A 60,948-nucleotide genomic window follows, 5' to 3' on the forward strand; every position below is an offset into this window, starting at 1 on the left:
ATATTTAAGATCTTTCTTAACAAGATCTTAAAAGAATTAAAAGGATCTTCCATTCAATTTCTTCTTTTGCTACTGTTGCATATTCAAATGTCTTCAGTTTCACTTATAACTTTCAGCAACAAGCCCCCCAAACAGAAATTTCATTCTGGGTTCTCTTAACTTGCTCATATCTGTGCTTAAAGTGGGTAGCTTTGATTCTGGTTTGCAACAGATACTCTCGTGACTTTGGGCAAAAATGCCCCTATCTGAGCATCGGTTCCTACTGACTTTATCATCCAGTCTAGTGCTGACAGATGTTAGGCAGAGATTTTATTTTTGCATTTTATTTTGAAGTGTATCATCAAAATAAGCGTCACTATGGTAGATGAAAAATATAATGGATAACTATTTTTTTAATGATCCCCATAGCAAGTAAATGAAGCCATTTTTGCAAGGTTCTTATGACAGAACACAGGAAGCCAACAATTCCTGCAGCAGTAATAGACTGAAGCCTATCAGTCATTAACAGCTAACTGTCTTTCTCATAGCTGACAGAACTCTGAAGAAAGATACAAGTGCTGGAAAAAACTACCTGAATAAGAAATGATGTTGTCAGAAAGTGGCAGAAAATCTAAAAGTGAGTGGAAATAAGACTTTGTTCTATTGGCATCAGCTTCAAATGTAGCATAATTTGTCTTGACCTGCACCACAGGAAAATCTGACACATCATTCTCATGCAGGGTTTACATACCCTGTCAGTGTGTTGATATTCACATCAGTCTTTGGAGTTTTCAGTATTTTGTCTGCAGGACTCACAACATCACTGCAGGTAAGACATTATTCCTACCTGTGTTTCTGAAGCAGTTTATCCCATTCTGAATTGAATACTTTTTCTTCTTTTCGTTATTTTTCTATTTAACCTCTACTTTCCCATTCTGTTTGCAGGAATACTCTAGGTGTGATGGGAAGAGGGACAGACGGGGAAGAAAGCTATAGGTTGCCTTAAATTTCATAGCTGTGGGCAGTAGTAATCTCTGATATAATTAAAACACCATTAGAAATATATAGTGACATTTTTCTGGAAGGGGGGAGGAGAATAAAATAATTCTTATTGAGTAATCTTACTCAATAAGAAAAAGCAATGAAATCTAACTGAACAGTGTACTTTTTATCTACATAGGCTACAGTCTGATAAGTTTTTCTTTTCTAATTTGCTATGAAATAATCCATGAAGCAGCCTTTGAAGAAAAAAAGTTATTTAGGTTGGTACAAGGGGACCTAATTATGAGTTGCAAGACAACCTAGTTATGAGTCATAGGACATTATTTAGAAAGGGAAAATGCCACTATTGCAAGATCCTTTGACCTACAAAAGGGGAAGTCACAATGGCAGCCAGATTGTTTTGTTCAAAAGACTTTGCAGGAAAAAGTACTGTCTGGCCAAAGCTGCAAAACCTAAGAAATTTGTGTTTGTAGATTCAATTGCCCATCTTAGCCTGTACTGATAAATATGGGTGGTATAATAAATAAGTATCTCTGCTATATTTCAGTGATATCTCTCTGGTTCACAAGATTTCTTAGTATTCCAGCATGCTTGCTACCTCTTTTAGAAAGCCTTTGCATACTGAACTAAGGGCTGGATTTTTTCATGTTTCCTTCTGGCTATGTATTTAAAACTTGTATATATACATTGCTCATTGTTTACTATGGATTATGGTATTGTGTTAAATTAACTACTGATTACTGATAAGTGCTAGTAAGTATCATACAACCTAATCTTGTGATTTATCATACTAATAAACAATAAATTGCTGTTAAAACTAGAGCTGTGTAGAAATCAATCCACAATATAAAGCCATTCTGGCTAAAGGAAGTAAGCACAGTGATACTTAAATTTTGAGTGTGAAGTCACCTGGTACTGAACTTGGCGAGGGACATTTAAAACAACAAGAATGGATTCTATACGTACATTGGCCAGAAGAGGCAGGCCAAGACGAGCATACCTCTTTTGGTAAATGAGAAAGGAGAACTGGCTACAACAGATATGGAGAAGGCTGAGGTACTAAATGAGTTCTTTGCCTCGGTCTTCACTGGCAGCCAGAATTGTTGTATTTCTCACGTTCCTGAAGCTCGCATCCTTGAGGCTCCACGTGGGAAGTGGGGGAGTAAATCCCCCCCACTGTAAGGGCAGAGCAAGTCCGAGACCGCCTCATGAGACTGAATGTATACAAGTCTATGGGGCTGGATGACATGCATCCCAGGGTCCTAAAGGAGCTGGCTGATGTGGTTGCTGGGCCACTCTCCATCATATTTGAAAAGTCATGGCTGTCGGGTGAAGTCCCCGGGGACGGGAAAAAAGGAAATGTCACTCCCATTTACAAGAAAGGGAGGAAGGAAGACTCAGGGAACTATAGGCCGGTAAGCCTCACCTCTGTGCCTAGGAAGATCATGGAACAGATCCTCCTAGAAGACATGTTAAGGCACATGAGGGATGAGCAGGTGATCCAAGACAGCCAGCATGGCTTCACCAGGGGAAGGTCATGCCTGACCAATCTGGTGGCCTTCTGTGATGGAGTGATGGCATCAATGGACAAAGGGAAGGTGACCAGTGTCATCTACCTGGGCTTGTGTGAGGCCTTTGACATGGTTCCAAACCACATCCTTATCTCTAAATTGGAGAAATACAGATTTGAGGGGTGGACTACTCAGTGGATAAATAATTGGTTGGAGAGCCATAGACAGAGGGTTGTGTTGAATGGCACTGTGTCCAGGTGGAGGCCAGTGACGAGTGGTGTCCCCCAGGGGTCTGTCTTGGGACCAGTGATCTTCAGTATCTTCATCAATGACATTGATGATGGGCTTGAGTGCACCCTCAGCAAGTTTGAGTGGTGTCGTTGACAAGTTAGAAGGAAGAGATGCCATCCAGAGGGACCTTGACAAACTCAAAAAGCGGGCCCGTGTTAACCTAATGAGGTTCAATATAGCAAAGTGCAAGGTTTTGCAGTTGTGTTGGAGTAATCCCAGATATGTATACAGACTGGGAGAAGAACCCCTTGAGAGTAGGCCTGTGGAGAAGGACCTGGGGGTCCTGGTGGATGAAAAACTGAACATGAGCCAGCAGTGTGCTCTTGCAGCTTGGAAGGCCAATGGTATCCTGGGCTCCATCAGAAGAGGGGTGGCCAGCAGGGACAGGGAGGTGATTGTCCCTCTCTACTCTGCCCTCATGAGGCCCCATCTGGAGTACTATGTCCAGGCCAGATTTACTGACTTCCAGGCACAAAACTCTGTGATTTTCTATAGCCCATGTGATGCTGAGGTCAAAATTGTTGTAATGCTGCCTGTAAGAAGTACTTAGGCAAATCTTCAGTTGTGTAAATAATATATTTCAATTACTTCCACATCACTTTCATCTCTTTTTCAAGTACTTCATTTTAGATCAAGTACAGGCATTCTGAAGTAGTCCCTATGAATCTTCCCCCTATGAATGCAGAAGGTCAACTCTAACCCCATTGATTTTATCTGTGCTAGACAGAGCTTCTTCTCCCAGGCTTTCTCCTTCCCCTAGATGCTGTCTGAGTGTGGTAACTACTTCCCCAGCCAGGCTCAGAAGATTAATTTCAGTCAGTGATGGTTTTTTTCAGAATCTCTGTTAGAAGTTGTGTCCTCCATTTGAGAAGTTATCAGCTGCACCTATCTGTTTTGCGCCTCTCCTGGAGACCAGGTATCACATGGCAGAAGCAGGAAAAAATGTTGGTACCTCTGCTGTCCCCTTTCATAGTCCAACTTGTTTAACTGAACAGGAGCCATTTTTTTCTCCATCTCCTTTTCACCATTTAGCTGTTCAGGAAAACTGCTGCACATTTTAATTTTATGCTTTCATAGAATCATTTGACTTGATTGGATGGGACCTTTAAGATCATCTAGTTCCAAACCCCCTGCTATAGGCAGGGACACCTCCTACTGGACCAAACTGCTCAAAGCCCCATCCAGCCTGGCTTTGAATGCTTTGAAGGCATTCAGAACTAAAGCAAAGAAAATTAGGCCCTCAGCAACAGATAAAAAAGAACTTTGTCTGAGTTATAATACAACAAGAAATTGCAGACTAATCAAATCCAGAGAATACACAAAGAATTCATAAATATCAATATAATGAAATTTATGTTATATGGATATTGATCAAGGAAGAAGATGAATGTTAGGAAAAAGATGTTCACAAAGAGGGCAGTTGGGCCCTGGCACTGGCTCCCCAGGGTAATGGTCACTGCTGGAGATCAAGGAGAGTTTGGACATCACTCTCAGACATAGGGTCTGAATTTTGGGTGGTCCTGTGTGCAGTCAGAAGCTGGACTCGATGATCCTTGTGGGTCCCTTCTAACTCAGGATATTCCATGATTCTATGATTCTAATATTCAAAACTGAAGTTTCACCTTGAAGATCCTAACAGGAAAACAGACTGATAGAGAAAAAAATCTAGTATTGCTTGAAAGCAAGAAACTACATTTAAAAAAGGGTCTTGAGTAGGGCTGTGCATTGACACTAGCATAAACAGTAACCCAATGAAAGAGGAGTACCTTCAAGTAAAGAACCTCTTTTATGATTTCTATTACTTGTATGTTTCATACTTTTAGATAAATCAAGTTTGTATTAGAGAAAATTCTTCTGCTTCTTTATATCACTATTTTTACCTTGTAAATTGTTGTCAGAATCAATACACCTAAAAGTAATACAGAGGTAAGTATTCTATATAAAGAACTCTGAATATTTACTGTTTTCAATCATCATGCTTTCTGACTTCAATTTCTTGGAAAGCCCCAGCCTCCTTCTCACTTCTGAATCTTCTCAACTCTGATGCTTTCAAGTTGTTGTATTTCCTATTAGCAGGACCAAAGCCAAGCCAGATGTACTTGAAGTTTTTCATTAGTACTAATGTCATGTAAGCTGTTGTGTATCTTACTATCCCGATTTATTTTGCTGCTAACTTACATGGCTTAATATACAAAGTGCTCTTCAAGGAGCTCACAGTAAATGATAGGACTGCTAGGGAGTGAATGAATAGCTGAAGTAAGAATTTCTTTCCATATCCCAGCTAGACCTTGAAGAGGCCATCCTGTTTCCAGTCTCTCAGAAGTTTGCATCATCTCAGAGAGATTCTTTGATGATATAATTATCATGGGGCACTATGGCTAATGAAGAAAATTTATCTGGTTTACTGGAAAACAAATACAATATCTATCTTTTAGGAGGAAGTTCTAACATAGGAATTGATTGTTTTCATCACATTTTCTTCCCCTGTTCTTTTGAGGAGGGGGAGTGAGGGAGCAGCATGGTGGAGCTTAGATGTTTGTCAGTGTGAAACCACCACATAGGGACAAAAGGATTCAGTTAGAGGATCTTTTAGTCACCATTAGCATTACCTAATCAGAGATCAGAGAATCATCTAGGTTGGAAAAGACCTTCAAGATCATTAAGTCCAGTCATCAACCTGACCTACAAAGTCCCACCACTGAACAATGTCTCTTAGTGTCACATCACATCCACACATCTCTTAAACACCTCCAGGGATGAGGACCCCACCACTTCACTGTGCAGCCTGTTTCAAGGCTTGACCACCTGCTCCATGAAGAAATTCCTCCTAATGGCTTATCTAATTGTCTCCTGGCACAACATGAGACCGTTTCATGACACGCTAGCACCTGACAGCAGAAAAAAGAGACTGGCACACTTCTATTTGCAACCGCCTAACGTGATGTCTATGTCAATTGTCTCCAAAACAGGATGCACGCATCTTAGGGGTTGTGAAAGACAATTTCTTGGGTTAGAGGAAGAAAACATTTCTGTACTACCAGTAACATAAAAAATATATTTTAAAATAGTGTTTATTTAATCTTTTTCTCATCCTTTTTATGTTCTTTATTTTGGTGTGTGTTTGTTTGATGATGGAAATAATACGTTAATACAGTAGTACATATACACATTTATTTATAAGTGTACATATATTGGGGGTTTGCTCTCAGTTTCTTTTTCTGATAATTGTACACGATCAAAAATGTTTAGAGACCACTGTTGTATGTTACGTTGGAGCCATCTTGCCCTGGATGTCCATCTGGACAACTGCAGAGCATGAGTCCCAATAGAACATTCTAATCTGGGAGTCTCAGGTAAGTAGTGCTATTGAAACAGGATACCTATATTTTCCACTACGTAAAATGAAACTCATGGGAGAATGGCAGAGGCATGTCAGGTTGATAATTTAGAAACAAGCACATTGCTTCCCTTATATCTTCTACTTGTATTACACTTAATATTTTAATAAATTCTTTATACATTTCCAAATTTTAAATAGAAAGTGAATATATGTTAGAATATCAGTATTGCAAAGCCATATGTATGTTCCGGAAAAAAAATCTCTGATGACTGCAGTATTTGTGATGAAAGGTGAGTGAAACAGCCATACAGTGCTCCATGAGTAATTAATGTAGTTTCCAAAAAAGGATTTTAAATTGGGGAAAAAAGTATGTATCCTTTTAGCAAATATTCTAAAATAGCTTTGCCAGTTATTAAAAGATAAGAAAAAGGGAAGTAGACATTACAGTATAACATAAGTATTTTTTGTCAGCCCACAGCAGAATTGCATTCAACTAGGAGAGACTGAAGAAATTTAATGCACGTTAAAATAATCAGGTAAGAAAATAATTTATTTGTTAAGAATGTATAAAGTAACTGGGAGCAGAAGCAACCCTCTTCAGAGTTCATTTGAGTGACAGAAGCATATGATTTCTGGCTGTATTTGTTTAGTCTTTGTAGTCTGAAGAGATTGAGTTTGTCTAGGCTTAAAAAGAAAAGTGCAAAGAGGGCTTATTCAGTGATGAGAAAGAAGGAAGGTGGTCATTCTCTGTGTCCAGCATGGGTAAGACAAGGAGTCCTAGGCTCCAGACTGAAGATTCACATCAGGAAGATATTTTCTTTTTTTCTAACTTTAAGGTGGCACTTGAAAAAATTACCTAAGGAAATTACACTTCCCATCATTCTTTCTAATATATATATATATATATATAATATAAGATATTCAGTTAAAATTTTATGTCTGAAATTAAGCTGATTTTTCCATTGGGGAAGGATGTGAACAAATGAGATCCCATCCAATCCTATTTGCTTTGTGAAATCGTGATTTTTATTTCTTATATTGCGTTTTAAGTTATATAAATCTAAATCCAGCTTTTAGTCTACTTTTGCTTTGTCTGTCAGTGAGACAAATTCTTCTCAAAATCCAGAATATTGAAACTCCTATGATGCATATTTGATATATAGATTCCCCAAAGACCTATGGAAGGAAAGTTGTGTGCTTCTTTTTTTTTCTGTACTAATTGTATAATAAGCTAAAACTATGTTGAACTAAGTACTGTATCAAGACATTTTATTGAAAGTGTCTCTATGGAATTCCCATCTGACCATGCTTAAATAAAGGTTTGAAAAACTTCACTGCTTAAGGAAATACCACAGCTTTGAAAACAAGCTTTCAGTATTTTTATTTAGTCAACTATATATTTAGCTCTTGCTCAGTTATTTATTTCCACTCTTTGTATTTTATAATGCCAAATACTTCCATACATATATCCATAACAGGGAAAGGGTAACATTTGCAGGATTGCTTAAGTAATTTCAAATCCCAAGTCAGACTTGTTCTTCTGAAGTCACTTAGGCAGAAACAAACATTTTCTTTAGCCCCCCTCCCAAAGGCAAGGTAGTGTATAATTCAGACAAGTTACAATAGTAGAAATGAGTAGGATGGAGACCGGGTAATGAATAAAACCAGAAGGCAGATTGTCGCTTAGTGTATTTTACTTCTGCTTCATGGTTTTGCTGCTGGAGGGGGACTATTCCTCTTCATCTGCATGCACATGTGTTCAGTGAGCTGCTGAGAGGGGAAGTGAAACCACAGCGGTGAGGGCTGAGGGATGCTGGTGGGACAGTGGGGTGGAGCAAGGTCACCTGTGCTGGTGCCAATGCTCCACGGACAGCTTTGAAGCATGGGGAGAAAATGGACTCCCCTGCAGAAGGTTTTGCCTGTCCTTAACAGACATCTGTGACTTTAGACACTGTGAGGAGGCTTCTATACATTTATGGAAAGCTGGTGAAGACGTTATTGAACAAATACTCTGCCTTTTGGGGTTTCCTGCATTTGAAGTGTGTGAACACTCAAGTTGGCAATATAGAGAACTTTTCACATATTTCAGGTAAAGCCCATCTGTTATAATCAGGCAAAAAATTCTTCTGCTCTTTCTCCCCAGAGGAAGGCTTTTAGAGAAGTGCTTGAGGGTGTTTCTTTCATTTTGTTTTGTTTTTCTGTAGAAGAGTTAGTATGAAACAGTCTGGTTTCTGTCTTCCCTTCACTGTTTTCCTCACAAGGCAATTACTTGACAGCTTAGAGTAAACTATAGGGAGCCACTGGAAAAGTGCAGTGTTTTCTACCGCTTTCTTTCGATAGGACTATTTCAAGGAGGATGGCATGTTATGTAACAGAATTCACAACTTCTGTAGAAAGTCCCATTAGAGAATTAAAGCGGGGCCTGAAGTCTCAAAGCTTTTCTTCTCCGCTTGTTGGGTGTGATGCCTCAGCCGCAAAGATCAACATCAATCTGATACTTGTGCCTCTCTACTGAAAAGATAACACCTAGTGGAAAATGTCCAAAATACTGACTTTCTGTTCAGTTGTTCTCCTTTGATTATACGCTTGCATATTCACACATGCATGGATAGTAGCTATAATCTGATTTTTTATCTCTTTCATGATTTAGTCTTTCTTTAGGCTATTATTGGAGCCTATAAAACCAAGTATGAACACAAATTAAATGAGTAGCTGGGCAGTGAGCAGGACAGCATTCATTTTGCTTTCACTCTCCCATAAAGATATGCCAGGGCTCAGCACTGTATGCCTGCCTTACTGGGAGGGAGCTGCGAACTGAGGGTGGCCATGACTCCTGTGGGGCCATGCCATTCCCAACCAGGGCCCATCCTTCAGCACCCGGTGAGGGAGCAGGACTGAATGGATCCCATCTATGGCTCTCAGGGCCCTAGAGCACAGGGCCAGCAATATGAAAAGCTTTAGGGTCTGGCAGGACCCAGAGTGTCGATGGCCTGAAGAACCCATGCTGAGGACTGGATGCTTCAGATATTTGGCACAATGGGTCCGTGCAGCAGGCAATGGGTATGATCAGCCAGTACAGTCCCTAAGGGTTTGCTGCAACAAATAAACATTAAACTGTTAGGAACATCAACTTCTAGGAGCAGAGACAGCATCCAAGCCCTGCCTCATCTGAGGAGACATCCTAATTTCTTGGAATCTTTGGCGTGTATGAGATTTATATATGTGTGTGTGTGTGTGTGTGTGTGTGTATAATTTTGTTCTGACTTAGACTGAAACCGAAACACAAAAGTGCCTGAACTTCCCAGAAATCTCAGAATTTTTTCTAATCAGCTCTGGAAGAAGACTGTCTGTCACTCTTTCATTTCTTAGAAAAAAAGAATTGACTTCAGACTTTTTAGGAAGCGCGTTGTTTTCTTGTGATTGTGGCTGATAAAGAAAAACTTCAATAGTAGCGAAGAGAGGAATCTATGGCTGAAATGATGTAGAATAGGTCAAAATAGTAAATGTTTAGAATATCATCCTCGTTTCCACTTACTTCGTAGCTCCAAGAAGATAATTATTTTTGTAGCACGGTATGGACGTACAGAGGGAACATGAGCAAACTATTTTTAATTGTGTTTCTCTGAAAGCAGTGATTACACCATAACAGAAATGTAGTTGATAACAGTTGGAGTATTTGTATTTCAGTATGAAGTATCAATGAGCTACTTGCTACTTTAGTGCAATAAAAATACTGCAAAGGATAGTACTGACATGAGCATGCAAATGAGCTTCATGTCATTTGTTTTAGACACTAGAATGTCTTTTCAGGCAATCATATACCTGATGTTAAATACAGTTAAAAGATGTAATGTGAACAACGTACAGCTTTTTCACTTTTCATATGCATCATAGGAACTGTATGAGAAACTGCTGTTGGTGTCTTTCTAATTTTTTTTTTTTTGATTACTCACTACTCAATCATTTGCAGGTAAGTGTAGGGATGTGATTTGGACTACATTTTCTATGCAGAGTCTTAATTGTGTTGAGAAACTGGTTTGTATACTCCATCTGATTCCATTTAAATGGCTTTTTTGTTTGTTCCACAAAGTGAGATGAGTTTAGCTTCAGCTGGAGAAAACAAAGTAAAAAATTGTTTTATTTCTGGTGAGATCCCGTTGGGAGAAAACATAACTTTGCTGGCAGTATAGGTGAAGTTTAATTTCTGGATTGAGAATGTGACCCAGCCTTGCCACAAAATGAAAGCCAGTAGGCTTGGTTTCTGTTCTTCTATATCTCTGTGCAGTGGAAACTGCTCTTCTATCTACACAGCTCACTATGATAGGAAGTTCTGACTTAAATAAGTTGGTTGAGCAATGAACTTTTCAAACTGTTATGTGTACTTACTTGAATTAGATTGGAATGGGTTCTGTGCCAGTGAAGCTCTTCAGAAATGAGATGGCTTGAAATTTTAATCTGGTGATGTTACACTGATTTGGCAGTAAATCAAGGTCCTGGCTGTAATTTATAGGCAAGCTACATGAGCTATCTGTAGAGGTAAAGGAACCCACTGTTGAAGCACAAAATGTTGAAAAGGAAAGCACATCCCTGCAATGAATAATTTGAAATTCAGCGCTTCCTTTTTTCCTGCCTACTTATGCATGTGATACAAAGACTATTTTCCAAAATCTGTTTGTGAAACAGCTGAGAAACTGTTCATGGTCCTTACTAGTGAGGAGCACCTAGCAAAAGGAAATAGAAACTCTACTTTTTGCCTTGCATTGTATTTATCAAGTAAAAGTTCAGCATAAAATCAGCATAAAGCCAAGCCACTGAAGTGAAAAGATTTGTGACACTTGGTCTGAATTAGAGCAAAAAATATCCCCTTCTTCAGAGGTGTTTCAGGTTTTTTGTTACTGCCACAAGGAGAGTAATATTGGAATGAGTTCCAGTTCCTTGAAAATGAACAGCTGAGGCTTTCAACAGGTGCCATTTCCTCAGCTTCAGGAATCCAAAACTGACTCAGCACCGTGTCTCTTGCTGTGATCTCACTCAACCCGAGGCAGCTCTCCTTTTGTCCACAGGACTCAGGCATCTCTGTCAAAGGATCTGTCTCGTCTATCATAAAGCCAAGTTGTGTGCCCTGAGCTCCAAGACTGAGAGCCCATCCCAGGAGTTTTGAGAGAGTTTCAGATGTTTTGCTTCCAACATACAGAGACCTCTTATCCTCCAAAAATTCAGTCCACCTATCTCTCTCAGGTTCTTCTTATCAGAGGAAAATTTTTGATAATTCCTTGGAAATTTCTTGTTGGGTTTTCATGATTTGGATCTTTAATAACTTTAATCCTACTTTGAAATTGCTATTTTTATATTATCCCATTGCCTTGCATGAAGACCAATTCCTTGTAGTGTTTGTAAACTTGGAAATTTTTCACTGAACAGTAATAAACTTTGAAAATTATAATGTGGATCACTGATTGATTGGGCTTTAATATTTCACATTTAAGTTTTAAATTCTTTTGAATTGTAATTCAATGCTATCTGGGCAAGGCTATCAAGACTCAACAATTATTTCCTAGCTCTCTCATTCTCATCAAGAAAAAAACACCATATAGCCCCCAAACCTCAAAAGTGGGATATACAAAGACACCTTTCTTGCTTTTTCCCTATACTGCACTATGTATCTCCTGCCTCTAAAAGTGACAGATGTTCTGTCTGCTTGTCGCTTCTCAGCCCTGTGGCTGACCTCTATCCAAAAGGTGATGAGTCAGACACACTAGATATCTTGGCAGGAATGAGTAAATGGAAAAGGAACAAATGTTTAGTACAGATGAGTAAACTGACCTCCTTAGAGAGTTCTTAGGTTGGAGATGGAAGGGGCTGAGGAATGAAGATAACCTTCTTTTCGATTTCTAGTAGCCTAAAAACATTGCTAACATATGTCAGGGGAAAAGGAATACTAGTAAAAGTAAGAGTCAAGTGAGGCCAAGTGGAAGAAAGAATATTACGGAATGTCAGAGCCCACCTCCCGCTCTAAAACAGTGGATACATGCAATTCTGTCTCAGGCTGTGTGTTGTCAGTTTTGGCATTTGCTGACCAAAACCTGAAACCTTTTCCATTATTATAACATTGGTCTTCTGGCTCATAGCTGCTAAGTACAATCTTTCCAAGAGTAAAACATCAACTTAAACTTTTACCTCAGGACTAATTAGTTGGGCAAATATCTGTGTCTTTGAGGTTCTCACTTCATACGCATGCGGAGCTCAGTTATGGTGATGAAAGGCCAAGTGTGTCCAGTAAGAGGCAGCAGGAAGGTCAACATGGGAAGTAATTGTTGTTAGATTGTGTTACAGACCACCCAATCAGGACAAAGAAGCAGACCAAGTGTTCTACAAGCAGCTAGAAGTGTCACAATTGCTAGTGAGACTTCAACTTCACAGTTGTCTGCTGGGAATACAATGCAGCAGAGAAGAAACAGACCAGGAGCCAGTTTTAACATTTTTATCAATAATCTGGACTAGGGGATTGAGTGCACCATCAATAAATTTGCAAATATCAAGTTGGGTGGGAATCTTGATCTGCTTGAGGGCAGGAAGGCTCTGCAAAGGAATCTGGATAAGCTAGTCATAGAGATCACATCCAATCACATATCATCAACAAGGCTATATGCCAGGTGCTACACTTGGGTCATAGCAACCTCAGGCAATAATAACAGTCTTGGGGAAAAGTGACAGAATGGTTGCACAGCAGAAAGAACCTGGGGATGCTGGTGGAGAGCCAGCTGAACATGAACCATACGTGTGCACAGGTGGCAAAGAAGACCAATGGCTCCCGGCCTGCATCAGAAATAGCATGGCCAGCAGGACGACAAAAGTGACTGCCCTTCTATGCACAATGCTGCTGAAGCCACACCTTGAGTACCGTGTTCAGTCTGGGCCCATCACTACAAGAATGACATTAAGTTGCTGGAACACTTTCAGAAAAAGGCAACAAAGCTGGCAAAGGATCTGGAAAATGAGACATGAGGAGCAGCTGAGGGAATGTGGGCAGTTTAGTCTGAAGAAAAGGCTGAGGGGAGACCTCATTGCTCTCTACAACTGCCTGAAAGGAGGTCGCAATGAGGTCTGGTCTCTTGTCTCAGGTGACACATTATAGGATTGAGGCAATGGCTTCAAGGTGCACCAGGGAAGGTTTAGATTGGATATCAGGAAGAATTTATTTACAGAAAGGGTGGAAAAAGCTCCCTGGAGAAGCGGTAGAGTTGCGATCTTTGGAGGTATTTAACATGGATGTGGCACTTAGAGCATAGTTTAGTAGTGGTTGGTGGTTGGACTTGATGATCTTAATGGTCTTTTCCAGCCTAAATGATTCTATGATTCTATGATTTTCTATGACTCAATATATGCCCTTTGATATGGAGGGGAGAAAATGACAATGGAGAGAGACAGTGGCAAAACGGTATGAATTATATTAATATTTTCCTTCGTATTCTTTCCTTCATGTTTACCTTACATTGCTTCTTGAAAATTAGTGCTCCAAAGAGTTGGGTGGCAAAACAATTGCAAGAATTGTCTCCTAGGGCTGATTTCTACTATGGGGAAAAAAAGCTCAGAGAAGTGCAAAGTACTTGCTGGAGGTATCACTGTCCCATCATAAACCAGTGACAATAGCTGCTGTCTTTTCATGGTATCACTATGCATCAGCTATGCATCGCTACAATTTCCAAAGCCTACACACATGATAGCAACCATAGATCCATCCTGCTGCTTCTCTTCCCTTTGTGGGACAGCAATTGTATGGTTTTGGCAGGAGAAGGAGGATGTTTTTTATGCCAGCTTTAGCTTTTGGGAAGGAACATCTCAGATCCTCTGAAAAGTGGATGATCTGGGGAAATTTGCAGGAAAGGAGAATCCCGCTTGCATGTGGGAGTAAGGTTTTGGGGGGTTAGGCTCATGAAAGTGATGCCTTTATATGTCAGAGGAAGGTGTTGTAAATCAAGGCTTCTAGATGTGTGACTGAGAAAATCAGCTTACCACAGAATTAAATTCAAATGCATTCAGTGAGCTCAGTAAGCTGCAATTACTGATGCACTAGTGTTAATTTTTATCCTGTTTGCTTGAATTCTTTCTCATTTATATGTTTTGGTATTCCCTAATGGCTCCGCACTGGAGTAGGCAAACTAACCGTGTCATAGAACTGCTGATTTAGAGAACACATTTCATTTGTCCCTATTGTTACAAAACACAATACACGAAGCTGAAACCTACAGGAAGAATCTCTTATCATTTCCAGCCACAGACTCATTAAAGACTCAGCATCTCATATTTGCAGCTATATTTCCATGATCAGAAAGTACAAACAAGTCACTGCACATGAGGTTGCTCTTCATGTATGTATGTGAGAGTCAAAAAAGGAAGGTGAATAACATTCCCCATATCTGAGGTGAAGCAGGAACAATCTGCAGGATAGGAAGTCTGGTACAAATCACATCAAGCTGTGGGAACCAGGGAAGTACAAAATATTTTGATATTCTGGAGCTTATGTGTGCTCAAACACTTGAAAATCCACCTGCCACCTTGCTGCCACCGTAATTTCAAAAATCAAAGTCCTTAAATTTCCCACCAAGGCCTTAAGATTAAATATACTTCAACATCAGCATGGGAGAGAAATAGAGAAAAGTTTGCTTCAGGTCCTAGTGGAGGCCTTTTCTTTCCACAAAACCATAGGACTGGACTAAATACGAAACAAAGAACTCCTGCAAATCAATGTGTGGGGTTTTTTTAATCTGTTTGTTTGCTTGCTTACTTGCTTGCTTGTTTAATTTGCCTTTTCTCATTTGGCTGCTAGCTGATTCTTAGGAGTTTCTTCAGTTCTATACTGATCCTTAAGGACCAAGGAAAATGCTGCTGCAGATGTTTTTGAATGGAATTTTTACTCACTGTCAGCCAGATAGGCTTGGTGTATCTCTGCCACTGGAAAGGCAAGTCATGTAGGAGAAGCAGCAGCTCAGAGAGATCCAGCAGGCTGTCCCACTCAACTGGAATGGCTACGTGTGTTCTCAGTGTCTCTATCAGTGCTGCACAAATATACTGAGATATCCCACAGAAGGTCTTCAGATTGATATGCTCACACCTGGCTGTATATTACTGTCCTGCTCCATTGACCTCAGTGGAAGGGGAGGAGACTCAAGCTACGTAGGTTGCTCTGAAAGTAATGCCTCCTAGTTATTTTCATGGAAAGTGCAACTGATACAAAGAACACAATAACACTATTTGATAGAACAAATTACCATCTGTTGTATGGCAACAAAACTTAACAGAATGTTGGTGGGAATGTTCAACTTCTACTGCCGTATTACCGGTATCCACCTCTGACATCATGGGACAACATAATAAAATAGAAGACATTACTTTCATTAGCATTTGGCTGCTATCTTGAGGCCTGTAATATTTGTATCTAACAGCACACAGACTGTTGGAGTTTCAGTGACCATCAACTGCTTGAGAACATCTGTGTTTTTCACTTCAGGAGCTTCACATTTCTGCAGAAGTCAGCAGGATACACTGTTAGCTCCACCCTCCCAAGCCCTCCCATCGCACCCATCATGTTTCACACCTCTCTGGTTTGGCAATAGCAGAGGTGCAGCAGGTGTGAAACCAGACCTCCGAGGTGGTCCTTCAGGCAGAGGATGGGGGAGAAAAAAGGGAAATTCCACATTACTCACAGGGAGGAAGTCCAGGGAGGAAGGGCAGGACATTCACCGCTTCTTCTTGGGGAAGGTGCATTTCCGCCCCTCTCCTCTCACCCTTCCACTCTGCTTGCCGTAGTGAGCAGCAAGTAGTCAGCTCCATCTTCAGGCTGGCCACATAAGGTGGCAAGGCAGAGCTACCCTCCAGAAACAAGAGCCAGGCATTAGGCTGGGTGGCCTAAAAACAGAGATGCAATCTAAATACGTAAAACACCCTGTAAACAGAATCCTGTTCACAAGAACAGGACTTGATGCAGGGGCGACAAGAGAAGATGTGCTTGGGGTGAGAGAGAGGAATAATAATTGAGTGGGGGTAAAAATATACATTAATTGAAACATTTAGTCATTGCAACAGCTATGCTGAAAAACTAAGAGACCTCCTTTTGCAGATGCATTATGTACAAATACCTAAATTGCTATTACAACTGGGAGACATACTAAACACTGCAGAAAATAACTTACACAGCACAAGCCTCCTTTTTCACATTGTCTGCTGAGTCCAGGAAATAGCTGCCTCCTTGGCCCCACTCTCTGTCACTCTGTGGCTTCTGTCTTCGTGGAAACTGGCAGTGCTCCATTTTAGGCTGCCGGCAGCAGCCTTGAACACCGTGCTGGAGCTCACTACTGTCTTTGACAGTCCTATGAGATGCTTAGCACAACGCTGCTGAGGCACATCTTTAAATGTTGGCTTCCACTTACAAGGATGAACCTCATTTTTTGGTTGCAGGCATGCCCAGCAGCACCTGGATTTGCCCTGCCTATCATAGAATCATAGAATTAGCAAGGTTGGAAAAGACCTACAAGATCATCCAGTCCAACCATCCACCTACCACCAATATAACCCCACTAAACCATGTCTCTCAACTCAATGTCTAAATGTTTCTTGAATACCTCCAGGGACGATGACTCAACTACCTCCTCGGGCAGCCCATTCCAGCACCTGACCACTCTTTCAGAAAAGGAGTACTTCCTAATGTCCAGCCTAAATCTCCTCTGGCATAACTTGAGGCCATTTCCCCTCGTCCTGTCACTAGTTACAAGAGAGAAGAGGCCGACCCCCAGCTCACCACAACCTCATTTCAGGTCGTTGTAGAGAGCGCTAAGGTCTCCCTTGAGCCTCCTCTTCTCCAGACTGAACAATCCCAGCTCCCTAAGCCGCTCCTCATAAGGCCTGTGCTCCAGAGCCCTCATCAGCTTTGCTGCCCTCCTCTGAACACACTCCAGGGCCTCGATGTCTTTCTTGTAGTGAGAGGCCCAAAACTGGACACAGTACTCGAGGTGCGACCTCACCAGGGCGGAGTACAGAGGGACAATCACTTCTCTGCTCCTGCTGGCAACATTATTTCTGATACAAGCCAGGATGCCATTGGCCTTCTTGGCCACCTGGGCACACTGCTGGTGCATGCTCAGCCGACCATCGACCAATACCCCTAGGACCGTTTCCTCCACACAATCTTCCAGCCATTCTGCCCCAAGCCTGTAGCACTGCCAGGGGATGCTGTGGCCAAAGTGCAGGACCTGGCACTTGGTCTTGTTGAACTTCATCCCACTGGCCTCAGCCCAGAGAACCAGCCTGTCCAGATCTCTCTGTAGGGCCTTGCTACCCCCAGGCAGATTGACACTTCCTGCCAGCTTGGTGTTGTCTGCAAACTTACTGAGGGTGCTGTTTTTCTTGGGAAAATCTGCTTGCCTTAGAGACAGAGTTGTGGGGTGACAGAGCTGTAGGGTGACAACACTGCAGAGTGACAACATTGTAAAGTGACACTGCTGCAGGTCACAGGTCTTCTTGCGCTTCTTCCTCCCTGTTAGTGGCATCTCAATTATCAAACACTTGTTACTGAAAACGTCTTTCTACCCCAATTCGTTTGGTGAAGCCAAGCAGTGCAATAGTGCTTTCAAATCAGTTTTCTGTAAGATTTTTGAGAAGTTCTTTATACTCAATATAGTGTCAACAGTAATCCAATTGGCCTACCTTGCCAAACTGAAGCACTTGTTTGTAGTTACACAAGCTTTTGTAGGCATCAAAGGGTCTCTGCTGTGGCTTTGATCCTGTTTTCATTATTGTGTTACAAAGTTTCAACAAAAGGCACAAATGAAGACCTGCAGATACACTCCTGAGATATGCAATGGAAATGAAGATATGCCAGGAACTTCCTGAGAGGAGAATTTCAGAATTGAAAATGCATTTAATCTGTAATAGACATATATTGCAGTTTTTTATGGGATGTGAAAATACTGCTGTGTTAGAGCTCAGACTGAAAAAAAAAAACCCACAAAAAAGCACATGCTGCTCTCAGCCATAACACAATTGCAACTTCTTTGGGAGACAGTTTTTGGCACTAGATACAGTTCAGTGTGAAAAGCAAGAAAGGGGCTGATCAGACAGGGAATCAGAATGTTATGGCATAGGAATGGGCCCAAGTTAAAAACGTAAGTTGTACATTACTGTAGGGGCCCTGCACTCTGCTGGACCTCATCTTTTGAACGTAAAGAAATTCTTCTAAAGCTTCTTTCCTGTTTGCACCATTAAAGGAAATGGCAGAAGACAATACAATAAACAGTCAGACATACGGCAAAGGAATATCTGGACTGAGATCAATGTTCATTGTTGCCTGGGTCAAGGGTAAAGTGCTGATGAATCGACAGAGTCTGCAGTTAAATGAGCGGCAAGAAGACTCATAGATTAGCTTAAATCTATCTACGTAAGCACGGTTTCCTCTTTGCATTTAGTTTTTGCACTGTTGGTACATGCAGTGTTGACACATTATAAGTACATTTTCTGATAGTGTCACAGCTTTTGTTGTCCATTTATGGGCACGGCCCATCACGTAACATGGCTCCTAATGTCTGAAACACACAGCAAAGCTCAGCACAGCTGAAAACCAGCCTGGCAGGTTTCTGATGCTCCTCTCCTTCTAGTGCTGGCACAGGAACCCCACTAGCTGTCCCTGGCTTGGCCCTTGTCTGTCCCGGCTGCTGAGGCAAGCTGGCTGGGACAGCAGCTGTGCTCATTAGGACCTGAGACTTGCCACGGTTGGAGCATGTGAGCCAGCAGGCTTTCACTTGAGGCTGCTGCTCCTCTGGAGAGCTGCAGCTGAGAGGACACCTGGCCTGGCAAGTGGCCGGCACAGTTCTCCTCCCCCAGCTGCCTGTCACTCTTGTAATGGCTTCCTGGCAGCCCTGCTTCCTTCCTCACTTCTTTCCCCACCCCACAGAGCTTGCTGCAGTCCCAAGCCTCTTGAGCAGGGATCCGGCAGTGGTTCTGGCCTGTGGAGGAGCGGCTCCACAGCTTGCACGGCATGGGCTGCCCTCCAGAACCAGGTGCTGCTCCATGATCTCTGTCCCCTCCTCTCCCAGCCGTGACCTGCTGTGGGATGTCAGCCCACTCTGACAGTCCTCCTGCCATTTGGGCTGCTTGAGGAGAACCGATGCACGATCTGAGCTCTTCCCAAACCCCCTCCAAGAACCTTCCGAGCACCGAGTAGGAGAGTTTTTCAAGCTCAACCCTGCAAGCTAAAGCAATGTGAACTTAATGAACAAAGTTGTAGCCGCATGGGAAGCGCAGTCCAAATGGAATAGCCTTAAGCAGCTGTGACAATATTACTCCTGCCTTGGCAAAACTGGCAACAGCATTTGACTCTCACTTTTTTATAAAGTGGTCTGCAGGAATGATTACAAGTACTGACTGATGCTTGTGTTGTAGAACTAGGATCCAGATTTCTGTCTATTGGAAATAGACACCACCTAGCCTTGCTTGCACTCACTCTGAATCTTTCTGTATCTTTCTGAAAGGATTTCTTAGCAAATGTGAGGCTGAAAAAAGCAAAAGCTGTTCTGGGTGTAACTGCCATACAGTTAAAATTTAATAGGGTGTAAGAGCATTTGTTCTATTTTCTCACCTTTTCTTTTTCTTGAAAAGAAAAAAATAACAGTCTTCTGTTGAGACAGTGATAACACCTTTAAGCAACGGTGCATGATAAATTAAGAAACTGGGTGGAGTGCTTCCTTCCTTCCTTAATTTATCATCCGTTTGCAATCAGTGAGAAGTGAGAAACAAGTAGGACATCTTACTTAACGTCTGAAAAACAAACTTTTTGCACTAAAAAACAGAGGGTCTCCTACCTCCGAGGTTTAGCTCTGGGCCAGATCCCGAGTCCTCTGAAACGCCTGTGTGACTGTCCCCCTGCCTCAGCATGTGGGATTGCTGGTGCTGGTCAGATGATAACTCTTTCACCTTTTGATTTTCCCTCTTGCTCAGAAGGAGGCTTCTTTCTTGCATACCAATCACACCCAATGCTGAGATTATAAGGCAGCATGTTTTTGGGAGTGTTTTGGTGGCAGTTAAGACTTGAAAGCATCTGCTCACGTAGACAGAGCGGAATCAATTTTCTCAGCAACAATGTGGTGCAAAAAGGAGACAGAAAGAAAGAAAAAAAAAAATGAAAGGTATCCTACTACTCTGTATAAGCCAGCCACAGCCTCGTGTTTCAGAACGCTCTGCTCTGGAGATGCTGGGTGTTCCAAATTATCTACTCAGCATATTCCAATTTGTCACATCCTACATCTCAGCAACAAAGACCAGAAAAAAAGACCTCCAAACGTGTAAAACACAACTGAAACTTGTCAGTTGTTACAAACAAAACAAACAATCAAACAAACAAACTCAATGCATTAAAGCCCTATTAGTTTTAACCGCAATAAAATACGTTGCTTCCTTAAGATGTGGGAACCTTCTCAGGAGATGGCCATTTCCTATCTGTTTTGTCCAAGAGTTTGTGGCTACAAGGAATTAAGAAGATGGGCAGCCTAAGGAAAGCCCTTCCCACTTGTTCTTCCTTCATATACCTAGCACCTTAATCAACAGGCAGGCTGGCAGGAAGCATTGCTTTCCTTCCAGTCTGCCAGCCACTCAGTCAGCTGTCTGGGTTTGTTGAGGTGAGGTAGGAAACAAGACTTGTTTGTGGTTAGGGCAGCCAAGCTCCCTTGATGACCACCAGCAAAAGCTTTTCTAGAAATCATATTTGCCTAATAGCATAGTTTTTAACTACAGCCTTGCTCCTGCTGAACTCAGTTGGTTTGTCCTTAGGGATCTCCAGCAGTGCTTCCAGAAATTGAGACCCAGGAATATACCCAACTGGGAAAACCTTAGCTGAAGTGATCTTAGTGGCTTTGCTTGGAAACTGTGGAGTAGAAAACCAAGACAAAACCCAGTTCTGGGGCAACACTCAATAATCTCAGCTGTAAGAATGTAGAAGGACCACCAGACCACTGCCTTCTACAGTACCACAGAAACCTGTCTCTCAAGCTGACCCACTCTTTGGGAGGGATTCAGAGAAATGGATAGGTGGCTGCTTAATCAGAGAGCATCCTATCTACCTAAACTTCGGGGCCTGTTTTGAACAGGTACCTGCAAAATGGCAACAGGTGAGAACATTTTCTTCCAACCCAATACAGCTGAGCTACTGATGATTCTGCTTGCCCCTGTATGGGAGAGAGCTGCCTCTACAGAATAAAGTAACCCTATGTATTGAGGTCTGGATCTTACCTCCTCCCAGCCCTTTTCCTACAGAAATAATCTGTGAGGTCTAGTCCTTAGGCTGGAATTTAAATACATCTTTAATAAAGAAAAATGAAAAAAAATTATGTGATTGTATATGGCTGATGGGAAAATGCTTCCAATCATTAAATAAAAAGGAAGGAATTCTCATCCCTGCTTTTCCTGTTCCCCCCCACACACTTCTTTTCTATTTAGTGTGCTCAATGGCTCCTTTACGCTCCCAGGGAAAAGTAAGGGAGAGACATACAGGAATCATACCCTGAAATAGCAAGGATAGGAAGAGGAAGTTGCTTTTAGTGTTGTTTACAGTCGGGATTATCAAACTGAAATCTGCTTAGTGGGGGTTAGTCAGGCCCACAATTAGTCAGCAGTTTTCTAAATGATTTCAAAGGACTTATTAGTTTTCTTGAAGATGAGTAAACTAAAGCTAAGGCTGTAATTTGTGCTGCTCAGGTGGTTTTCTTCACAGTCAGGTCATGTACTGTTACGCTTCATAGCTGTCTGTAATGGAGGCATTCCTGAGCAACTCTGCTGGTCATACTGATGCAAGGAAAGCCTTTCACCAAGATCAGTTTCTTCATGAATTAATCTTACATTCTCACAGTGGGGATTGCTGTATCTCCAGCACTGCAATGTGATTTGGTTGTACCAGGTGCTCTTCTAAACAAGTTGTAGGGTTGTCCATGGCAAGGAGACAGAGCAGAAAAACGTGGGCCAAAAACGTAATCTCTGTGAAGTCAGGGGGAGCCTTGTGCAAGATTTTGTGTGCTGTCTCTGCTGTAGCTGGTTGTGCTGTTGTGAGATTTCTGTGTATCAGGCCATGGATTCAGCATGCCTTAGATGCATGCTGTGAGGCCATCAGCAGACCAAGGAGAAGCTTAAATCTTAAGAATGCCAAACCCATCCCTTTGTGGAAAGGGCTGTCAGAGGGCTTAAAATCCTTTTGTATGCTAAAGAGTCATAGATAAACATTTCAAGAATTATCAGCAAATCTAGCATTTTGTTTTGAGCCAATGAAAACTTTATTTTCAGCTCAAATGCATCTTTCTGTTCACAAATTTTTTTCAAAGCAAAAATTTTTTTATCGGTGCAAGACACATGTGGATGCTCTAAGATGGCAGCCACAGAACTGGAACCAGAGGTCTGATGCATCAATTTAGGCTGCAAGGAACTGGAGCACCTCTTGCTACTCAGTCCAAACATTGTTTCCCTCCCAGGAGCAGTCACCAGGCTGCAGATTCATTCTAAGTGGAAAACAGTTTAAAGTTTTACACAATAAAGAGCAGGAAAGACAAATTATGCAGCTGAACTTGTGCTTTCATGCATGTCACAGTGCTTCTGGTGAGCCTTGGTCCTTAGGTCTGGTTTTCTGTCATTCCCAATTTGCAAGCTATGCCTCCTGCCTATTCCTACCAAACAGCTTTTTCCTCTTTTCCCTGTTCTTCTGCTTTGTCCTCTCTCTTGCATATCATAGACTATTAATTCCTCTTTGCCATCTGTTATCACTCTCCCTCTCTCTCTTGCAGTCTTTTTCACATCTCTTGCTTGCAATAGCCTCACTCACTTCTCCCCACTCTCCTTCCACAAAGCACAGGAAATCTTGCTCAAGCAAAAAATGTATACCAGGAGTCTCATCTAGAGAATGCCTCCAGCTTTGCATTGAAGCCAAGGGACATACACTAATGTGCCTGGAGTAAAGGTTATGGGTCTTCTCTAAGTTCAGTTCCGGGATGTAGCCAGAACACTCACCTCAATGTAAGAAGCAAAAAATATCACTAGATGTGGTGGAACAGATGTAGTTGGAGAGATCCTGGCCCTAGACTACATTGCAGTACAGTGGCTGAAAAGCTCCATGAAGAAATGCAACACTCTTTTCAAGAGAAGACTTATATTGTGTACTATTACTCTTGCTACAAATTGGGCAGTACTCATTTCCTATGACAGAAATTTCTTCTGCTGAAACAAAAATATGTCAGTTTGAAAGCACTGAAATGAGTCATTTTATCTTTGAGGGTTTTTCATCCTTCATTTTCCCTTGGGCAGAATTACATGAACCTGCAGCTTGGAGAATGAATTACAAGAAGTTGAAACGTTTTGACCCTGTGAAAGTCTTGCAGTTGGACATGGCAACAATTCATATGGCCTCTCCCAAGGCAAAAGCGTAAGACAGGTTCTGTCTCCCGCCATTCCATTCCATTGTGTGCCTAGTACATCTCAATGCTGAATTCAGCTTTAGAAATAATTGGTCAAGACCATCCACTTATTTCCAAGAGAGTTAAAGTGAGTTTCTTCTTTCTGGAGAGCTCCATATTCAGTGGCACAATAGCACTAAAATGGTGGCCACTCATAGCTGAGGTGGAGTTTCATCAGATGTGTAAGGGCATCATAGTACAGTCAGCTCAATACCTTGGGCAAAACAAAGCCACTTGGAAGATAAGGGCTGAAATAATGTATTCTGCCTTTCTCATTGCAGGTCATCACAGCTCAGTCATGAGCTCTGGAGATGGGTGGATGCTAGGGAGTGTGGAGACACCGGGATGGCTGTGAGGAGATGCCTCCTTTCTCTTGACTGGGGTCACCTGCCACCCCTCCATCCTCTTGAAGAACTTACCTTGCAACAGAACATTTCACGCTATGGCAATCTTGCCTAACTAGCACTGAAAAAATGTCTGAGTTCTAGCAGCTTGCCCAGACCTCCTGGTGGTGGATGACAAAGAAGTAGAAGTTTACCAAAAATATTGTTCTCCTTCCTTTCCTTCCTCTCTTCTGTGATACAGAAAGGACATCACCAGATCCTCTTTCATCCTCTCTGTTCTGTTTGCTGTTCTCACACAGTTCTGGGACTTCTTCTGTCAGCCTCCCTCACTCCTACCCCCTTCTGTCACTTCCCCATCACTCCCAGCTCCTCCTTCCTGTACAGATTTACCTTCCCATTGTCTCACTCCCAGTGCACAGGACATCCTCCTCCAGGTAGCTCATCCTCCACCATCTGTTCACACTCCCATATTGCTGCACTTACAGACCTTCCCCCACACATGCACGTACCACCTGAAGAGCCTCTCTTCGCCTCCTAATACATGTAGAATCATAGAATCATAGAATTCTAGAATCTTTTGAGTTGGAAGGGACCTTTAAAGGTCATCTAATCCAACTCCCCTACAATGAACGTTTCACTGACTCACCACCCTTATTGTAAAAAACAACTTCCTTATATCCAGTCTAAATCTCCCCTCTTTTTGTTTGAAACCATTTCCCCTTGTCCTATCATAACAGACCCTGCTAAAGAGTCTGTCCCCTTCTTTCTTTTAGCCCCCCTTTAGATACTGAAAGGCCACTCTCAGGTCTCCCTGGAGCCTTCTCTTCTCCAGGCTGAACAGCCCCAGCTCTCTCAGCCTGTCCTCATAGGGGACAGCTGCTAGGCTGCGTAGGGATGGGGTCAGGAAGGCCAAGGTCCCAAGGGAACTGGACTAGGTCCCTCTGGATAGCATCCCATCCTTCAGGCGTATTGACCACACCACGCAGCTTGGTGTCATTCACAAACTTGCTGAGGGTGCACTCAATCCCACTATCAGTGTCATTGATGAAGATATGAAACAGTTTTTGTTTCAAAAACAAAACCCCTTCTCCTTGTCCACTGTTACCAGATTGCCTGTATTATCTACTTGAGGTGGGGTACACCTTCCTGGATTTTCCTTTTCTGGTTTATATACTTGTAGAAGCCTTTCATGTTATTCTTTGTTCCCCTTGCCAAGTCCAGTTTCAGCCCACCAGCATCCCTATACTCCTTTCAGGTTACTTGTCCCTGCTTCCACTGCCTGTGCATTTTTTTCTTGTTCTTCAGCTTGACCAGCGGGTTGCAGTGCAGCCATGCTGGTCTCTTGCCCTCCTTTCCTGACTTCCTACACCTGGGAATGGAGAGCTCTTTTGCCCTAAGGAAAGTTCACTTAAACATCTGCCAGCTCTGCTCCTCTCCCTTATCCTTGAGGGCAGTTTCCCAAGGGGTTTTGTTGACTAACTCCCTGAGCAGCTTGTAGCTGTAGAATAGTCACACTCCAGCCATGGGAATCATCCCACTAGGTTTTAGTGATAGCAACTATACCACAGGTTTCTAGAGACAGGCCTTCAGGAAGAGTGCGGTGTCAGTTTGCCTCTCTCATATTAGTTGATATCACTGCTAGCATCTTGCTACGTGCTCCAGTTGTCATGTCTTCCTCTCTTCATGTTGAATGCCAGACTGGGTCTGTCAGGGGGACACAAAATACTTACCACACATTTGCTGCTCTGAGAATAAATAAACACATTTAACCTTAGTGCACCTCCCCAAGATTTCTTTTTACTCTATTTTTGTGTGAGATTTTGCTACACCTTGAGGCCAGGGAGCCCTCAGTGCCTTGAGCAAATCAAATCCCCTTTCACATATTCTTCCTCTGGGCACCAGAGCCAGAGGCACATTCAGGTCACCTTCAAGGCTGGTGCAGATTCACGCTAGAGGAAGCTCACTGCAATGTCAATATAATTAGAAGCTTTCTAACATCATTTAAAAAAATAATAATCATTAACAGAGTAGTCTTAAATGTCTTCCAGGAACAAAAATCACACCCCTGTCTCCCAGGAGAATATAGTCGAAGTGTAGATTCATACCAACAGTGGAAGGAACACAAATATTCATAAACTGAGATGGCTCCAGGGCAGGCTTGCAAGATGAACTCTTGACATTACTTAGCTCAGTAAGGCGACTATGGGCTTGCAGAGGGCTGCAAATTCACCCACAGAAAACTGATCTATAAAAATCTACAGCATCACTCATAATCATTTTGAAAGACATGATCAGTTTTCAGAGTAATGATTACAGAGCAACGAATTGCTTGCTCAGGAAATCTGAAAATGGACAAATGGGTTTCTCAAACAGCCTATCTTAAAACAATAGTAATAACAATGATAGTAATAATAATAGTAGCACTCATTATAACATATAATACTATAGGACCACTGTATTTCATATTTTTTTTTACCAAAAGTATATGCTGATTATTTTTTTCTGAAAGTACCTTTCAGCATTTGTAGAGGGGAAAGATTTTTTAAAAATTGTAGCAAGTAAGAGTTCTAAAATTTGAAATACTTTACCCCTTTAGGGATCAAAAAGTAGAAATGGAGCTCTGTTTCTAACCTGCTATGTTTGAAATGAAAGAAGACTTTTTAAAAAATAACTGAGGAAACAAACCAGATTTAATTAATTTTTAGGATGTCTGATTCAGTACTTTTTGCATACTTTGAGGTTGTGAGACTGAAACTCCTTCCTGTTTACCTGCAGGCCCATGGTGAGAAGTGGGTCTGGCAGCTGACATGGACTAACAGTTGATTCAGTTTTTGTATGTGAAAGTGAGAGGAGTCAAGGCAAGAAGAACTTGAGTCTGTTCTGCAACCACATTTAATATAAAAATCTCAGATGCTTCTGCGTATGAAGCAATATAATAAATAGCCCTAGCTTGAGGAATCACCTGCTTACAATGAAAACCATGACTATCTAAACTGTATGAGTTTCAATAGGGCCAAGTGTCGGGTCCTGCACTTTGGTCACAACAACCCCAGGCAACCCTACAGGCTTGGGGAGGTGTGGCTGGAAAACTGCCTGATGGAAAAGGACCTTGGTGTGCTGATGGGCAGTCGGCTGAATATGAGCCAGCAGTGTGCCCAGGTGGCCAACAAGGCCAATGGCATCCTGGCTTGGATCAGGAATGGTATGGTGAGCAGGACTAGGGAAGTAATCCTCCCCCTGTGCTCAGCACTGGTGAGGCCCCACCTCAAGTACTGTGTTCAGTTTTGGGCACCTCAATACAGAAAGGACATTGAGGTGCTGGAGCAGGTCCAGAGAAGGGCAACAAGGCTTGTGAAGGGCTTGGAGAATATGCCCTACGAGGAGAGACTGAAGGAACTGGGGCTGTTTAGTCTGGGGAAGAGGAGACTGAGGGGAGACCTTATTGCTCATTTCAAATACCTGAAAGGTGATTGCAGTGAGAGCGGGGCTGGTCTCTTCTCAGTGGTGACAGGTGACAGGACAAGGGGAAATGGCCTCAAGTTGCACCAGAGGAGGTTTAGATTGGATATCAGGAAAAACTTCTTTACAGAAAGGGTTGTTAAGCACTGGAACAGGCTCCCCAGGGAGGTGGTTGAATCACCATCCCTGAAGGTGTTTAAAAACTGTTTGGATGTGGTGCTAAGGGACATGATTTAGCAGTGGGTTGTTAGAGTTAGGGTAGTATGGTGAGGTTGTGATTGGACTTGATGATCTTGAAGGTCTTTTCCAACCTGAGCAATTCTATGATTCTATGATTCTATCCCCATCACCTACCTTTGGGGCAGGGTGTGAAAGAATTAATACCGAGGGCAGATCACACTCCTTTGTGCCTCATGGGAGCGTGCATCAAGAGTTATTACTGGAGATAATGCTTGTGAAGGATTTTATTTGTTTCTTTTATAAAATGTTGATTTCAATTCAAATTATACAAATGTATACATATAAAAATGAACTCTTACTCACTGTTAAAACTCTCAGATAAAGAATCCTGTACGTTGCTGTTTCTCACCATTGCCTATATCCAAGATGCCTCAGATGGCTAGCTCTGATGTAGACACCCAGAGTATGAGTGCCCAGGGCCACGTGAGACAATCGCACCCCCACCTTGGATAACTGTTCTCTGGGGGAGGAAGCCTCACAGTGTTTGCCTGCCTAGAGGAACCTCATCCCTCTCCAACACATGCAAAGCAGAAACCCATTTCTTTTCAAGAAACCCATCAAGAGCTGGACAAGGATGAGTACTGATCCTTGTTACTGAAGTGATTGATGTAGTTCATACAGTGCATCTCCCATGGAGCAGTCTTGCTGATACTTCTAGTCTGTTTGATCTGTTCAACTTCAGTGAGAAGAATGGACTTGATCCATCCCTGTTATTTCTGTGAGCTTTTGATATTTTTTATGCAGAATATTATTTGTCCTTGGAGCAGCATTTAAATCTGTGTCTCATCCTCAACAACCCTCTCATTACCTCTTCCTCCTTGTGCAACCAAGAAGGTGTGAGCATCTGATGCAAGAGAGGGAGAGAGCCTCATCCTTCCCACTACAGGAAATGCTGCAGTTTGCGGGCTCAGGTATTGCCCCGTGAGGTGTACAAAACACAGATTCAGCTCTTCTCAAAGAATAAAACCTAAACCAATCTATCTGAATGCTTTAGCTATGAAATTGTCACGCAAAAGTGCATGCTGATGACATTTCTATTCTCTCTTCCTTCTACCAACATCCCAAATGCAGGGAGTGACAGTTCTTTCCCCCCCAGTGTTTTTAAACAAAACCTACACATGGTGAGGAGACTTCAGAGCTGAGGAAAGGGCATACATGCATGTGTGTCCAGGACTTCCTTTCTAAATCATAAGAAAAGGAGAAGGGTTCAGGTCTGTGTTCTGTGTTACCATCCATATTGTTGGAAGTGTTTTCTTCCTTGGGCTGCTGCTTTTAGGTGAGGGGAATTCATTTTAGGGTGCTGTTTACCACCCAGACCTGCAAGCAGAGATCCCAAGAGCCACCTTATCTTCATTGTGGGAGCCCCAGTGATGGTGAGTGTTCCTGGAGGGACTGGCCCTTTCTAGCTTCCAGGACAATGGTTTTATGTAATGCTCAGACTAAGAAATACCTTTCACCTGAATATGTACATCCAGCCAACGGAATAGGGCTTAAGGGGCAGAAGGTATTTACGTACAGAAGACCTAACTTCTGGTGTTCCAGTATGCCCAACTTTCACCTAGAGACCTTGTGTGCATAAAAGTATCTCAGACCATATATGCACCAAATGCATGTCCAGACTGCAATGGACACTGCTCTCTAAATAACAGCATTTTCTATTTTTTGTTGTTTTTTTTTCTTGCTCTGCTAGGTGGCACAGCACAAGTCATGCTGAGAATATTGCTCTAAGATTCTTCTAAAACTGAGAGTTAGCTGCTTAAGCCACTACTTAGTCATTTCTACACTTCACCACATAAGCTTCACACAGCAGTAAAATGTACTTTGTTACAGTTATGCAGAAGATGCTGTAAATTCTCTCTTCCATGGAGGTGATCAGAGACATCTTCTCTGGCCACCTGCATATTCTCAGTGTGAAACAGAAATCAAGTGTAGAGCATGGCATTAGTTACCAAACTGCAGTGGAGGGTAGGATGGATTTTTTGCTGTACTTGAAAAAGTGAAGGCATTCAGTGAGGAAGGAGTTAATTGCAAAATACGGAGGTCATTTCCTGAGCCCTGTGGTTGGATGAATGCAAACTTTCAACTATTTCTAATTCTTCTCTGACATTTAAGAGGCTTTGAATGTGCACTGTACTTCTCAGATCAGGTAAGGACTATAGCTTTTTATTTCTTGATTGTTATTTTTCAGAATTGATTTTTAGTGGGGTCAAACTCAGCCAAGGCTGATTTACTCACCCTCTTATTATTTACATCCAAAGGGAGAACAAAGTTCCTTGCATCCGAGAAGTGCATGCGTGTCTTTGTCCCAGTTGACTGCGAGGATTAGTAATAAAGTAAATACTGTGTATGTTAATTAGAGAGCAACAACACTGAAGAAGGTATGCTACTATTTGTCAGAAGTCAGTATGATTACAGCAAATACTGCAGTAAAAGAGAAAGAAGGCTCTTACCGCCAGTTTTAAGGAGTTCCCTCTGCAAATGTGATCAAAATAAGGGGTTATCAGGTGTATAGTCTCCTTTAGTACAGAAGGCAGTAAAAATTTTAATGTTTCTTCAGTGGTATTTTTAAAAGGAGGAAGAGTGAGCTCCTACATACTGGTAGAAAAAGAAAAAAACATTTTTGGGCTAGTTTGATTTGTAAAACTGTATCTGATAACTATCCTTAGCTATTGCAGAGTCACATATTATAGTCATCCTGAGACTGTTCCTGAGGTTTGCAGCAACTGAACATATATACAGAAGTGACTGTGGAAGCATATGATAAGAAGATGTAGCTTTATCAGTCTTTTGATGCACAAAAACTACGCTCAGACAGAGTGGCACCAGAAGGAAGTCTCGTAACAGAGTGCACTCTTGCGTACTGCATTTGTTGTCTCTTAATAGATGGGGAGAGACTATTTGTGTGAAGTCTTTTTTTTAATAGTTTAGACACAAACATAAAATAGCCTACTTAAGGCAGTTATTGTAATAGAGTGCTGTCACTGGGTCACTGCAGAAGGTGACATGCTGAGAGGATCACCGAGTGAAGTAATATACTGGAGATTCAGATCTTTGGCATTTACTTTTTTAAACAATTCTTTTTGCTTGCAATTAGTTTTAATGTTTGCATATCAGCTCCTTGACTGTACTCAGTGTCTGGTATAGACAATTTCTGGATTTTATGCATAATGGTTGGGAGAATCCAACCACTACAGATAGCTTCTGAAAGTATTTGTTTGCTTCAGAAACGTAAGTTCGATCAATTTTTGATCTATTTTCCTAAATCATCAGCACCCTTCAACCTCTGTAATGAAATTTACCCTTAAAATATTCTGTGAAGCAGAGACATTTTGTCACTGAACTTGTATGAACCCAACCCCAGCTGACACCAGACATGTGCCCTGGTTTTCCCAGCACATATGATCTGATCAAGAATCCCAGCTCTTCCATTGCAAACAGCTGTAGGTTAGTTTAGACACAGCCAGGAGGATGTCATCATGCTGCTAGGGAAGAGGCTACAGCATGGGTAGAAGCATTTTCGTCAGCTTAGTCGTATCTGTTTATCAGTGCTAGGCAGTTTGCGGTTCCTTACAGTTAAGTATGACCTTAGCTGTTAAATACTTGTAATCTATGATCTACACTGAAACACATTACTACTAATCCTGCACACTGCTAAATGAAAGTTGGCTAAGGTATGCCTACCCATTCTATGGTCACATTTCCCAGTTACTGCGTAGGCATAGTTTGAGTGAAAATACACAGCAGCTTTGTGGGGGGACTACAAACTGAACACAGGACTTCCCGGTCACCAGACAGCAGCTTACCTGCTGCTTCTGCCTCCAGATTTTAGCATCTCTTCAGGCACATTTACTGAAAATGTTTTATTCCCCTTCTGTATTGTGGGTTTGAGTTGTACTCTGATGCATCTGCCTGTGCAGATAATTTTGATCTCACTAATGGGTGTAAGTACAGAAACTAGGGGGTCAGCTTAGATGTTTTAAAATATTTGCTCTCAGCACTCTCTTTGAGCTTCAGCATCTTTTGTGTGGGAATAGAGTGTACTCCTCAGCTGTCTGTCAGAAGCAGGCATACCTTGCATGTAGTGGTATAACAGGATGGAAAATAAACAGCATGAGTTTATCCTGTATGGTAAATGTGGTCACCTCCGTTATCTGCTGCCTTCTCACTGAGCGACCAGAGGGGAGAAAACCAGAATGCCACAACCTAGCCTCAAGGGGTTACTCTGTGGTGGACTTTCTGTCCTGCTTGAAAGTGAAGAGACACCAGGACCATTTCTCAAGGCATTTAACTGATGTAGTGGTGTTTCGCACATCTGCTGTAGCCTTACAATTCTACTTCGTATTTACATAGTTTCCACATTAAAACTGGTTTTGAGGAAGAAGTCCAAGGTGCTTCACCACTGACAATTAATGTTTGCAAAGCCTCCAAACAGACAAATGACATTTTTGATATCAGACATATTTTCTGACACCATTCTTCCTTTTTCAGAGTATATAATACACTTTAAAATTTATCTTTTCTCTGAAAAAAAATGATTTTGTAGAAATAGGGCACACTTGATTTGTGCCTCAAAATTTTCCAGATAAAATTAGTTCATTTTGTAAGTAAACATTGTTGGGACTGTGCTTTGGGCTCATTTTCTCTTACGGACAGCTCTTTATATTCTGACTGAAATTAGAAAGAAAAGTTGGTGTTCCTCTCGGGATTACTATTTATATACAGAAAACCTGAGATAAACTTTTAAATGAACTGTTGGGGTCATGATTGTTAGATAGGTTTAGAACAGGTAGTATAATCCATTTTTTGTCTACATTTAGTTGCTAATCACTGAGAAATATCCCACAGGGTTAACAGATGGAATTTGGTAATGTCAGTTTGATCTGATCGCTCTTCATACATTTTTCATAAGAGGCCTTCAGTTCTTACTGAAATTTTCCATTGCTAGTCTTACTTCTCAGTGTTGCACTGAAAAATAAGTATGTTGAGTGTCTAACTAAGGCTAAGAACACAGAGAGTGAAAGAGAGAGCTTGTATACAGTTCATGTAGCAGCTCATCTTTTAAAATGGATACCAGCCATCTTTGAAAACATAAAGGAGAGATTCTCTCAGAGAATCAGAGACTGATGAGAAACCAAGAGTTCTCCAGGCTGGTGCAAACATCATTAAGGTTTTTTCATAAGGAGTGGTATGTTTTTGTTGTATTTTTACACCACTGCATGAAGAATTTATGCTCAACAGCTGGTGAATTGAAATAATTTTACCACCAGGTCCTTGCTCTTGTAGTTCCCTGTTAGGTCTTGAAATAACAAGAGATGTCACGCATCACTACGGTCATGATGAAGCAGCTAGGTGCACCTGATTCACATCACACTTCACTCAATAAGAAAAGAAAATATAAAGTTACCAAAAAGTATGTACCCTTTTATCTTCCCTTCTTCTATATGGATACTGTGCATCTTTAGCAATCAAGCACAGATACCTTTACAGCTAATGAACTGTGTTTTACAAGGTCGAGAAGCAGCATCATTAGTGTTTGCCACTATTTGGCATCTTTAAACATTTTTTACTAACAGCTGATTTTTAAAGGGTTTTCCTTTGGTCCTTTCTACAGCTCTTACTCAGAGAGGAAATTTGATCTGCTATAGCACGGAAACATCAGCGGTGACCATGGCAAGACAAATTCCTTAGGGAGCTGCCTGTAAGTCTGATCAACACTTAAGATGAAAAGTGATGCATATTCTTTGACAGGATGTTACATGCAGAGTTTAGCTATAAAAGGCAATTTCTGAGGCAATAAGGGGACATTCAGGAACACAAGTTTCTGCCGTGAGCAGGTGAGTAAGCACAAAGAAAGGAATTATACTGTAAAGATTGTTTTCTTGTTTGTTTTTTTCACCATGTGTTCTTAAAGATATGATTAGTTGTTCAGATTCTCTAAACTATGCTCAAGTGAAATCCTGTTATCCCAGAATCCTGGGTACACTAAGTAGACCCCATTTCTGCACTACAGTGGTTCAGCAGCTGAAGGTTGGGAGAAGGAGCTTTTTGTGCTTTTGATATTTCTCCTTGTGACAGCTGGCAGTGTGGGAAACAAAGGGAAATCCTCTGGAGTACAGGGCAAGAGGTAGACCATGAGACCATGGACAAACAAGAACAGAAATGGTGATGGAAAGGAAAAAAAAGACAGGAGGAAAACTAGCAATCCAGAATTGAGGGGGAGGAGGACAGATGGATGTATCTGGACAGTGGCTAATGGGGGCAAAGAAATACTCCCTCGGGGTTACATGTTACATGTACGTAGGTTGTAGAGGACAGCAAGATGTAGATGACAGCAAGCTCATTTCTCCAAATACTCTGGAGGAAAAAAAGTAAAATATCCACGCCACGGAAACCTAAAAATAAATCTCCAAGGCAAAGTAGGTTTGCCTGCACCCTCTAGTGGTCTAGACAGAAAAGACGGTTTCACTCGACGTCTTCAGTAGTACTACCATTTGCTGGAAGCAGTCAAACTTTGTTCTTCAGCCGATCTGACACATCTGTAATAACAACTATTCCCAGCCTCTGAAACAGGATGGTTGCATCCAAACTCCTTTCTCTGGAATGATCTTTTGTCTATGATAAATCCTAAGGTTGAGAGAGTATTAATTTGTGTGAATCAAAATAGTGACAAAATTATAATCACAGAAGCATAGAATATCCCGAGGTGAAAGAGACCCACAGGGATCATCGAGTCCAATTCCTAGCTGCACACAGGACCACCCAAAAGTCAAACCCCGAGTCTGTGAGCAGTGTCCAAACGTCCCCTGAACTCCCCACAGCTTGGGGCCGTGCCCACTGCCCTGGGCAGTCTGTTCCATGCCCACCACGATCTGGTGCAGAACCTTTCCCTAACCTCCAGCTGCCCGTCTCCTGACAGCTCCATGCCGTTCCTTCGGGCCCGGTCGGTGTCACAGAGAGCAGAGCTCAGCGCTGCCCCTCTGCTCCCTGTGAGGGGCTGCAGCCGCCATGAGGCCTCCCCTCAGCTCCTCTGCTTTGGGCTGAGCACACCAAGGGGCCTCAGCGGTTCCTCATACATCTTGCCCTCCAGACCCTTCACGGTCTTCATAGCTCTCCTTTGGACGCTCTCTAATAGTTTTACGTCCATATTCTCATACCATGGTCCCCAAACCTGCACCCAGTGCTCGAGGTGAGGCTGCAGCACAGCAGTGGGTCAGCCCCTCCCCTCGCCCGGTGACAGTGCTGGGCTGATGCCCAGGGCACGGTTGACCCTTTGAACTACCAGGGCACGCTGCTGGCTCATACTCAGCTTGCCGTCAGCCAGAACCCCCTGACTCCTTTCTGCCGGGCAGCTCTCCAGCCTCTCATCCCCCAGTCTGTACATACAGCCAAGGTTGCCCAGTCCCAGGTGCAGAATCCAGCACTTGCTCTTGTTAAAGTTCATGAGGTTGGTGATGGCTCAGCCCTTTAATCTATTGGTTTGTAACCACACAAGGAAGTGAATTTCATGGCCTGAGCCCAAGTTTTGACAGTTTAATTTACTAACATTGACTTAGATTCAGTGTAGTAACAACTTCTTTATGTATGTGGAAGACGGTACAGCCCTCAATCGTGTAAGTATAGATACAACAGAAGAATACTTCATCACACAAAAAATTAATCACTCACTCGTTTAGAGCAAGACTATAGCTTGTAAAAGCCCTAATGAGCTTGCTGCTGAAGGACACATGCTGACTAGAGGTAGGACTGCAGGAAAAAAATGGGAGTAGCCTTGTGATTTTGATGCTTGAGTGATGTCCTGGGAAATCAGATTCTGTCACTGATTCTGCTTGAAAGTCTTGGGTGATGCTGAGAATAAATGGGTACATAAAAATACCTGAAATGAAGCTGAGATGGAACTTTGTAGCTTCAGCCCAAGTGGGGGCAATTCTCACACAGTCACTGATGACAGTACCCTGATAGTCACTCCTCATAACATAAAATAGCAGTACTTAGGATACTTAAGGGCAGGTATAGAGCAGATATCCATTTGCAATTATAGGGCAGTTGGGTTTTGACAGGACTGAGAGATCTGGCCAAGTGCCAGGAAGTAGCATGCTCAAAGTACATAATTAAGATTGTGTTTTCTTATAAATTCAAGTGCTTTCTTTTCAAGTACATGTAACTACTCTTCTAGGGCACTCTCCTAGGATAAAGATTGTACACATTCAGTGCTCTCTTTGGAAAGTATTAAAAGCCTTGACCATTTCCTTCCTTGAAAGTATACTAACTACCACACTTAGGGCTGATTTGCATTTGACCAGTTGAAATCGCAGCCTTGATGAAAAAGGAAGCAGTTGTCATCAGACAAAAGAGGAGCAAATGCCTGAAATATAGTTCAGCTAGAAGACAAAACATCTGATCTCTAATTTTGTTTTCAAAGATACTGTTTCACATTCAGTAGTCATTGGAAAATCCCAATCTAAAGAGTAAAGATCAGGCTATGACAAGTCCCTTATGGATAACTTCCCCTGTGTTTAGACTAGAGAATCCCATGCCCTCCTGCATGGTACTTTCATCTTCCCCTGAGCAGTCATTTCAATATGTTTTTTATTGCACATCTTTTACATGAAATACAGGCAGTACTCAGCCATTTCATGGTTAAAGCAATCTCTTGCTCAGATAACAATTTCCATGGTGAGACTTGGTAGGCAACCTGGGGCTCTATTTCCTGACCATAACCGCTAGTGTGTCATTTAGAAAGTGAAGGAAGTGTTTCTTTTCTGTCAGTCATCTTAAAAGACTATAACAAATAATATTCATTTCCCAGAAATAAAAGGAAACAGAGAATCTTTAAAAATGTATTCACAAATAGGTTGAAGGCTTAAGTGTTCAAGTAATCTTCCTAAAGAAGAGAGGGTGTTCTGGGAAATTCACTAAGATTTTTTTCCAAGTTTTCGTGTAGTCTGTTCTATGTCAACCACGTCAGTCTAAGTGCTGAGTTTGTACTCATCATCTTACTATTTCAGATCCCGTTCTGAGACAAGTAAATCACAGAATCACAGAATCAAAGAAAGTCAGGGATTGGAAGGGACCTCGAAAGATCATCCAGTCCAATCCCCCTGTTGGAGCAGGAACGCCTAGATTAGGTCACACAGGAACACGTCCAGGCAGGTTTTGAATGTTTCCAGAGAAGGAGGCCCCACAACCTCTCTGGGCAGCCTTTTCCAGTGTTTTGTTACCCTTACTATGAAGAAGTTTTTTGTCATATCAAATTTTCATTGGTAACTTAATCTTTGTGATTCTCATCTCATAGAGCATGAAATCTTTTTTTCATATCTGCCTTCAAGAGGTTAAGCTTTCACAGAAAAAGCCACCAATTCAGAGTTCCTCATTTTCTAATGAATATTCAAAGACACCTGGGTCTGACTTGAAGAAGTACCGAGCACTCACAGATTCAGACATAATCTATAGAACTGTAATGTCAAATGCTCAGAGAATTGAGGACTAAGGCAACTCAGGTTCTCCACTGCTTACTTCTCTGTTTGCAATATGGGGTCAAGTAATTTTCATAATAGAGAAAGGCTGAAGTGAAAAACTTTACAGTTCTTTTTGAAGCACTTTGTGCCAACATTGCAGGCTACAGAAATACCCACAAATAAATTATTTATTTGGCATTCAGAACAGGACGTTGAACAGTGCACTTAACATAGGGCCTAGTTGCCATTCATCAAATAGTGAGAAGAACAGTCTAAACTTTTCTGGTGGTTTACTTTGCTTTTGGAGTATGGCTGGGAGGGCACTGGTTCCAATACAAATCTAATGGAAACAGGCAGGCTTAAACTTGTCCATTTTCCATCCAGCTGAATTGTTACGTTTCTTGGCATCTGAGCTTAGTTCAGCTTCAAGTCTTCAGCTTGTTGATTTCCAGCTTTTCTGTACTTAGATCATTACATTGAAAAGCAATCAGGGGAACCTGCTGACAAGATTCAGGCTCCCAGATTCTTCAGTAGTTTATCCATCCATCTGTTAGAGCAGTAACCTGCCTGACCTATACGAGCACTCCTTGACAACAAAGGAAAAGACATGTTCATAAGAGATATCTTCCCCTCCCCTCAATTTCAGGTCACAGCAGAGCTGATGATTTCAGTTGCTTTTGTTAAACCTCATCTGGTTTCTTGCTGCCCAGCTCTCCATTCTGTCCAGTTCTTACTGAATGGTATCACAGCCTTCCGGTGCATCAGCCACTCCTCCCAGCTTTGTATCATTGACATTTGATGTCTTTCTTGTAGTGAGGGTCCCAAAATCAAACACAGTACTCAAGATGCAGCCTCACCACAGCTGAGTACAGATGGATGATCACTTCCCTGCTCCTGCTGGCAACACTATTTCTGACACAAGCCAGGATGCCATTGGCCTTCTTGGCCACCTGGGCACACTGCTGGCTCATGTTCAGCCGAGCATTGACCAACATCCCCAGGTCTGTTTCCTCTACACAGTCTTCCAGCCACTTTGCCCCAAGCCTGTAGCGTTGCCTAGGGTTGTTGTGGCCAAAGTGCAGGACCCGGCACTTGGTCTTGTTCAACTTCATCCCATTGGGCTCAGCCCAGCGATCCAGCCTGTCCAGATCCCTCTGTTGGGCCTTGCTACCCCCAGGCAGATTGACAGTTCATCCCAACATGGTGTCATCTGCAGACTTACGGAAGGTGCACTCAGTGCCCTCATCCAGGTCATATGTAAAGATATTTAATAGGACAGGCCCCAGTGCCAACCCCGGGGGATCACCACTTGTGACCGATCACCAGCTGGATTTAACTCCATTCACCACCACTCTCTGGGCCTGGCCAGTGGCAACCACATCAGCCAGTTCCTTCAGGACCCTGGGGTCCACGTTGTCCAGCCCCATAGACTTGTACACATGCAGCCTCATGAAGTGGTCTCTGACTTGCTCTGCTCTTACAGTGGGAGGGATTTTTCTCCTCTGACCCCTGCCTAGAGGTTCAGTGATGTGAGAGCTGTGGGAACCTGACTGCCAGTGAAGATGGAGGCAAAGAATTCGCTGAGTACCTCAGCCTTTACCATGTCCTCTGAAGCCAGTTCTCCTTTCTCATTTATCAAAGGGGCACAATATCAAGCACAATAGTCAGGCCTCTCCAAATTCATGTGCCTAAACTACTTGTTGGCATTTCCTCCAACCTCACGATAAAAGAGAAAAGATTTCTTCACAGTCTGAATTTCCAAAATCTAGTCTTAATACTAACACTGAAAAAAAAAAAAAAAGGCTGTAGAATCCTAAATGCTCTGTTGTTTTTGCTGCAAGTGCTGAAACTCAAGATGGAGATCTTGCTTACCTTAGAAGGAAGGTCTGAAGTGATCCACAGCTGTGGAGGGGGAAAGATTACTTCTCAAGCTATATCATTCTGAGAACCCAGTATGCTATAAATAGTGTAAGCACTTGCTTGAGACTTACTAGAGTAAATCCTAGTAAGTCCGACAGCCAGAAGACAAGTGGTGATGCCACGTACCCCTTAATCCTGTGTTTGCTGAGAGTACTCTCTACAAACTAGAGATGTTTACCTAATCTGATTGGAACCAAACATTTTTCCATAAACACATTAGCTACCATGCTATAGTTATTTTTCTACAACATATCTTTACTCCTGAAGCTGAATTTGTTCCAGTTTGCAGTTGTGGGCGGTATAGACCCAAATGTTACCTCTCTGAAGAGAGAAATATATTCATATTTTCCACATCCCAATTGAGAGAGTATGAGGAATTCCCTATTTGAGAAATGTGGGACGTACTGTACTTTCTGGTTTTGATCCTTCAAATTTTTTTCTGAAAGAAGACTGTTGCAAACATTTTGCTCCAGGAGAAATTTTGACATTGTTGTAGCTGGAGGTCTCCTTGAAATCTCCAGCAAAGTGTTTAAAGTTGCAGCAGGGACCAAGATGTTTCCTCTTGTCCAACTTGCTTACTGTTTGATGTCCTGGTTTTCTGTATCTCATTCTAAAATGCTTGATTGTGAGCTGACAAGGTACGGGGCATCTCAGCTGAGGCCATGGAGACTCCTGGATAGGCGCACGCCTCTGTCTACCCATGCTTCTACAACCTTAGGTGTGGACGGTGGGTGTTCTAGGCTTTCTCTGTGGATTCTCTATTAACTGCCTCTTGATAATTGCTGCTTTCCTGTCTTTCTTTGTGATTAAGCAAAACTAACCACAATCTCTTTTTACACTCAGTTTCTAAAGAAAGTCTTTTAACCAGTTTTCAGCTGAAATTTGGCATACCGAGGCTTTCTTGAGCTTGACTTGTACCAAAAAAAAAAAAAAAGACAATAGAAATCCAATGTACAAAGTCATATTCTGTATTTTGTAAAAGCATAAACTAATTACTATGAGAACCAGAAAATCCTATTGCACCTTGCAGATATTTTTCCCCTTGGGAAAATTATAATTCGAGCAGAAGTAAAACATGACTAATAAAGCAAGTATTTTCTCTTTTGATAATTGATTTGGAGTATCTTGTTATTTGAATAACACAATATGAGGAAATGCTGAATTTGAAAAAGTCTCAAAATCTCACTATCAGCTAAGACATTTCTGTCATAACTTTTGATTTCATCAATCCTACTGTATTGTTTTAATAAGTTACTGAAAAGTTTTCAGATATTGTTTGAAAAAAAAGTGTAGCCACTCTAGAAAATAATGGAAAATCTTGAGTAAATAGGTAGTGTATTATAGCAGCAGTTTTCATCATAAAATAAGCAAGGAAGTATGTTTTTTACACATTGCATCTAATAAAAGCAGGTGTTGTGCTGGCAATTTCAAAAGCTATCTGTTCTCCTTATACTACTTAGATCAATTACAAAGCGTGCCAGCAATATTTCTGAAACCATCACTACGTGGTTAACTAAACAATCCAAATATATTCACATTATACAAAGAGAGAGAGAGAGAGAGAGAGAGAGAGAAAGAAAGAAAGAAAGAAAGAAAGAAAGAAAGAAAGAAAGAAAGAAAGAAAGAAAGAAAGAAGGAACGAATGAAAGAAAGAAAGAAAGAAAGAAAGAAAGAAAGAAAGAAAGAAAGAAAGAAAGAAAGAAAGAAAGAAAGAAAGAAAGAAAGAAAGAAAGANAAAGAAAGAAAGAAAGAAAGAAAGAAAGAAAGAAAGAAAGAAAGAAAGAAAGAAAGAAAGAAAGAAAGAAAGAAAGAAAGAAAGAAAGAAAGAAAGAAGGAAGGAAGAAAGAAGGAAGAAAGAAAGAAAGAAAGAAAGAAAGAAAGAAGGAACGAATGAAAGAAAGAAAGAAGGGAAGAAAGAAGGAAAGAAAGAGAGGAAGAAGGAAAGAAGAGAGGAAGAAGGAAAGAAAGAGGAAGGAAGGAAGGAAGGAAGGAAGGAAGGAAGGAAGGAAGGAAGGAAGGAAGGAAGGAAGGAAGGAAGGGAGGAAGGAAGGAAAAGAAAAAGGAAAACAGAGAAGGAAAGTGACATGTTAAAAGGTATCAAGAAGGGGAAAGAGATAGACTGGAATTCAAGACAATTTGATTAGCATCCTCAAGTACCTATTTCTTGCTTTTCCAAGGAGATATTTTCACAAAATGGAGAAATCCACAACATTTTCATCTGCTTATTGGCATGGCTTTCTGCATAAGTAGTAACAGAAAGCTCAATGTGGGTATTGACTTCAACCCATTGCACTTAACCCTGGAAGTGCTCTTGGAGGGCCAGAGCCATCCATTTATACAGAAATGCTCAATCAGGTGGATCCTTACTGCGTTATCTCGTCACAGTGTTTCAGTAGTTGAGCCATTAAAGAGAGGTCACTGACATACTGACCTCCTGCTCAAAATGTCATTGATAGCTTTTCATTGGCACTTTTGGCAAAAGGACAAAAGATTCTTTTCTTATTTTTGCTGAAAGATGCATGGCAACCAGTCAAAAGTGCTGCTGGCAAAAATTGTTTCCTCAAAGATATTTGGACACCTAATTCTTTTCAGAGACTGAGCCCAAAATTAGAATTTCTTCCAATTATTATTTTAAATGAATAAGATAACTGCACATGTGTAAAGAAACAAGTAAAAAAGGCAATAACTATAAGACAAAGAAAATCACCACCTTTAATTAAAAGAGTTACTTTTCACTCTGCTCTATCATATTACGTATTTGAGTATAGAAAGTAAGACTGAATTGTAATCCTATTATTCTTGAAGACTGTAGAAGTTATCATTTTCATTTACAGCTAGAATACAAACAGCAGTGGCATGGAGTTGGCACATGATATGACCTAAAAATAGGAGACGAGTATAAACACATGTTCAGCCTAAAAAGTCGTCAGTCTTGTGATTAGTGTGACCATTTCAAAATATTTCCTGTTGTGATTGAACAATCTTTAAAAAGAAAGGATAGATTTTATCTGAAGAATTTCTAGGTGTCTTCTCTTTCTCTTAGCTTTGGCAAAAAATGATGGTTTTCTTCTATGTTAAATCATCAGACAAAACTAAATCACAAACCATGTTTTTTGCATAGTGTAGTTTATAGCACTATATGACAGAATGCTCTAAAACCTATCAGTCTGTATGCAAATGACTTTAATGTGTACCTTATAGAATGCCTTAGAGGTAACATCTAAGGAAATGGTGTGGGAGTGGAGAGTAGTTTTGAACGGAGGAAACCACTTTTTAAATTCAGGTTTTGTGTTTGTTTCTTTTCGATTTTTTTTTAAAGAGTTTCAGAGAATTGAAAGAGGAACCCGCACTGAGAAGCACGTCCTAACTTGTGCAAAATTTTCCCCACATCATGTGATGAAAAATATTTTATCACTGCACTCTTATCTTTGCTATCTGAGATGTTCAAGCACTATGGCTTTTCTCACCTCCATGTCTGGCTGGAAGGTGCAAGAATTTACTTTCCCTTTGTAGACTCTTTTAGGAGTATGTCATTCAGAACCTTTACTAAACAAGAGAATCAATTTATTTTAAAGCTTAAAACTCTGTTTTACATGTCTTCCTCTCTGCGCATGTGTATTTATGACTGTGAGGCAGAGCAAGAGATTGAAATAAACACAGGAAAAACATAAGGAGACTAAAGCATCTCTCCTGAAATCTATGTTGCCTTTATATTTTTGAGATGAGAATCTTCCTAAGATATTTAAAATAAAAAGGACCTGGAGCCATTTCCTTCAGTCCCCTGAATGACTTTCAGAACAGTGGCTTTTTCCATCATTTGGCTGCCAAACCACTGTAAAAGCCCTGCGAGTGGTGATGCATAGTGACTATCACAGGCATCAGTGACTCCACCTCTTACACCTCATCAGGCCTCTCCACCATGTGCCTGGTGCCATGCTGATAAACCCTGCCCTGTTCCTGAGTAATTTCAGTGGGGCTAGGCTGCTCTGCGGGAAAACACAGTGATGGTCCTACTTCTCTGAGCTTCTTCTCAGCAAGCATGAACTATGGATCCCAAAAAAGAGATGGGAACGAAGTTCTAAGAAAAGTTAAACAAGCTCCACTTTTCTCAGAAGGGGAAGCAGAAAAGTTGTTGGTGCTGGTCTTCTCGAATGCAACTGCAGTGGGCAGCAGGGCAGGCTGTATTGTAAGAGCATGGCCCTGTCTGTGCTTCCACAGAGAAGAGTGCATCCTCAGAGTTTCAGAAATGCTGAGAGGGTTGGGGGCAGGTTTCAGCCACTGTCAAAGCACCAATGAGGGATCTCCCAGGAGCAATTCTCCTTCGAGACCTATGCCTCTACAGCAGAGGTGCAACAGAAAAAGGGAACCAAAACCTTTCAATAGGGAAGCCCTCACGAGAGTTCAGGTTTCGAGCTTAAAGTTTTCTTCTAACAAGTCTCATTTCTCATCAGTTATTTCCATGTATTCTGCATTTCTTTGGGGACAGCAAGCTGTACTTTTGTGCTATAGCAATACTAGTAAATTAATCAGCTCCAGTGAGAGCTTTTGGTCACTGGAACTGCACCAGTAGCTGACAGTAGTGCTGCCTGGTGCAGGTTTGGGTTCTGCTAGATTCCTCCTCCCCACTGGTTCCCTGGTGTGGTGCAGTGACTGGCTCAGGCCTGGAACATTGTGAGTAGGCTGCATGCCATCACACCATGGAGAAAGCCTGTCAGCGTGGCACAGGTTGGCACCGGCAAGGTGATCTCCACAGCAGAGGGTGGCCCTGGCAGACAAGGGGATCCTGATCCCATGTCAGGGCTCCTGCTGCTGGGCATGTCCAGGAAGATGGGAGAAGCCTGGATCACCAGATACTGCTCCTCCATTTTTGAGTTTCTCCCCTTTGCAGGTGTATGCATACAAGGATCACATCTCAGCACATTTGCACAGCCAATTCAGTGAAAACTGAAAGGTTTTATCATTTCTGTAGTTTTTGCTCTCACAGCTATCTTTTTATCCTAAGCACGTTGCTGCCTCATTCACCATCCCCATGATGTGATTGATGGTACAGTAATGACATATTCTTCTTATTTAGGTATTTAACTCTTTGAAAGTCTGCATCACATGTTCATGCAGCTGAATTGTTTGTTGGATGTGACACACAGCTTCCTGCAATACAATCATACTAATTCTTTAGCAGTACAGCCTATTCTGGCAGCGCCGTGTCAGTGTTTGTCCTGGCCATACAGTTTTTAAAGGTTACCTCTTTCCTTCAGACTCGTCTGATAGATAAATGAGGTCAGATTCTAAGCTGTAAAACAGAGCAATCGCTCCCAGCATTTTGACACTCTTTGCACATCCGTAGAAACATCTCCTGGGGGTAGTAAGGCCCTACAGAGGGATCTGGACAGGCTGGATCTCTGGGCTGAGGCCAGTGGGATGAAGTTCAAGAAGACCAAGTGGCGGGTCCTGCACTTTGGCCACAACAACCCTAGGCAATGCTACAGGCTTAGGGCAGAGTGGCTGGAAGACTGTGTAGAGGAAACAGACCTGGGGATGTTGGTCAATGCTCGGCTGAACATGAGCCAGCAGTGTGCCCAGGTGGCCAAGAAGGCCAATGGCATCCTGGCTTGTATCAGAAATAACGTTCCCAGCAGGAGCAGGGAAGTGATCATCCATCTGTACTCAGCATTGGTGAGGCCACACCTTGAGTGCTGGGTTCGATTTTGGGCCACGCACTACAAGAAAGACATTGAAGCCCTGGAGTGTGTTCAGAGAAGGGCAGTGAAGCTGATGAGGGCTCTGGAGCACAGGCCTTATGAGGAGCAGCTGAGGGAACTGGGATTGTTCAGTCTGGAGAAGGGGAGGCTCAGAGGAGACCTCATTGCTCTCTACAACTGCCTGAAAGGAGGTTGTGATAAGGTGGGAGTCGGCCTCTTCTCCCATCTAAGAGTGATAGGACAAGAGGGAATGGCCTCAAGTTGAGCCAGGGGAGGTTCAGGTTGGATACTGGGAAAAATTTCTTCTCTGAAAGAGTGATCAGTCACTGTAATGTGCTGCTCAGGGAGGTGGTTAATTCACCATCCCTGGAGGCGTTCAGGAAATGGTTAGGTGTTGTACTAAGGGACATGGTTTAGTGGAGAAATATTGGAGGTAGGTGGATGGTTGGACTGGATGATCTTGTAGGTCTTTTCCAATCTTGGTCATTTTATGATTCTGTGGTAAATATCTTGGGTTTATTCTGACTGTTATACATGATCTACGTCAAACACTGTAGAAGCTCTTTGTCCAATTCCTTCCTGGATTTTATTAATATATTTTCCTGTCCTTTATGAATATAGAGGATTTAATAACATTCCCACCCCCAAAGTGTGTGTCATCCTGAACTATCTGCCTTTCTGTGCCAGCTGGCTTTCTTTAGTCTTCAGTTTAAAAACTGTAACCTTAACTTTTAGCAACAGCAACCTTGATTGTTTTGATTTAGGTTGAACTGTTTCCTTTAAAGGCTCCAACTGTGTCAAACTTTTCCTTTATTCTTAGTATATTTGTATCATTTTCCTATGCATCGATTTCCAGTCATACACTGGCACTCCAAGAATGCAGTAATATTTTAAAGTGTGTCACTTGGAGGTCTGTAAGGGTACTGATAACTCACATTTTGCTTCCCAAGAACAATCTCCTGCTGCTTTATTGCTATTATTGTCTTACTGGATCATAATCATGCTAGTTTTCAAAAACACTTCAGAGTTTGTTTTTAGACATCCCATGAATTTCAGTATCTTAATCTTCAACACACAGTTTTCACACAAACTGAAATAAAGTATATGATCAGCAGTCCATGTGATATAATTTCTCTCTTTTTTTTATTGGGTGATGTTTTAACCTGTACTACTGGAGGAGCTCCCATCTGCAGGAGCTTTTTCTCCAGTTTGCTGTTCCTTTGCCGGTAAATGTTCTCCTCAGAAAGTCAGAGACTTGCATTTCTGTCATGGGACTACTACTTCATGGTGTGCTTGTGCTTTTCTTCAGCATATTTATTTTTTATGCCAGTTTATTAACTTCATTTTATTATATCAGTAGGTTTCAGCAGGGCATTTTAAACTCTTCAGGTGAAGAGTGTTAGTTATGCCATTTTCAAGTGTTAGAGTAAGAAAATTGCATTTTTTTTTGCCACACCTGAATTTTCTGCTAAGTTCTTCTGTGTTCCATGGACTCATTTCCAGAGTTCATGCTGCCCAGGGGCCCCTTCTCACTCAGACAAAGCCATGTATTTCACTTGCGGTTAGATCTCAGCCTTAGCTAGACTCAGCTAAACCTCAGTGGCTGGTCCATGCTGGGAGATAATTAATTAAGAGCAAGTAATTACCTGTCACAGTTCAGAGCACTTCACTGACTTACATCAGATCTTATGTATATAGCTACACTCAGAATCACTTAAAGTTTGCATGTAGAATATGGAACTTAGAAAGTTCTGATTCTGCAGCCTACAGGTTTAACTAATAAAAAAACAAACTTTAAAAACTAATGCAGTTCTCTGTATTTGTCCTTGTCACTGCATTTCTCAAGGTTAATATACTTTTCCACGTTAAAGTCTTGTCTTACATGGAAGTTCTCTTTAACAGTGTCTGATCTCTGGACCCCAGTTCTTTTTCTATAGTGTTTCGGTCCTAGTGAAACTCAAGCTTCAAATTTTATCATCTGACAAATTTTTACATTAGGACTTGGAGTTCCTATACTGTAGGATTGCTTTCCTTTCATGGAACATCTGAAAATCATAAAAATTACTGTGAAGACATTAATTTTTAGTATGCAGGTCAATAAATAACACCCTCCAAAACAGAAAATAATCTTTTTTTTTTTCTTAATATTACAAAACTCTCTTAATGGCAATGATACAGGTATCTCAGGGCATTTCACTAGTGGTAAAGGGGAGCTCAAGTAAAGCCAACAAGCTGTTGCAATGTATTGCCTGTAGATGAGAACGCAGACTAGACACCCCTTCTCCACCCCCAAATTTTCATGTAAAACTTATGAAAAATTATATACCAGCACATTTCTTGATTAAAATTAGGTTACTTTATACTTCTCAAAGCAGGAAGGGTATGTTAGACAGGAGTAGAATCAAATTTTTATCTTATTTATACATTTAAGTTACCTCAGTGCAGTGAGGATCTGCGAGGGAGACAAGAATCTAACTAGAACAATACTTGCAGATTAGTTCAGCTGATAAGATTTCAACTTCGACCCACTGTCTCACCTGCATTTGAGGACTTTCAGAAGAATGAAATGGTAGTAGACGTGGTTTCAGAGTGCTATTCTTGTTGTCTCTCTGTATATTAGTGTGACAGCACAAGTATTTACAAAGAAACTGAATGAGAAGAGGAGCTTTTGTTAGAAATCATGAAGTCGCTGAATCATAGAACGGCTTGGGTTGGAAGGGACCTTAAAGATCATCTAGTTCCATCCTGCTGAAGTGGAGATTATGAAATGGGAAAAAAAATCATTTCTTGTGTGTTACCAGTCGTACTTCTAACTGGTATCAAATTGAGAAGTCAGGAAGAAAGTGGTAAGTTAGGAGAAAAAAAAGCCCCCCCCCAAAAGCTCTTATGTTGCATCTCCCCTTTTCTTCTGTGTGCGGACGTAACACTGCTTTTAAAACGAGGTCATGCATGTTAGCTACTCATGTAGTTGTTTCTGAGATTTCACTACCAAGTTTGTTTCCAATTTCTGCACAAAATGTCTTACGTTAATGCTAGAATTATGCTATGTTCTATTCTAAACAGTATGTCCCAAATGTCATGTCAGATGATCTTTTCAGCTATACCTGCATAATATGGTGGAGTGAGCTGTTTACGGACTCTAGCATATATTAAATTGATCAACAGCTAAAGATTCTCATATCCTTAATGGAACTGGAAGAGAAAGCTGTAGGGGTTTTTTTGCTGTTTTTGTTTTGTTTTGTTTTGTTTTTACCGTATGCTCTCTTTTTAATCTCTAAAGATAATCTTGAAAAACACATACAGCTCTACCTCAGTTCCCTTGGACTGAGCAGGAGAGGAAACATTCAAAAAGATTTTCACAGAAGAGAGAAATGAAAAGATAGAAAAGATATAGTTCAAGTAGAATATATATACAAGGGCTGCTCTGAAAGTAATGCTTCCTATTTAATGATGCTGGTCCATGACATCAGAGGTGGATGCTGGTGGTATGGCAGTAGAGGCTGAACATTCCCACCAATATTCCATTACATTTTGCTGCTGTGACAGATGGCAGCAGAGGGGCAGTCTGACAAAATGGTGTCTGACATGGAAGTGTGTATGGACCGAAGATGTGTCACTGAATTCCTCCATGTGGAAAAAATGGCACCCATTGGCATTTCTTTATGCTTGCTGAAAGTAGATGGAAACCAAACAGGGGATGTGAGCACAGTGAGGTGGTGGGTGGTGCATTTCTGCAGTGGCATCAGAGATGTGAAAGATAAGCCATGTTCCAAATGGCCATGTACAGCTGTCACCTCTGCTGGTGCAGATTTTTATGAGTTCAGCATGCAGGCTCTTGTTCATCGCTGGCAGAAAATGCATAGCTAACGGTGGTGACTGTGTCGAAAAATAGTGTTTTGTAGCTGAGATTTTGCTCTATCAAATAGTATTATTGTATTCTTTGTATCTGTTGTAGTTTCCACGGAAATAAATAGGAAGCATTACTTTTTGAGCAACCTACGTGTATTCACCATAAAATGTCCATCATAAAGCACATTCAGTATAAGCCTATGAAGTTTTCTGAAGATTAATAGATTCTCTATTGGGAATCTGTCATATTGTCTATCACAAATGGCCTCTTCCAACAAAGTGTTGATTCTTTTCCTGACAGTTGAGGTCAGAAGGGAAATGGTCAACTGTGTCTTTTCCTCTGATTTTCACAATGACTGTGTGAGGCAATTACTCATAGTAGGAGGTAACTGCAGACTGAAAGCCATATGTCAATCCTGGAATAGACAATATGCAAAGATGCAAAGTAATACAGAAAATCAGTTCATGTATTATTTAAATTTAGACTTTTTGAGGTTGAAGTTTATAATAATATCAGTGCTTTGCTATAAGTCAGTATTGTTTAATAATACTTTAGGGGCAAGCTACCTGCAGTAGGCCCTCTGGCACAGGATAATTCTATGTGGCTCAGGACATCTGTTGAGGTGGAGTATTTTGCAAACTGGTTGTCCATTGCCATACACTCTGGGTAGCCATCTGACAAAAACTGTGGTTGCATGAAGTCAGTGTTCCCTGCCAGGAATCAGCAATTTTTCAGTAACTGGCTGTGTGCATGCTCTTGCTCCATGCTGAAGTGCAAGATAGCATTATTTCAACAAGAAGCAAGTTACCTTGTGCTGTTGAGAAATAAGAGCATGCACATGGACAGTGACCTTTGCTAATACTTCCGAAAATATCGGCTTAAAATAAATCAAGCTTACAAAGTTTGTGTGTGTAGGAAAGAGTAACATATGCATTATATTCTAGCTATTAGCCCAATAACCAGAAAAATATAAATCTACTTTAGGACACTTACTTACTCTGACTGAAGTTTAGAGCAGCCTAGAAAATTGATCAGTGCAGTTATACAGATTGACGTAAGACTGATCACAGAATTTTTGAAAGCTGCCTAGAAACTGCAAACTGCTTTGTTTTATGATGTAACCTGCTCCTTGGCAGCACTTAGAGTCATAGACACAGGCTTCATATGCTGAGAGTCACTGAACAGGACTGTCCCACAGCCTTAATATTTCCATAAACCTGACTACTGCAGAAACGAACTTTTAAAAGATGGCACTGACTAGGTTCACTCTGAACAGGGTTATTAACACGGAAAATACAGGCTGTATATTTGCAAACTGTTATCAAAAATAGCGTGAACGTTGTTAACTGCAGAGTTAGCAATCAGTGCAGAATCCCAATTTTTTAATTTACTGTTAGCAAAGGCAAAAGTTCAAGTGCAATAATATTCAACTATCGGTCAAAATGTATGGTCCAGGAGAGACATGGGGAATTGTAAATATAGCTATGTACAGTTAAATTTGCTACTTAGGTAGTACTGAAGCACTAGCTAAGTACAGTATTTCCATGTGATGTTTACCCATCTCTCAACTGCATATTTAGATTTTACATTCAGTGTGACTTTTTTGTTTAACCATGGGAGCTGCCTGCTCGCACTCCCTCACGCTGGAGGAGTACTCTCTAATAGGCAAAAGTGGTAAGATTACTTTTCTTTAGTTTTGAATAAAGCTGCTTTCATCTAGATTGATACATCTGACAAGCTCCGCAGGCACATACTCCTTCACAGCGCTAAGACTGGTAATGTTTCTACATTGTTTCACTTTAAAAATAGAGGTTTTCTCACCTCTCAATGTGAAATACTTGTGGAGAGAAGACACTTGTGTTTTGCCTTGACCTAACCATTTGAGGTCAGACCCATAACCACCATAAGAATAACTTTGTCTAGGTTTACTTAAAAAAAAGACTGTAATTTGTCTCTGCAAGAGTTTGTGATCAGTATAGCAATTCCAAAGCCACTCTTTCAGTGTAAAAATACTTCATCTTTTGTAGTGAAGGCACACATTTACTTATGTATTTTATTCAAATAATCTTCTGTGAAAAAATACAAAATTTTATTTGTTCTAAGCTAAATGACGTATAAAGTCCAGAATTTTGCAGCTAGTTGGTTGTGTTCAGTTTTGTTTGCTTGAAAATACAGATCAATACTTGCACACACAAGGGCCAATGGCATCCTGGCTTATATCAGAAATAGTGCAGCCAGCAGGAGCAGGGAAGTGATCGTCCCTCTGTACTCGGACATGGTGAGGTTGCACTCAAGTGCCGTGTTCAGTTTTGGGCCTCTCACTGCAAGAAAGACATTGAGGCCCTGAAGCATGTTCAGAGAAGGGCAGCAAAGCTGGTGAGGGGTCTGGAGCACAAGTTTTATGGGGAACGGCTGAGGGAGCTGGGATTGTTCAATCTGGAGAAGAGGAGGCTCAGTGGTGACCTCATTGCTCTCTACAACTGCCTGAAGGGAGGTTGTGGTGAGGTGGGGGTCAGCCTCTTCTCCCATGTGACTAGTGGCAGGATGAGAGGAAATGTCCTCAAGCTGCACCAGGGGAGATTCAGGTCAGATATTAGGAAATGCTTCCCAGAGAGAGTGGTCAGACTCTGGAACAGGCTGCCCAGGGAGGTGGTTGAGTCACCAACACTGGAGGTGTTCAAGGAACGTTTAGATGTTGTACTGAGGAACATGGTTTAGTGGGAAATATTGGTGATAGGTGTACAGTTGGACTGGATGATCTTGGAGATCTTTTCCAACCTTAGTGATTCTGTGATTCAATAAGTGCACAAGCATGCTCATTTCCTGAAAGTATTTGTTTTTAAAAGAAAATCACTTAAAGACTTTATTAAAGTGTGAAATAACACGTCTGTGATAAAGTGGCTACAGCCTCGGCAACATTTGGTGATCTTTATAAGTATGATACTCAAAACAAAACAGAAACAAAAAACCTCAGCATGAAGAACAGCAAAGGCCTAATACAAAGAAGTTTCTTAGAAGACTTAGGTTCAGATTTTGACTGAGTGAACAAAACCTTTGAGTTGTTGAGATGTAACATTAAGTGTTAAAATTTCCGCAAAAGTTTATTGCAAGCATGAGAAAGAACACCCAGGGAAAGCCTTTGGCCTCTTTCAGCAAAGCTAGCACTTGGCTCTGGGCACACGGTCAGCGATGCACTCATTGAAATTCTTCACCTGGGCAAGCACGAACATTTACAGAAGTGCTTCTCTGAATCACTTCAGTGATGCTTGAGGAGCAAGAACTGAATTGTGTTAAAAAAGGATACTTCTTATTGTTCCTCGTATTAAGACTCTCTTGTCTGTCTAAACATCAATGCATTTGTCACTTTTCTCACAACTCAAGATGTTATCCCTTGGCCTTCCTCGCTCTGTCTTCTCTTCATACCCAGCCTACAAAGGAAATTAACAGTGTGTTTTCTACACTGGTCTTTCATTCTGTTAACTTGACAGCAATTCAGACAGCCCCACAGAGGTTGAATCCCCAGAAGGAATATAGCATGCAGAGGATTCCTAAGTTTTCATTCTGAATATGTTGGCAACTACATTCAGCATTCCAGTTTGGTTGGTTTGTTTATTTTCCTGTAGTCTGAATCATGCTGTCCTACATTCCTCAGCTAGATTAGTGTCCTTCTAAAAGTGCAACGATTTCAAAGGATCCTGGAAACAAGACCTTTTGTATTCTACTCAGTAGTGCTTTAATGGGTAGTGAATCAAAATAATGAATCCGAATAAGCATTGGAAAGCTTTCTGCCTTGGTAGAAAAGAAAATGGCATGTTTTGAGATTTATTTTTCCATTTTAAATCACAAAACTTATTACAAAATGGTAAATCTGTTTTTCAGTCAGCTCACAGGCTTTTCAGTCTTTCTCACAGGTGCACTGAACACTGACAACAGGAAAAGAGTAGATGTGAGAGAGGAAATGCATTCGTTTTATTTAGTAGTCTCCTAGAAAGAAAGAAGACATATCTCTGTAGTTACTCTTCCATGACAATGAAGTAAGAGAGTCCTCTTCTCTTCTGCTTTTTCAGTCTTTGATTTTCTGTATACCTTCTACTGTTTTATTTGCCATCTTTTGTCCACTGAAGGGAAAGAAATCACCATCCCTGCCAAAAGAAGCACTAAGCAGCTTTCACCCTTGCTTATTGATTACAGCTCAGAAGAAAATCTGGTGTAACTGAAATTCCAAGTGAGCCTTTTGTGTAGGAAAAAGTGAGGAAGTGTGAAGAGGAGCAAAAAAATCCTCCCCAAATTTAGTGAGGGATTAGTACCTAGTATAGAACTGAAATACACCTATCTACTAAATGTTCCAGAAATTAGGTATTTCATAACATTTCCCTCTCTATGCCCAGATCTCTAGGACTACTGTACATGGCAATATGACTGTACTTTCACATTTGAAGAATCCATACTGAATATTTCTTTCTGTCTACCCACATGTTCACTTGTCATAGTTCAGACATGGCTGTTGACAAAATAAAACCAAAACAATGTCTTTCTTATGGGATATTTATGTAACAGAATGTATTTTTACAGTTTTGAAACCAGAGGTGAGGTTTTTATGTTTTAAAAGTATTCTGCAGGAAAGTTTCTCTTGCAGAGATTCATGTAAGCACCACTGAATTAAATTGTGCTGGATGCCTGAAATTGCAGGGAAGCAGCTCATCAATGTAAGGAGAATGTAATTATAATGCTAAAACAAGCAAAAAGAACAAACAAAAAAACCCCAACAACAAAAGCCAACTTTCCTGCTTTATTCATGACATTTTCAACTAAAACCACAAGTGACAAACACAGACTGTTGTCGTGGGGAAAGGACTTCATATTACCCTGAGCACAATGGAAATATAGTTGTAGTGCTAAGTAAATCCTAACAGACACAATAATGGGAAAGCACATTGAAATGTTGTGTTTTGAATCCAGCAGCTTAATTTTTCCATTCATGTAAAAGGCAAAACATCAAAAATAATGGCGACTCAGAGCAGGAGCTGCTGCTGGCCCATGCTTCATGGGCAAGAAATCCAGGATTAGAGTCACAGAAAGATGTGGCAAAAGGAAAGGCAAAGATGAAGTGGTGATTTTCTGTACTCCACATTTCCATAAGAAAACTTGCAAGTCTTGTATAGTCTGCAGGTTCCCTCCTCCTCTGCAGAAGGCACTAGGGAACTATCACTGCTTGTGATGGACATCTTCTGTAGCTCTTTGTGATGGACACTTTCCTTTGAGCAAAACAAGCCAAGGGGACTCACCATTTTTGAAGAGCTCTTGTGGGAACCTAACAGCAAAGTCCAGAGCCTTATAACCCTGGTTCAAGGGGTGCCTAAATCTGGGAGGAGATTAGGTTTTACTGACAGTTCTAACCCGTAAGTGCATAAAATCTGCCTTTAACCTATAATGGCCTTGAATCCTGACTCTTTTGCATACTTCAGCATCTGTATGCATTTTTCCACTCTTTCTTATCAGTGTATACTTTCTGAAAAAGCAAGTTTGTATCCAGTTCTGGGCTCCCGGTACAAAAAAGACAGGGATCTCCTGGAAAGAGTCCAGTGGAGTGCCACAAAGATGATAAAGGGCCTGGAGCATCTCCCCTCTGAAGAAAGGCTGAGCAACCTGGGTCTGTTCAGCCTCGAGAAAAAAAAGAATGAGAGGGGATCTTATTAATGTTTATAAATATCTTAAGTGTGGGAGACAAAGGGACATGGCCAACCTCTTTTCAGTGGTCTGTGGGGACAGGACAAGGGGAAACGGCCATTAACTGGAGCATAGGAAATTCAGCACCAATATGCAAAATAACTTTTTCACGGTGAGGGTGACAGAGCACTGGAACAGACTGCCCAGGGACGCTGTGGAGTCTCCTTCTCTGGAGACTTTCAAGACCCATCTGGACGCCTACCTGTGCAGCCTGCTGTAGGGAGCCTGCTTTGCAGGGGGGTTGGACAAGATGATCTCTAGAGGTCCCGTCCAACCCCTACAGTTCTGTAATTCTGTGTTTTATTAGCTGCTTTCAGAAAATACATTTGTGATTATTCCTTACATAAAACTCAGTGTAACAGATATTCAACAGCTTTGTGCTTGGCGTGAAAGATTTAATAGAAATTTTCACCTGTACTTCAACCTCACAAATACATCTGCTTCTTATAGGAATAGCATCTGGAGGTGAGATCTCTCAGTCTCTGAGTGCAAAGGTCTTTCACTTTCACAGGCTTAATATTAAAGACCTGTGGGTACCTTGGTGTAGATAAAACCTTTCTGTTTGTTTTGGGAAATGTAGGGTTGCTAGGCACAAATGGCTGTCACTTGACAAAAGATTTTTAGGGCAATAATGGATTCATGTTTACTATGGTAAGTCATGGACAGAAGAGCTGAAATAGATGGCATTACATTTTTTTTTATAAGCTATGTGTCAGTTAAATGCCTTTTCTAGTTCCCCTGAAAACTGAAGAGTTGGTTTAATTCTTGATGCAACTCCACTGACAAGAACACAATTTAATCTGCAATGAATTTAGTTCAAAGTATTTTTTGCAGCTGTGATTATGTGTTTCATTTCATGTGCATGATATATTCGGAACACATCTCTGACTTCTTTGCAATTCCTATTTTCTTGTTATTACCTGTTTGATACTGACTCTCACTATTTCCAAATATTTTTAGCTGACATTTGAAACACTGTGTCTTACTGATCAGATCAAGAAACCACAGGCCCACACTGAACTTCTCACTGCTGTGGCTGTGCCTTTTAAATTTTTCTGGACTGCACCCTGTTTATTTTTAGAATTAATACTTCTCTTCTGCACCACAGCCTTTAGTAGAAACTTTATTTTTTACTCGGTCTCAAGAATCTGCAAGAGTTATGTTGTGAAGTTAATCAGTAAGAGCTTCAGTCAGAAATCACCATTTTCAGCAGAATGGCTGTTACCAACATGAGATACTCAGCACTGAGGGCTGACCACCACTCTGAGGGATGGACACACTGCTCCAAGGTTAAGACTACACAGTTACATTAAAGGTCTTATTTGACTAGATCTGAGGTTAAGTGACACCAACTACTAGACTCTCTCATGGCAGGTGTGTCTTGGAAAAAGATACTTGCATTAAACAGTGGAGATGATCAGAGTTCACATGTAAAGGGATATGCTTGTACTCTCTGTTCCTCTTTGTTACTAAGATCATGATAGATGTATCCAAAGTTATCAGATGGCTTGGCTTGGAATCCTTGAAAGGTCCATAGTCCCATTCTTCACAGAACTTGCTGTTCATTGACCATCTGCCTTTCACACCATTTGTTGCCATTCCTTCACTTTTTTTGACCCTTTGCTTTTGTTAAATTGCATCCCTGTACTACGTGCATGCATCTAGTACTCTGAGTTCCTGTTTGCAGCTGCTAAATGCTGCTGCACTGTGTACAATAAGCAAGCCAAACCATGAGCTACTTGTGCCTGCCAATAAAGGTTTATAAAGGCCAGACAGTGAAAGCATGGCCTTTTTTTGTAGACTGCAAAACTGAAACTCCTTTTGCAGATTTACAGATGATACCAATAAGACATTTTTCAGAAACTGAAATGCAGTATCTGTTTTTTTAGTTAGAAGAAGGTGTGTGACTTGTTTAGCTGTTCTCTCTAGCCTGTAAAACCAGTCTGTCCCTGGCTTTTGATTATATGTGGCCTTTCTCTTACATACAGTTTGTATCATAGATACACCAAAAATAATTGACTGCATGTTATCCTTCCCCCAGTTAAAAAAAAAATATATATATATATATTTAGCATTTACTTGGAATGGATCACTGTTTCATTGGACAAAAAAAAATCTAAAAAAATATTCAGTATTACAAGACAGCAAGGTCTTGATATCCAGTGTACATAGAATGGATTTAGCTCTTGGGGAACTTATGGCATAGTGTTCTAATGCAGACATCGATTTAATTTCAGTTTGTGATTTTCTTTGTGTCACAATCACATGACAATGAGGTGTGGTAATGGCAATGTATAGACTGCAAAACTATCAGAAAGCCACTCAGCAGGGAAAAAGAAGCTGCTAAAAGCTAGAAATAAATGAGACAGGCAAAACAATAAAATAATTAGAAGAGGGAAGGCAGTTTTCAGAATATAATTTTAATTGATTCAGTTCATTCAGGAATAATAACACATTACGTTGGGCTTTTTAAAATTAATATTTAATTAGTACATGAAGCATGTTTTCAATTTCTGTTTTGACATATTACTTCTCTTTCTTGACATTTGCTCTCTAGATTTGGAAGCCAAGTGTTCATGATATGATCAAGCTAGCTGACAGAGAAGAAGAACGCTCTTTTGAATAATGGATGAAAACGAATCCCGCCTGGATGCTGAAACGCTTGCAATGCTTCAAAATAAAGCTATCTCCATCACTCTCCCAGTGGTGTATACAGTGGTGGCTATTATCAGTATCCCTGGCAACTTGTTCTCCCTTTGGGTGCTCTGCTGGCACATCAAACCCAAAACACCTTCTGTTATCTTCATGATCAACCTGAGCATCACGGATCTCATGCTGGCCTGCTGCTTTCCCTTCCAGATTTCTTATCACATTCAGAGCAATCACTGGACCTTTGGCAAGATTCTTTGCAGCCTTGTGACTGTGATGTTCTACTCCAACATGTATTCTTCCATACTGACTATGACCTGTATCAGCGTAGAGAGGTACATGGGTGTGGTGTATCCCATGAAGTTGGTCAAGTGGAGGAGAAAAAGATACGCCCTGGGTGCCTGCGTGGTAATGTGGATTTTCTTGCTACTGGCTTTCTACCCATTGGAAAGCACAGATCTGACTTATGAAGTGAAAGAACTGGGGATTATAACCTGTTTCGATGTCCTCAAATGGGAAATGCTGCCCAACTTCGCAGCCTGGGTAGCCTTTCTTCTCACCCTATTTGTCGTGCTCTTCCTGATTCCTTTCATTGTAACAGTTGGATGCTACATGGGCACTATTCGGAAGCTTATTCAGTCATCAAGCAGATATGGTGACAGGCAGAAGACTAGATCCATATACCTGGCAATTATAGTCCTTTTGGTATTCATCACTTGCTTCGCCCCCAATAATTTTATCCTACTTGCACATATGATTGTCCGTCTGTTTTACAACAGGAGTTTGTACCCTGCCTACAAGCTCAGCTTATGCTTAAGTTGCCTCAACAACTGCATAGATCCCTTCATTTATTATTTTGCATCTAAAGAATTTTACCAGAAATTCATGCAAGTGTTTCGCCCTAAGGTACCACTCAGTGACAGCTTGGAAACCAGAAGAGAAAGCTTATTTTCTGGCAGAACGATGTCAGTCAGGTCGATGTCAAGTGGACCTATGGATGGGCTAGAGGGAGTGAAGATCTGTTTGCAAAGGCAAGAAAGTGTGTTCTAGCCTTAGGCAGGGAAGCACCTCTAAGTTCCACAGGCAGAGGCAGAAAGTGTTTCTTTTTGAATAGCTACTCCCAAAATAACTTTCTCCAGTGACAGACATCAAACCGTACTCATACTGTGCCTGCTACTTTAGTAAACAACTGTTTGCTGATAAGAACTGGACGCATAAAAGGAACTGAGTTTATTCAAAAAAAACACTGAAGAAAACCCAACAAAGTTTTTTAAGGGTTGACCTGGAATTAGTCCAAAGGATAACTTTAGAACAAGAATTACATTTAAGTTGTATGATTTCAAGCATTACCCAAAGCCTGACGTCCTAGATGAATGTGAAATATTACTGTATATGAGTTAAAGCTTATGCTGAGGAGGGATTTGGGGGAGGGGAGTTATTTTTCTAAGCAAAGTGCTTTGGGTTTTTTTTTTAATGTATTGCTTTCTCTCTTGTATTTTTATAAAATAATGAGTAAATGTAGCTTGTCGTTTTACCATTAATGCTTAATACATAGCCACTGTGAATTCACCACAACACTCACCCAACTGTTTATCGGAATCAAACCACACTAACCTTTGAAAAGGTTAGACTGACTCATATTATTTACTTCAATTTTATCTAGCAAAATATCTCATGCAATGAAAGAAAAGCTAAAACTAAGAGTATTTGAGACCACTGTAACTGCTGCATGGATTACATTTTCATTGCCTGAAATTATTAATTTCTCAGGATGGAGAAGGAAGTAAAAGAAGAGAGGATAACTTAATGTGTTTAAAGTAAAAACAAAACAAAAAAGAAAAAAGAAAAAACACACCAGAAACACTGTTTACTTACTTGGGACTGTAGTGTCCAAGTCCAGAACATACAGTGCCATTTTCTTTGAGCATTCCCTACACAGTTGCCTGCTCCACCCCTCTACCAAAAGAAACAATAAATATAAAAAAAAAGGTATACAAGACATAGCACAGTACTTCCAAAAACATTATATAAATTTCAGTAGTTTGGACATGTGCCTCTATTTATCTACACTGTCTGAAAATACTCAGAGGCTGGGTTTTTCCTAAGAAGTCCCATAATCACAAGGCAGAAATTCAATTATTCATGTTTTGCAGGCCCACGTGATAATTTAGTAGGGTTTGGTCTTGCTCTTCAAATCCCTCTTCCATCCACTTACAGCATTACAGCTTTCTCTCGACCAAAACTGTTTTCAACACCTCGGCAGAAACTGTTTTATCAGTTATATTAAAGTCCCTTCTTTCTCCCTCTTTTTTTTTTCTTAATATGCAAATATTTTTCTTTGATATTTTTCTCAGCTCTAATGTGGATTTTTATTCTGTTTGATTTTGAATTTAATTTTCAAGCACTTTGTGCATCTTGAAATGTGCTGAAACGTGTCTTTAATGTAACTGACATCAAGTAGAGCTGAAAAGGCAGAAGCTTTGTATGCTGGACATCAACTGTTGTATTTTGAAAAATACTGAATTGCTCTTTTTGCAACACAGAAAAGCTGCTCACAACTGACTGAAAATGTTCTCTCCAGCTTTACTCAACTCACCATAGCACTTCATCCCTTTCTCAACAGTGCATCAAAAGCAACATGAACAATATCCTATGAAGGTACTTCTTCATATCAACGGGCCTCAAGTTAGCTCAGACAGGCAAAATTTCAGTTTTTGTTAGTGGGATACTTTCTCAAAAAATAAATGTGGAAGTGAACAATCTTTTGAATCTGACAGTGCATACGATGAAGCTTTGGGGAGTGTTTTAAGAGAGGAACAGAAGAAGTTACTTCAAAAATAGTCCAGTGAACTGCTCTTCAACTCTGGAAATGTCCTCATGGGACACCAGAAGGTGTAAGACTACTACCCTCCTTGTCCGGTGTATGTGAGTTTAAATGTATTTTATGTGTATATGTACATACGTATAAATGTAGGTTGCCATTTGAGAGGTAATTGAGAAGTTCATACCTACACTGCCTTCAGTTTGGGGAAATACTGTTTCCCACAGTATTCTCCTAGAGAATCTGGCAGCACTTGGCTTGGACATGTACACAGTTTGCTAGATAAAGAACTGGCTGCATGAACAGGCCCAGAGAATGGTGGTGAATGGAGTTAAATCCAGCTAGTGGCTAGTCATGAGTGGTGATCCCCAGGCTGAGGCCTGTTCTGTTCAATATAATACGAGCTAGATGAGGGCATTGAGTGCACCTTCCGTAAGTCTGCAGATGACACCATGTTGGAAGGAAGTGTCAATCTGCCTGGGGGTAGGAAGGCCCTACAGAGGGATCTGGACAGGCTGGATTGCTGGGCTGAAGCCAATGGGATGAGGTTCAACAAGACCAAGTGCCAGGTCCTGCACTTTGGCCACAACAAGCCCAGGCAACGCTGCTGGCTTGGAGCAGAGTGGCGGGAAGACTGTAGAAGAAATGGGCCTGGGGGTGTTGGTTGACGCTCAGCTGAACATGGGCCAGCAGTGTGCCTAGGTGGCCAAGAAGGCCAACGGCATCCTGGCTTGTATCAGAAATAGTGTTGCCAGCAGAAGCAGGGAAGTGATTGTCCCTCTGTACTCCGCCACGATGAGGCCGCATCTTGAGTACTGTGTTCAGTTCGGGGCCCTCACTACAGGAAGGACACTGAGGCCCTAGAGCATGTCCAGAGAAGGGCAACGAAGCTGGTGAGGGGTTTGGAGCACAAGTCTTATGAGGAGCGGCTGAGGGAGCTGGGATTGTTCAGTCTGGAGAAGGGGAGGCTCAGGGGAGACCTTATCACTCTCTACAATGACCTGAAAGGAGGTTGTGGTGAGGTGGGGGTCGGCCTCTTCTCCCATCTAAGAGTGATAGAACTAGAGGGAATGTCCTCCAGCTGCACCAGGGGAGATTCAGGTTGGATACTGGGAAAAATTTCTTCTCTGAAAGAGTGGTGAGGTACTGGAATGGGCTGCCCAGGGAGGTGGCTGAGTCACCAT

At 41.4% G+C, this 60,948-nt stretch overlaps 1 protein-coding gene across 8 annotated transcripts; it reads left to right on the forward strand.

Moving 5' to 3' along the window:
* On the forward strand, positions 6,604-58,932 carry P2RY8 (purinergic receptor P2Y8). 8 transcript variants are annotated; one of them, XM_021411669.1, is made up of 3 exons: positions 6,604-6,659; positions 33,255-33,341; positions 56,852-58,932. In XM_021411669.1, the coding sequence occupies exon 3, from the start codon at positions 56,920-56,922 to the stop codon at positions 57,991-57,993; it is 1,074 nt and encodes a 357-aa protein (XP_021267344.1). In that variant the 5' UTR covers positions 6,604-6,659; positions 33,255-33,341; positions 56,852-56,919; the 3' UTR covers positions 57,994-58,932. The 8 variants fall into 8 exon arrangements, with proteins under 8 accessions (XP_021267344.1, XP_021267319.1, XP_021267327.1 ...); XM_021411644.1 differs by having other exon boundaries at positions 6,605-6,659; positions 33,255-33,477; XM_021411652.1 differs by lacking the exon at positions 6,604-6,659 and adding an exon at positions 27,926-29,016 and having other exon boundaries at positions 33,255-33,477.

Source organism: Numida meleagris, chromosome 1 (assembly GCF_002078875.1).
Source record: "Numida meleagris isolate 19003 breed g44 Domestic line chromosome 1, NumMel1.0, whole genome shotgun sequence".
Lineage (NCBI taxonomy): Eukaryota > Metazoa > Chordata > Aves > Galliformes > Numididae > Numida > Numida meleagris.

Bases quoted from the DNA above. Each gene is read 5' to 3' on its own strand.
- P2RY8 (XM_021411669.1), top strand. From the start codon at position 56,920: ATGGATGAAAACGAATCCCGCCTGGATGCTGAAACGCTTGCAATGCTT.